We start from the raw sequence: 71,355 nt of genomic DNA, 5'->3' as shown, positions 1-71,355 counted from the left end.
GATTGTCAGGGTCATTGTCTGACTGTTTATTACTAATCACCTGCTGTACATTCACAGTAACTGGCATCTCCTTACAAATGTTTATTAGATTGACCACACTTATACAGACTGTATATAACTACCAACTCTAAAATGTTTGTTCGCAGAGAAAAGACACAGACAGACTACGCTAACGACATGTGATGTTACAACCCTAGTGGATTATTAGTGTCATTTCATTCATTTCAAAGGTTTATTTGCATGACGCACAAACAGACACAATTGAAAGGTACACATCGTTAGCTTCATAGCATAATTGCCTAAGTCATGTTTTTGTGTTAGGCACTTAGGCACTTATGCTATGAAGCTAACGACATGTATTGTGCATGAAACGAATTCAAACGTGGTGCAGATGTGTGTCACAAGTTGATCTGGCTGTAGGCTGTGGCACTTGGCCAGAGGTGGCGCTGGTTGATTCGAGTCCATGTTAGTGCACACAAAGTAAACTGCACGCTTTAGTTGTGAAGCAAAAACGCTGAAATCGGAGAAATAAAACGTGCGAGGGGAACGATAACGACGACAAGAGTCTCCTGATCGTTTACTCTTCCTGTCCTGTGAACAACATCGGCGTGGTGTTAATTGTTTGCTGTTTTCTCGATCGCGTCGCGCATGAGGATATCACCAGGTAAACTCGCGACATTTTTAAACATTTTGTTGTTCAACAGCATCAAGATTGACGGAGTGTGTTTGAGATAACCTCACAAGTGTCACAGATGACACATTTGGCGTTTTTTTGCTGGTTTGTCGGTAGCAGCTCCTGAAACGCAAGACTGCCACACATCTGTTCGACCAGCGCCAGTTGATCTAAACGCCAGTTGATTTGGAATGCGATTGCATTTGTTCCTGACCACCTAGAATCCTCACGTTAACTTTTATCGAGTGGAAAAAAAAGTTCAAACACATAGGGCTGTTCGATATAACGATATATATCGGATGACGATAGAAAAACGTCTATCGTTTCATTTTACGCTATCATTTGTTTCGTGGTGTCGCAAAATAAACTGTTTACGGCAATATTTTTTCATTATTTTGATGGTCACTGTAGCGGCTATATTAATTTCTTAAAGTTTTCTCTTTCTCTTATATTTAATATAACCACACTACAGACGGACAAGCGCTTGTTTTTATGCGTTGTGGTTAGCAACAACGACGGTAAAACCACCTCGTGTCCGCTTGTTTATTTTCCACATAAACCTTTCACAATAAAGCTCAAGATCCTGTCGAGACTTTTCAAAATAAACTGAATCACGTGAAAGATGCAGAGTATTTACGGATGAGAAGCAAAAAAGAGCCGTCAGGTGCTAAAAAAATAAACCTTAGACTCAAACGTTAGAACAGGCTTTTCCCCGCAGCACGCCGTGTAATAAATACTCACTCACAAAGAAAACGGCGGCCGTTACAACTTATGTCTAAAAATGTATCGTTTCATGCATCAGTTCAAACACTCGACTCCAGGTACACGACGCCCAGCTGGAAACACTTCACGCAAGTCGAGCTGCCCGAGAGTCACAGAATTTACAGAAAATGTTACATTTTTGTGATTTATATCGTTATCGGACGATAGATGTCTTAATAACGGGATATGAGATTTTGGTCATATCGCACAGCCCTACAAACACATACTCCTTGGGCTCTCGCACTCTGGGGCCTGGATCTCCTCCATAACTGCTTCATGCCCTGGGGGACGGGGCTATGGCTCCCCACACTTCATGCTTATCCACACGGGTGTTCACAGACACAAACTACACCTTTCTTGGCTGCTACCTCAAAGCACATTGTGCGCTGCCTATCTTGCGTGCTGCACAATAACATTTAATATTTAGTATCTACTGTTATCTACTGCTAGCTAGTTTATTGTGATGGTGCTGTATTTATTATGTTGCTGTTTTTTTGTTTGTTTGTTTTCTCTTCTGTTTTTTTTCTCCATACAGGTGATCCAGGTGTTTTGTTTGTTTTCTTTCTTTCTTCTCCCCTTTCTCACCATCTCTTCTCCCCTCTATTTTTCTTTCTCTCCCTCTCTTTCTTTCATTCTTTCTCCCTGTCCTATCCCCCAGTCATGTCTGTCCCGACTGTAACAACTGAAAATAAAATAAATACATAATTATAATAAAGGTCAATCAAATGGACCAATATGGTAAGGCCATGATGATCCACTTGGTAAAGTAAATCCGCTTGGCATCTCTCTTGGCCTTGGCTAAAGATGCAAACGGGACAGGGGAGAAAGAAAAAAAACAAACAAAAAACAAAAAAGCCCCCAAAAAACAAAGGGGGGCCCAGCAAAAATAGTTTGGGAACCACTGCAGCTAGCCCAACTTCAGTAACCCTACAAACGTCACTGCTGTTTAGTTTTCTGTCTTCATTTATGTTGGAAGTGATAGCAGAGCTGTACGTTTGAATTTTTTCAGAAATCTCTCAGTCAGAACATGGTATGTTATATTTAGATGGAAGCTAGCGAGCTAACGCCCTGCAAACTTCTAACTGCGTTAAATTTAATAAATTCTGTTTTCATGGATGCCTGGATGTTTAACTTAATTGTTACACCTAGCAAAGCAGCCATGCTGATCATTTTATGAAAGATGAAGGAATTTAGACAGTTTTTCATACTCAGTATTGCTACAGTGTTCGTTTGACTTTGGGACCTGCGGATGGGGTCATGCGGCTAATGATGGTCAGACTTAAAAACCGGCTGTTACATCTTTGCAGGAGGTCTCCTCTCTCCAGGAACTCACTCTGCTGCACAAATGTGACAGCAGAAACGGAGACTCATCAATCCAGGCAACATTTTTGCAGCTTTCTATTGTCCAGTTTTGGTGAGTGTGTGTGTGCAGTCTCGGTTTCCTGTTCTTAGCTGACAGAGTGGCACTTAGTCTGGTGTTCTGCTGCTGTAGCCCAGCTTCTTCAAGTTCTGATGTTCAGAAATGCTCTTCTGCATAATCTGCTCGTAACAATAGGCTACTTTACTTCTTGTTGCCTTCCTAGCAGAGAAAGTTGCATAAATATTTTTTTCTTCCTCATTCTGATGCTAGCTGTGAAATTCACTAGGTTGTCTTGACCATGCACATGCTTGACTGCATTGAGTTTTATGCAATGTGATTGGTTGGAATTTGCATTACTAAGTAGTTGGAGAAGTGTACCTAATAAAGTGGCCAGCAAGTGCACACTTTGTATGAGGTTCAACAAGATTTTTTTTAAAATTCAGAACTGTTCAGTAAAAACGCAAAAATTGTAATTTTGCCTCCAGGTTTGACGCTATAATGCTTTAAAAAAATAAATGTCTGTGCAGTGAGTTGAAAGTGAATGATTTATCTATAACAGGAGTGTGGAGTAAGTACCACAGGATGGCGCACTTTAACTGTGTATAAGGTCATGGATTTTAGTGATTCAGACAGCAAAAAACTACATGGCAAATGGATTGATCCTTCTATGGGACTTTTCTACTCTCAAAGCGCAACACACAAGCACCGTCTTCTATGCTGTTAAGTGCCTACTAACTATCATTTACACACTTGATGCCAATCGATGCATCTGAGAGCAACTTGGAGTTAATATCTTGCTCATATATTTGGCATGCAGACTGGTGGGAACCACCAACCATCTGATCATTAGATGACCTGCTCTACCTCCTGAGCCACAGCCACCCCAGCAGTGAAAGTTCCTCCACTTTTTACTGTTATCTCAACTGTCGGTCACGAAACTGACTCACACTATTTTGTGGTAAAACAACAAACAAACTACTAATTAAACTGAACTTATTAAAGATGGGCAGCTACTCTAAACCAACACTAGCCTCAAAGTTACATCAGTTTCAGAAAAAAACATTTTATTTTCTCTCACAAACAAAATAAAATAAATTATTGGCCTGTCTGGAGGCCTTATACCACTTAAAAATGTTTTTCTTTTCCTTGAGTATGAACTCCAAATTCAAGTATTTGTTTCAGTGAAGATGTTTTTACAGCTGATCAAATTGCTGGGATTATTGTGCCAAAGATGGTTAATTTTAGTTCTTAACCAGCAACACATCAGCCTGATTTTGTCATTTTTAAAATGAAAAAATAATACTGTTACTTTTTAAAATCTTTCTATTAAATTTGTGTCGTCCTTTTGTTTCTGCGATGTTCCACATTTGATGTTGACGTTATTTGTGTTGTTACCCAGCAGTTTGTAATAAAGGTCATTCAGTGTGACGGGAGACTGCAGATTAAATTTAACATCCATCACTTTTTCTGTTTCTCTCTGTGATGATGGCAGATTAACAACAGTTAAAATGTTTCTTTTAGGATTTCCTCACTTTGCTGTACAACACTCTGCTTTTTTGTTTTTACTTTTGCTGCCTCACATAGCAAAGCTCTCCATCACAGCTCAGTGCTCCATCTACAGGTGCATCCACAAGAAGCTGAAGATGTTGGAGAGCGAACAGATGTAATGATGGACAGTGCAATTTGAAGATAATATGGTTTCACTAATAAACATTACTTCTGTACAAAACAAATGTACAACACAGAACATTTTGCCAATAAAAATATTTTTATTGAAAACGGTGCAAAAGAGCCACATTTTATTTTTGAAAATATACAAGAAATGTTTAGAAAAAAAAAACATTTTCAAAAATAAACTTATTGGCTGCATGTCAATGATATATGAGCGACTGTTTATAATAATAATAATGGATTGCATTATGCCCTCAAAGCGCTTTACAATTCCACTATTCATTCACTCTCACATTCACACACTGGTGGAGGCAGCTACAGCTGGCAGACTGACAGAAGCGATGCTGCCATATCGCGCCATCGGCCCCTCTGGCCATAACTAGTAGGCATTAGGTAAAGTGTCTTGCCCAAGGACACAACAACTGAGAGTATCCGAACTGGGGCTCGAACCGGCAACCTTCCGGTTACAAGATGAACTGCACCAATTCATTTTTCACTAAAATGACAAAAATTGTCATTATGAATTCTTTTACATGTTACTATGATGCTGTTATGATAGTTTTCAAACACTGATCAAAAAGATAAAAAAATAGTATAAAATTTGAGAATGAAATTAAAAGTTTGTATAAACTTCATACACTTTCATTCTGAAAAGTCAGCGACTGGCTGAACAGCGACTGGCTGAACAACTATCATCATCCTGTCAAAGTAAGGAATAAAAATCATAGACTTAATATAAAGCCTTACAAATATCTTCAAACTCTAGGAGCCTGTGTTACGACCCGGCTCAAAAGCCGCAACATAAAAAAGGAGATGAATACCAGAGTTAGTCAGAAGAGTTTTTATCTTAAAATGGCATAGCAGGTTGGCTAAAATGGCTGGTACCACCAAGGCAAAGACTAGTGAGCTCTCGGGGAGCTTGCCTCAGGTATGCTTTTATCCACACCTGACTAGGTGTGGCCAATTAGCACCAGCTGAACACACTGAGCAGATTAGAGGCTGCAGAGGGACGTAACACCTCCCTTAAAAGGGTTCCTCTAGGACCCCTAAATTTATTAAAAGCCCATCTGAAGCCTTCAGGTCCTTGACCCACAAACCTGGAATAAAAGTAAAAGCTAACAGAAGCACAGTGTTCACATTAACACAAAACCAAAAGTAGAAACAAATAACCACAACCAAGTGATTTGTTGTCTCCACCACACAAATGGTCACATACAAGTGGCCTCATACAACAAGTTACTTTAATCCAATTCAGTAAAGCAAGCATACTAGTGACCAACCACAAAATGGAGACCGTTGGCCACACAATGATCACATCAAGGGTGGCTCAGCACCCCACAGTGTTATTGCCATCACCTGGCCATATTCCCCACAACACTAAAGGTCACAGCACAAAACACTCACCACACGAGGATCTCATTAGCATCCATACACAGTACACATTATGCCAACTTAAAAACGACCTACCTGCCTCAGCTACTAGAGCAGGGCGATATGTCCAAAAATAATATATCACGATATACATTTGAAAATTTGCGATAACGATATAACTGACGATATAATTGAAACTAGACAAAATACTTTACAACTCCACAACTTTATTAGTGCAAAAAAACCCATCAATGTATTTGCACGTAAACAAGCAGCTGTTTTTTATGTGCATTAAAGTTATATAAAAATTTAACAGTGCAAATTCAAATTCCTTGCTGACAGTTGAACCAAAAGGCATTTCCAGTGGAAAATGTATAATATCCACAAAACTTAAAAATAGGTTATCCACACACAATACGGTAATATTATGTTGAAGCACAGTACGTATCACTCCGCGAGGCTCCTGCCCACGATAGCCGTAATGCTCCGACAATCCATCAAGCGGTGCGGCTTCGTAGCTGAGCAAAGTCGTACTAAAACATTTGACAGATTTTTGAGCTCCGTGTACATAAAATCGTTTCCAGGTCAGTAAACACAACTAGAATTCATACATGAGGCACTCGGGATTATAAGGGGCACTGTCGATTTTCAGAAAAATCAAAAGGATTGATTTTAAGTGTGCCATATTTTCCAAAAAACACGGTAATAACGACGCCCTGCTAGCATGCTGTACCAAAAATAGTTCTTTGTTGTGTTCTATCGCGATATTTCATTTTCTTATCGTCGCCCAAAATTACACCGGTATTACCGTGAACGGTATGATATAGCCCAGCCCTATCAGCTACAGACCATAATTAACGAATTGTCTTAAACCTCTAGCCAAGTTTGGTGCCACTGGTTTACTATGAGCAACTTTACAATACCACTATTCACATTCATACACTGGTGAAGGCAAACCACAGTTGTAGCCACAGCTGCCCGATTACAAGACAAACACCCAAATCTTGAGTTACGATTTCTCACAGAAGCCTAAATCAAACCTTAGGCTACGTTCACACTGCAGGTCTTAATGCTCAATTGCGATTTTTTGATCAAATCCGATTTTTTTTGTCTGCTTGTTCACACTACAAGTAAAATGCGACAGCAATTGCTCTCTAGTGTGAACGCTCAAAGCGGCCGCATGCGCAAAAGAAGACGTCACACACAACTCGCTCTGTTTGTTTGACTGATGGCCCTTAACATAAAGACTTCGGACTTCACGTTTCCCAATTTTTGCTAAGTTATTTTGTTATTTACATAATAATGTAGAACCTAATAATGATCCTTATTGCTGTTTTAGAGGAGCGGTGCTTCAAAGGATAGTTGCAGATTTCTGTCAGAATCTGTAGAAAATACAGTACAAATAAAATGTTTCTCCAACGTTGTCTTCCCAACAGTTTCACTAAAATCTACACGGAATGGCCAGGAAGCGTTCGCGATGTCTTCTCCGGCGCTGATAATTGGCGTCTGTCTTGTGTCATATACAGGTCGCATAGGGGCAAAAAAATCCGATTTGATGCACTTTCACCTGCAGTGTGAACGTAGCCTTAGTCTTAAAGGTATCAACATTATTAGTTTCCCTTTGCAGTTCTCCAAAAGCATAGCATAACACAATCCTTCAAGGATTACAGATATTTAAAAAAAAAAATTCTGATGCCAGCAACAGGTTAGACTTCAGAGGGTGAACTGTGCTGGACATTTGATCTGAGACAGCTTCATCAGATTGTTTTTAGGGGTTTCACTTTAATCAACGTAACAAGCTAATCCACTCTTTTTTAAATTACACACACACACACACACACACAGATAACTTTTATGTGTTTCAGTAGTTTGCCCATGAACAGTGTGAAGTAGCTGGGGAACAAACCACTGAACCGTTCCTTAGAACTTGTAATTCTTCTGGGCCTGTCTCAGAATCTGGTGCTGGTGGATCTTCTGAGGATTTGTTTGCACTCCCAGGGCAGCCTGAAAACACATTTTCATTAAGTTAACTTTTAGATATCTTACAAAAATTATTTGCTATTCCAAAAACATTTTAATCTCATTCTAGTTCAACACACACAGACAGAAACTGACTCAAAGTCTGTATCTGAGGTTAGGGTGGCTCAGTGATTTATTTGCAGGAATCAAAGAAAACCTGTAGCTAAACCCATAAAATTAAAAAGTTATTGAAGCAGAATAAATACAAAAAGAGCAGAAAGCATCACTCTAAGATCAGATTAGAATACTTTAAAAACCACATACGAGGGCAATCCCAAAAGTACGATCTCGAAAACAGTGGTGACGTAGAGAAACTGTACAGCTGTTGGCCACATTGTTGTAGTTGGTGCTTCCTCCACTCCCAAATAAGCATGAGCGGCTTTGCTGGGAAGCAGACCAGGAGTGACATGTTTAGCCGCATGTTCTCCTTAAATTGCTGGCTGTCTGAGTGGTGTCCCAGAAACGATATGGGCTTCATAGATAATTGGTAAACCTTCTGGAGGAAACCTGGTCTTGTTAGGAGAGACGGCATCCATCCCACTTTGGATGGAGCAGCTCTCATTTCTAGAAATATGGACCAATTTATTAAACCCCCCAAAATATGACTATCCAGAGTTGGGACCAGGGAGCAGAGTTGCAGTCTTACACGCCTCTCTGCAACTTCTCTCCTCCTGCTACCCCCCCAAAAACCCATCTCCATTGAGACTGTGTCAGCTCCCAAACAGACAAAAAACAAACTAAAAAACAACAATAAACAATTTAAACATAAAAAATCAAAAAGAAAGAACAATACAGTATCCACATCTGAACCAAAGAGTAAAACAGTGAAATGTGGATTATTAAATATTAGGTCTCTCTCCTCCAAGTCTCTGTTAGTACATGACTTAATAATTGATCAACAAATCGATTTACTCTGCCTTACAGAAACCTGGTTGCAGCAGGATGATTATGTTAGTTTAAATGAATCAACACCCCCGAGTCATTCTAACTACCAGAAACCTCGAAGCACAGGCCGAGGGGGCGGTGTGGCAGCAATTTTTCACACCAGCCTATTAATTAACGAAAGACCAAGACAGACTTTTAATTCATTTGAAAGCCTGATGCTTAGCCTCGTCCACCCCAGCTGTAAAACTCAGAAACCAGTCTTACTTGTTATCATCTATCGTCCACCTGGGCCTTACACAGAGTTTCTCTCTGATTTCTCAGACTTTTTATCTGATTTAGTGCTCAGCTCAGATAAAATAATTATTGTGGGTGATTTTAACATCCATGTAGATGCTAAAAATGACAGCCTCAACATGGCATTTAATCTGTTATTAGACTCAATTGGCTTCTCTCAAAATGTAAAAGAACCCACCCACCACTTTAATCACACTCTAGATCTTGTTTTAACATATGGCATAGAAACTGAACATGTAACAGTATTTCCTGAAAACCCTCTGCTGTCTGATCATTTCCTGATAACATTCACATTTACAATAATTGATTACACAGCAGTGGAGAATAGACTTTATCAAAGTAGATGTCTTTCTGAAAGCGCTGTAACTAAGTTTAAGAATAGTTTTCATGTAAAAATAGTTTGCTGCTTTATAAGAAAGCCCTCTGCAAAGCCAGAACATCTTACTATTCGTCACTGATTGAAGAAAATAAGAACAACCCCAGGTTTCTCTTCAGCACTGTAGCCAGGCTGACAAAAAGTCAGAGCTCTTTTGAGCCAACCATCCCTTTAACGTTAACTAGTAATGACTTCATGAACTTCTTCACAAATAAAATTTTAATCATCAAAATTGCTCAAAATGATCCCACAGATGTAATATTATCTACAGCTACTTTTAGTACCATTGATATTCATTTAGACTCTTTTTCTCCAATTGATCTTTCTGAGTTAACTTCAATAATTACTTCCTCCAAACCATCAACGTGTCTTTTAGACCCCATTCCTACAAAACTGCTCAAAGAAGTCCTGCCATTAATTAATTCTTCGATCTTAAATATGATCAACCTATCTCTAATAATCGGCTATGTACCACAGGCCTTCAAGCTGGCTGTAGTTAAACCTTTACTTAAAAAGCCATCTCTAGACCCAGCTGTTTTAGCTCATCTCTGTGCTTGTCCTGCTAGACCTCAGTGTAGCGTTCGATACTGTCAACCATAATATCCTATTAGAGCGATTAGAACATGCTGTAGGTATTACAGGTACTGTGCTGCAGTGGTTTGTATCATATCTATCTAATAGACTCCAATTTGTACATGTAAATGGAGAGTCCTCTTTACACACTAAGGTCAGTTATGGTGTTCCTCAGGGTTCAGTGCTAGGACCAATTCTATTTACATTATACATGCTTCCCTTAGGCAGCATCATTAGAAGACATAGCATAAATTTTCACTGCTATGCAGATGACACGCAGCTCTATCTGTCCATGAAGCCAGGTAACACACACCAATTAGTTAAACTGCAGGAATGTCTTAAAGACATAAAGACCTGGATGGCCGCTAACTTTCTGCTTCTTAATTCAGATCAAACTGAGGTTATTGTATTCGGCCCTGAAAATCTTAGAAATATGGTATCTAACCAGATTCTTACTCTGGATGGCATTACCTTGGCCTCCAGTAAGGCTGTGAGGAACCTTGGAGTCATGTTTGACCAGGACATGTCCTTCAATGCACATATTAAACAAATATGTAAGACTGCTTTCTTCCATTTGCGCAACATCTCTAAAATTAGAAATATCCTGTCTCAGAGTGATGCTGAAAAACTAGTTCATGCATTTATTACTTCCAGGCTGGACTACTGTAATTCATTATTATCAGGATGTCCTAAAAACTCGCTGAGAAGCCTTCAGCTAATCCAAAATGCTGCAGCAAGGGTACTGACAGGGACTAGAAAGAGAGAGCATATTTCTCCTGTTTTGGCTTCCCTTCATTGGCTTCCTGTTAAATCCAGAATTCAAAATCCTGCTCCTCACATACAAGGTCTTAAATAATGAGGTCCCATCTTATCTTAATGACCTTGTAGTACCATATCACCCTATTAGAGCACTTCGCTCTCGTTCTGCAGGCCTACTTGTTGTTCCTAGAGTATTTAAAAGTAGAATGGGAGGCAGAGCCTTCAGTTTTCAGGCCTCTTTTCTGTGGAACCAGCTTCCAGTTTGGTGTGGTGGTGTGGAGAGCTTACAGCCGGTTGTTTGGCATGAATTTCAGTACGAAGGAGCGGGAGACCGTCAATTCCCCAAGGGTCATGAAGGTTGAGGAAAAGATCGGCGGATTACTCTGGATGCTCACTGCATTTTAGTTCTTGAGGTTTCCCAAAGCACCATCCACAGGATTTTAACAGACAAGTTGCAATATCGGAAGGTGAGATGAGAGATGATGAGATATAATCACCTCCTTCCTGAACTCTTTGCAGCATCTCCAAAAGTTGATTCTGTTCATCTGGACGTAGCGTTTTCAGTGGGAGAAATGTTTCGTCACTCATCCAAGTGACTTCTTCAGTCTCAGCTGACTGCAGGTTTCCCCAACCTCATAAACAGTACATTTGCATAATGACTGAAACCAGCCCACTGAGGAACAATGGGCTAGGAGGTCAGTTCATTCATCATAATTATGAGATAGCCTTTATTTGTCAGTTGCAGGTCTTTTGCCCACAACTGAGATGACAGACCTCGCCGACCGTACATACAATACAAACATCACATTGGGGAGACAGGTCAGGCCAGGTAGCAAGGAAAAAAACATCGAAATGTGTAACACAAAAGGATAATACAGGAATGCACAGATATCAACACAAATAACACAATAAACACAGACAAGCAACATGGGAAAGTGTTCCAGTGCGTACATCTGATCTGGGACCGCTGTAATCTTCGACTGCGCCTCCAACTGACCAGATGTCCACATCATGGGGGAGGCAAGCGTTGGAGGTGGCTTTGGGTAGGGAGGGTGATGCGCCAGTGAGTGCTTATCAGTATCAGTATATGTATGTGTATGTGTGTCCATAGTTCAGCTGAGACAGTGTCCTTCGCCCTGCCAGGCTAAGTAAACAGTCTTCCAGCCAACCCAGGTGGCCTTGTATGGAATGGGAAGGAACAGACTCAACACAGTCGTTATCAGGGAGTTTTTGTTCAGCTCCAGCCTTGAGACAGCAGCTGGCGCCGAAGGGGTAGCTGCATTGGGATGGTGATTTTTCTTTTGCAAACAACTCATGAGAATTTCAAGCTGTTTTTAGCTAGAGATGGACCGATCCGATATTGACCTAAATTACTGAATCGGATATCGGCGAGAAATAAAAAATGTAATCTGATCCATTAAATATAAAAAAAACACCTCACAAAACTTGTGACACGGCATAACTCGGCTCATAACCGTAGCACGTCGGAGCAGTGTGCTCACATGATAGAGCGGCTGCGTGTATTTGTAGCCTCGCTACCAAACCAGCATTTCATCTCCAAGGAAGTTATCCCAGAGAGAAGTAAAGCAAGTGTGTAAGTTCATCTCTGAATGTTTGTAAAGCATTCCCACGTTAAGCTTAACAACCGATATATGGAGCGACTGCCTCTCTCTCTCTCCCTCTCCTGCCGCTACTTCATGAAACTGCTTAATGATCAGCTGATCGGCTTTTCTGTCGTGAGTCCGTCTCTCTTCTTTGTTTTTGGCCCACTTTGCACCAGAAAGAGGAAACCAGCGGCTGAACAACAGCAGCACGTTTAACATTGATAAGCTGTCGTTAGAATTTATTTAATATTACTTTCTACACCAGGATCCTTTTCTACGTAGCTGACGGCTGGTAACTGTGCAGGGGCGGATCTAGCAAAGTTTAGCCAGGGGGGCCGATAGGGCATGAACAGGGAAAAGGGGGCACAAAGACATACTTTTCTTTCTTATTCTCATTTAAAATATCTAGCTTTTAATAAATAATTATCTGAATCTTACACCCAAAGTTTTAATCTGATGTAAAATGTATAGAAGTCCATTACTGTATATAGTAACTGTTAAGTCTAATATACTAGTACTTTGTCCTTTGGGAAAGTACCATCTGTGAATTCTGCAATTCTGTAGAAGAAAGATGTTGAATCTATTTAATTATTCTTGAAAAATAATTTATTTCTGTGCGTTTTTTTTCACCCCGCATCAAATTAAAGTTGATTACATCAATTAAGCATCATCTGGTGGAGGGTGGGGGGTGGTTCCCTATTTTTTTTTGCTGGGAGTTTGCAACCCTGTTAGTTAGGTTGCTTAATATTTCTGCTAAGTAATCTTTAAAATACCAGAATAGGGAGGATGGAGTAGGTGTAAGTTTATTAGATTGGTCAGTGTTGCTGAACTATGAAATATTTTGGGTGCAGTGTATTTTTTACATACAGGTATAACAGAATAGCTTTAGTGTTGTTGTTTATTTAAACTTGAGTATGAACTTATACAAAATGCAGCAAGATATTAAAAAAACAGTTTTATTGATTAAAAAACACACTATATCGGATTCATATCGGTATCGGCAGATATCCAAATTTATGATATTGGTATCAGTATCGGACATAAAAAAGTGGTATCGTGCCATCTCTATTTTTAGCACTCCGACACTGGTCTCTCAATTTCCCTTTGAATGGCTCCGAGCTTCTCCATGATGTTATTAGCCGTCGATCCCGTGATCTTGTCACTCTGTTGCTCACAGAGCAGATTCTGAGACCTCACGACCGCAGCCAACTGATCCGAGATGTAATTCAGCTTCCGCCCAGAGTTGTTGTTTTGGGTGGATTCTTTCCTGATGAAATCCAATATACGCTCAGAGGTGTTAGTTTGAGCATTCACCGCAGTCGTAAGCGCCTCCAAGCTCTTAACCATGCTGCATTCAGTGAGCCCTTTCTGAGAAGCCGCACCTCGTCCAATCGTTTCAATTCCAGCGGGCAGCCTTGTGGGGGTTTGAACAGCCGGTTCCGCTTTCTTAATTCTCCAATAAGCCAGGGCCAAGCCAGCTCCGATCAGCAAGAACCCTGTTATCATGGTTCAGAATAGGTAGATATCTTCAGCGTCCTCGATCGACAGTCCCGCCAGGCACACGATCCTCCATTTCTGCCACCCGTCCATCGTGTATCCGGCAGGGAAAGTCCCTCCAGGGCACTCTGGCTCTCCCAAGCCCAGACTTCTCGTTGAGAAAATGGTGTCAATAGCGTTCAGAGACCAGTTGATCAAATCCATAATTCTCTTTTAGGTTTTAGACACAGACTGTGAGAGATTGTTCCAGGGAAAGTAATACAAAAACACGAGACAAGACAAGGACATAAGGGAGAGGAGTAAAAGTGCGTCCGCCTCCTCCGAGAGCCAAAGAGAAATCGAGGTGTGTGCAACACGGGTACCACGGAGGCTGACAGAAGACCATGGCAATGAGTTGATTCTTCCCGTGAATTTCTTCGCCGCTGTGCAAATGAAAAGGACATTTTCTTGGACTCGATTGTCATTGGTGACAAAACCAGGGGGTTCCACTTTGCACCTGAGACCATACAACAATCATGCAAGTGGTGTGAAAATTCGAACAAACACAGTCTGCTGACAAAGTCATGGCAACTGTGTTTTGGGACCGAAAGGGGGTATTGTTGGTCGACTTTCTGCCTGCTGGGACCAGAATAGATGCTGACAGGTACTGTGAAATACTGAAAAAAACTCAGAAGGGCAATACAGAACCGGAGAGGAGGAACGTTAAGCAAGGGTGTAAGCATTTTCCACGACAACGCTTTTCCACAAGTTGCCCGTCAAACCGTCACTGTCCTGCAAAACTTTGGTTGGAACCTCATCACCCACCCTATAGCCCAGACTTGGCACCGAGTGACTACCACCTGCTCCCCAAATTCCCCAAGAACATTTGCCCGGAAGGTGATTCTGCTCTGACGAAGAGGTGAAAGCTTCATGAAGGACATGACAGCGAGCTGGTATGACATGGGCATTCTAAAACTGCCACAGCGTCTACAAAAATGCATCGACCGAAATGGTGATTATGTAGAAAAATAAATAATTCTTCAACCCTTCAAATTATGTAAATATTATGGAAAATAAATGGTTGTTTGTATTTCTAAAACAATAGGAGACTTTACTTTTGGGATTGCCCTCCTAATAATACAATTAATAATACAATATTAATGTTACAATTCATTTATATATTTAACATATTGGTCGCTTTACACAGCATATTATTAAATAATTACTTTAACTTACCTCTGTTACAGCGTATTGAGATAGTCCCTGTGGCCACAAGCGCAGCCAGATTTAAAGCAAAACTTAGCATTCCGATTAAACATCCAGCCAGCCATCCAGTGATAACTTGTCCACATGTGCCTGAAAGACATCACAAAAACCTTGTGTGATGCAGAGAATGTATTTAAATCATGTAATTAATTGAATAAACCTCAAAAGAAACGCTCCTAAAAGCTTTGAAACTTTAAATCCAATGAACACAACCAAACACTGAGGAGATTCTCACCTGACAAATTGATCTTTTGATCAATCTGTGTCATACACACTAATATTTTGTGAACCTGCCTTTAGCTTTGACTTAGCACTGAAACACAGCATATTTTCATTGAGCTTATGCAATGTCACGGCATGTACATCATGTGAGGTAAATCCCCTGTTGAGTTTGTAAGTTTGCTCAATAAACAGTGTCTAAACTTTATGGTTGTTTCATTTTATTGACCCCCTGCAACACATGAGTTACTACATGGTGGAGAAACCTTTGCTAGCAAGCACAATATTAAGACATTTCTCATAGTTTGTCGTCATGTTTGCACACATCTCAGGAGGTATTTTGGCCCGCTCCTTTTTACAAAAACTCTAAATCCTTCAGGTTTCTTCACTTTCACGTAGCATCTCCATGCTTGAGCTCCCTCCTCAGATTATCTAAAGAATTGATGTCTGAAGACTGGACAGGTCACTCCACAATCTTAATTTTCCTTTTCTTTAGCTACTCTTTTGTTGTCTTGGTGATACGTTTTGGGACATTGTCATCCATCTACTACTCATCTTCGATGTTCTTGCTGAAGAAGAGAGTACTGTGCTTCAACATAATGTTACCGTATTGTGTGTGTATAACCTCTTTTTCAGTTTTGTGGATATTATACATGGTTATGCTGGAAATGCCTTTTGGTTCAACTGTCAGCAAGGAATTTGCATTTGCACTGTTAAATTTTTATATAGCTTTAATGCACATAAAAAACAGCTGCTTGTTTAAGTGAAAATACATTGATGGGGTATTTTTTGCACTAAAAAAAGTTGTGGAGTTGTAAAGTATTTTGTCTCACATCAATTATATCGTCAATTATATTGTTATCGCAAATTTTCAAATATATGTCATGATAAATATTTTTGGAATAAAATGACCATTGTTTGCCTTTGGCCTGGAGCTCCATGCAAGACCTTGCCCTGTTCTACCCCATGAGGTAAGATCTTGCATGGAGCTCCAGGCCAAAAGGCAAACAATGGTCATTTTATTCCATTTCCAAAAAACTGCACCAACAGTTGTCAGGTTCTCACCGAGCTTCTTCCTGATGGTCTTGTAGCCCACTGCCACCTAGTGCCTGTCTACAATGGTATCTTTTGATAGCTCTTTAGTCATGTTTATGGTGGTGGAGAGATCAGAATGGAAGAAACCGATTCTCTGGACAGGTGTGCTTTATACACATAATGAGTCAAGATCAGGAGTATCTGTGATTGACTGATGTAATCTGTGTCTCAAATGGCCATAGAGCTGGTCTGGAGGAACAAGAATTCTGGTTGGTATTCCAATGATATTCAAAATCAATTCATGACTTTCATGTAATGATGTACGAACCAAAAATAAAATTCACATAGATTCCACTGAATGTCGTAGCAAATATGGAGGAAAAGCACAGCTTTAAAATTAGCTTGAAGTTTAGCTGAATTAGTTTTTAACAATTCACTTACAACTATGACACCGTAGTTGTAAGTTTCTTGTTCGCATGGCCGCCATCTTGGCACAGTGTTTACTGTGATTGCTTTGCAAGGGCCAGCAGCAGCAGAGTTGGAATGGTTTATGCCCCAGTGTCTAAATAAATGGCGCAGCGGTCCGAGCCACAAATTGAATGCCTGTGTCCGACTGGTCTCTCTACTGTGCACCCCAATCCAACACAAGATCATACAACGCAGTCCGGGGTGTAGGGAGGCCCCTGCACTGGTTAAGGTTTGACAAACAAGTCTAAGTCTGCAGCTTCACCTCCTCAGCTCAGGCCTGAAAACCTGTTTGGCTATTCTGCTCTTGATTTCACTCTTTATTAGCTCAGATTAGTTCTCCACACTCTGGACTCTGTTCAGCTCAGCTGCATTTTCCTCAATGCTCTGCAAAGCCACCAAGCCACCCGTTCTTCGCACATTCAGTCACACCTGCTCTGGCTCTGCTCAAATTTCATCCTCAGCTTGACAGTAATTATTCATCTTTTATTTAACTACAGTCCCATATGTCTGTGAAGGTTCTCAGTCATCCAGGTCATCGTAGTCAAAGGAGTTTGCAAAGAAAAGCGTTTGGACTTCTTTAAGTTGCTTGAAGACGTTTCACCTCTCATCCGAGAAGCTTCTTCAGTTCTAAGGTCAAATGGCCGAGAGTCCCAGATTTAAACCCAGTGGGAGTATCCCCCCCCAAAGAGGGACAAAGGACCCCCTGATGATCCTCTACCTAATCACATGAGCCAAGGTGTGAAAGCGGGTGTGGGTCCCAATCAGCCAAGGTTTAAATCTGGGACTCTCCACCATTTGACCTTAGAACTGAAAAAGCTTCTCGGATGAGAGGTGAAACGTCTTCAAGCAACTTAAAGAAGTCCAGACGCTTTTCTTTGCAAACTCCTTTGACTACAGTCCCATATATGTTCATTTATCAAACTCTGGCTCACGTTATAGCAGCCTTCAATGTCTGTAAACAATAATGTTGCTAGGCAACTGAGCATGCCGCATTAATAGTTTTACATTAATTTCTATGGGGTAAAAATGTCGTCCTCGGCAGTTCTAGGTAAATGCGGTCGTGTGTGTTTTTTCTTTTTAATCCCACACAGCGAATAATTCAATATTTGAGGAATAAGCACATTAAGGTTTTAATTTAACAGAGTCACACAATGTCGTGATGCATTCTCAATCATCCAGGAAAGTAAATCTCCAAAAGTTTTATCTGTTCATCTGGACGTAGCGTTTTGTGGGAGAAACGTTTCGTCACTCATCCAAGTGACTTCTTCAGTCTCAGCTGACTGCAGATTTCCCCAATCTTATAAACAGTACATTTGCATAATGACTGAAACCAGCCCACTGAAGGAACAATGGGCTGGGAGGTCAGTTCCTTAATCATAATTATGCAAATTCTCATGACCATTGGAGAAACTGGGGAGCCAATGGCACACCCATGTTTCTGCCTGTAGAACTGACCCTTGGCTCTGAGTAAATGTGGTTATCCCAGCTGGACTTTTGTCAAAGCGGGAAAGACACCTAAAGAAAGCTCCAGCCGATCCAGGAGAGAAGGACAACCGCTGCCTAAGAGAAAACCTGTAGTGATCCCATATGTGTCAGGAGTATCAGAGCAATTGAGACGCATTTACAGCCAGTTGTTTGGCATCTAAACACCGGGTCTCTGTGGCTTTTAAACCCCAAAACACGCTGCGCCAAAAACTGGTCCACCCCAAGGATCGGGTCCCCCAACACAAACAGAGTAACATAGTGCACGCTGTTAAGTGCCAGGAGGATTGCCAGCCCATTGTTCCTTCAGTGGGCTGGTTTCAGTCATTATGCAAATGTACTGTTTATAAGATTTGGGGAAACCTGCAGTCAGCTGAGACTGAAGAAGTCACTTGGATGAGTGACGAAACGTTTCTCCCACAAAACGCTACGTCCAGATGAACAGAATCAACTTTTGGAGAGTTAGACAATATTTAAAATTCCAAAAGGGTCAAATCAAAGCCCTTATCAATTCTGATGTTAAAAAAGGAACATCAAATAAATATTTGCTGCGGTTCAGTAAAAGTTCTCCAAGTAGACAAACCTACAAGTTACTTAGAAAGTAGCTTCTTCCAAGCATTCTGTCAGAAACAACAATTACAGGTATTTGTTCTACAAAATGCCAAAAAACAAATCTTACCACAGAAAGCGACGTAGAGCTCATGCTTAGTCACATGACTGATCTCCTCCTGTGTGGCTACACAGAGGAAGATGTTGCTGTTTGTCCTGGTCACCGTGGTGAAGAGGGTGATGTCATAGCGCTCTCCTGTCTGTGACACCTGCTCCTCAGCAGGAAGGATGTTTCCATTGCTGTCCCTCCACTCTACTTTAGGCTTTGGAAAAGCACCTCTGACCTCACACTTCAGCCGCGCCTGGTCCTTGGTGGTTTTCAGGATCTGAACAAGTGGCTTCGGAGCTGCACCTGTGAACACAGTGTGGCTGTGTCAATCACTTGATCAGTCTTTTCACCTCTTTTAATGTCTCAGAAAGAATAAAGAATCAGTACTGCAACGCTGAATACTGCAAAGAAATGTTTGTATTTGTTAAGCTAAATTACAATGTGAATAACAAATTAATGTGTCACTGCTTTCAATTAATTTTAATATATAAAAAAATGTGTGATCTCTTCTGAAGAAAAACTACAATTATGGTAATTGGTCTTTAAACTGACTGATTCATTAAACATATGTTAGGAAACAAGTCGATCCCAGCACCTTACAAAGTCCTTATAAAAAGAAAAACTAACAGCGATGTGGGTTCACAGAGGGCTTAGACATAAACGACATTAGCACATAAGCTATGGTTAGCTTAACATAGCAGCTACAGGATCTTCTTTCTTTTGCTCTCAGTGAAGGTGGTCGCACTTTTTCTCCTCTCCTCTCCCTTATCTTCCCTGCTTAGCTTCTTATGTCCTTGTCTAGTCTCGTGCCTTTTTTACTTTTCCCTGGAACACTCTCTCACAGTCTGTGTCTAAAACCTAAAAGACAAATAATGGATTTGATCAACTGGTCTCTGAATGTAATTGACACGCTCTTCTCAACGAGAAGCCCCGGCTCGGGACAGCCAGAGTGCCCTGGAGGTACTTTCCCTGCCGGATACACGATGGACGGGTGGCAGAAATGGAGGATCGTGTGCCTGGCGGGACTGTCGATCGAGGACGCTGAAGATATCTACCTATTCGGAACCATGATAACAGGGTTCTTGCTGATCGGAGCTGGCTTGGCCCTGGCTTATTGGAGAATTAAGAGAGCGGAACCGGCTGTTCAAACCCCCACAAGGCTGCCCGCTGGAATTGAAACGATGGGACGAGGCGCGACTTCTCAGAAAGGGCTCACTGAGTGCAGCATGGTTAAGATCTTGGAAAAGCTCACCACGGCTGCCGTGAATACTCAGAATAAGACCTCTGAGCGTACATCGGATTACATCAAGAAGTTCACTCAGAATAACACCTCTGAGCGAAAGTTGGATCATATCTTGGAGCAGCTCACTGCGGTCGTGAGGTCTCAGAATCTGCTCTTTAAGCACAAGAATGACAACATCACGGAGCGCAAGTTTGACAACATCATGGAGAAGCTCGCGGCTCTCCAACGGGAGATTGAGAGACCAGTGTCGGTGTGTTAACGTACAACTTTGAAATTCTCATGAGTTGTTCGCATTAAAAGAAAAACCACCATCATAACTCGGCTATCCCTTAGGCGCCAGCTGCGGTCTCAAGGCTGGAGCCGAACAAAGACTCCCTGATAACGACTGTGTTTAGACTGTTCTTCCCATTCTATGCAAGGCCACCTGGGTTGGCTGGAAGACTGTTTACTTAGCCTGGCAGGGCGAAGGACACTGTCTCAGCTGAACTCTGGACACACACACACACACACACACACACACACACACACACAAACACACTGATACACACTCATTCCCCCTCCCTTTCCAAACGCCTTCGATGCTTGTTCCCTCCCGGAGAAGATGGCGGTCGACTGGACCAGCGCAGACATGCTGCAGGACCAGATACGCTGTCTACACCAGCTCTCTCTTACCCTTTACCCGTCCCTGTTGCCTGTCTTGTGTTTCTATAGTGTACTGATAGTCATGTGCTTTTGTGCTGAGGTGTTTTTTTCTGTTATCAAACTATTCTCCCAGTAGGAGCTCAGTCTGAATGGAGCTTTTCTTTCTCCTCCTCTCACCTCATGTTATGTATTTTCATTGTTTTTTTCCTATCAGCCTACCTCTCTGACATGTCTCCCCAATGTGTTGTTTGTGTAAGTTTGGTCAGAAGGTTCCTTTGTAAGTGTGCATGCGCCATTAGCATGCTGCCTGCTGTAACCCTAATTTCCTTTGGGATTAATAAAGTATTCTGATTCTGAAACAAACACTTCTCACACTCAAACTCTGACTTTCTGCAACACAGGAGCTCTTGAGCCTGTTCAAAATGCTTAAATGTACAGTTTGTCTGTGTGTGTGTGTGTGTGTGTGTGTGTGTGTGTGTGTGTGTGTGTTCTTTAGAAAATCTTCAGCTTGTTTTGATAGAAAGGGTTGAGACAATAGATGTAGTTTCATTTTTAGGTTTTTGGGGGGTTGATCGCAGTAAAATATCCAGTAATACATGTAATGGCACAAGCCGCTGCAGTGTTCTCCTGAATGATAGGTGTGAACACTCAGACAATATCGTCACATAAGCGCTGATATCGGAGGAGAAATCGTCAAAATCAGAAGCCAAGACTTTGTCGAGGGTGTTGTGCAAAGTTTTTTCCACAAACTCAAGTTTTCAAACTGTTCCAACGACTCCATTTATGTTTCCTTATATCTCTGAGCTTCTGTGCTGGAACATCATTAAAAAAGCAGGAAAAACAAAACCGTACAGACGTGTGATGGTTCACTGCAGCGGCTGTGGCAACAACTTATTAAGTTGGAAAATCATGAGGTGCATGACCAGCGGACGCACCACAAAGATTGTGTTGTGTGACACATGATGTGATGTGAAAATCAGTGCACAACACAACTGACACGTCGAGCATAACCAGCATAACTTAGCTATACAGCATGTACCTGACACCAGTACCTGCACTGCCATCTTTAAATCCACATCACAGTTATACTAATTGTCAGGCTTATAATATATTTGCTGCTCTCAGGTGTTTATAGTAGTGCTGGGCGATATGGAAAAAATATTTATCACGATATGAAATATTTTATATCACAATAACGATATATCTCGATATACAACCTGACCTGTGGTCATCTAGAAAGTGCGCAGTCTGTAAACAGCAAGTGCCGAGGGTGCAGTCTTTGTTTTGAGTTACCGTAAAGTATGTCGCAAATCCGGGTGCACGTACAGCAGCACCAGCTCGCAAACCACGAGACGGAGTTTCTTTGCGAAAAATATCATTTTTTTTATACTTTATTTTTACTTGCATAAAGTTAAGAGCATGTATAGTGAGAAGACAACACTAATATATTTTCCACAGGCTATTTAACCCTTTAAGACATACCATAGAACCAAGTCCGCCAGAGCTTATCTTTATGCTTTTACATGCTGTAGTGCCAACTGTGGGAGCATGTCAAGTTTCCATACATCAATACAACCGTTATAGCCCAAATTTTAATAATATGTATGCATTAAGTCCATAGTAACTACATAAATTGCAAAAACTTGTAGTGCAATAAACTACAAAAAAAACTGAAAATCGTTTTTGTTTTGTTTTTTACATATATTTCTAGTTAAAAAAAATGTAAGAGGTGTATCCCTCAAAACTGTAAATACAAAAATTTCCAACCATGAGAAATTTATTTTGAGTGTCTTCACATTTTTATTTTTGAGATACACTAATTTTTATATACTACAGGAAAAATGAAAATAAATATTATAATGCATCAAAATAAACTAATTCCAACAGTGTAATTTGAGTTCTAAGCATCCCAGAAATGATACAGAAAAGCATAAAGTAAAACATGACTTTTAAAAACACCAACATAGGCTTATAAGGCCCTTTCGGGAAAATGACGTCACTTCCGGTTTCGGGCAGGTAATGGCGGACATGTGATAGTTCGCGCTGACGTATATGCCAACGTAGGAAGTGTTATGAACATCGGCAAAGCGTGTTTGTGGAATATTATGTTTTTGTAGCTGCAGTGCTTTTTATGCAATTTTTGCAAAGCTATATGTGGAAGGAAACTGTGACCTAGGACAAGCTAATGGCATACGATGTAAGTACAACTCCTCCGGTTTCACATGCAAAAAAAAAAATATTGCACTACCTTACGTGGTTCCAGTTCTACAGGGATTTAAAAATAGTTAGGCAAAACACAGTGTGCCTGCTCCAACCGGTTGTAAAGGGTTAATTATATATTTTATGTAATAATTTATAAAATTTGGGTTAGTACGATATAAACGATAGAAGACAAATGGCACGGTAGACACTTTTCTATCGTCCACACGATATATATCGTCATGTTGCCCAGCACTAGTTTATAGTGCAGGAGAGTCACATGTGCGTCAGCTTAAAGATGATGTGCAAATGCAGCAACAGAATGATGATATACCATTTATGTGCGTCACAACACTTTCAGCAACAGCCTATTCACATTTTTAAAAAAGGTCGGGTGCTGTGTCGGTCTTCAAGGCGACAACAATAAACAGTGATACTGAAGTCAGGTTCAGGACAGATTTCTCCTTATCTGTCATTACTGACAGAACCACAGATTTCAGTGATATCTTAATAAATTGTTTATGGCAAGTTTAAACATGTTTGATAGATGCTGAGGCTAACAGATGTGTAGCTACACAACTTACAGCTGTAGATATCAGCATCATTACTCACCAGGAATTTTTCCAGATCTGTCTCTCATTACAGGCTCTGCAAGACAAATAACAGGCACTTGACTATGGGCTCAAATTGTGGTCATAAATATTTTGTACTTTGTACTGAGTTTTGTAACCTTGTGAGCTAAACTATGTGAACATTTTATGTTTGTGCATCTACAGATGAGAATTTGTGTGTGTAAAAAAGATTTGTTTGTAAAAAATATTTACACGAGTTACACATTTTTTGTTAAGGTCTGGTTACAGATACAAAGCAAAATACTACGAGTAAAACTCTGTGCTACATTTGTGATTAACATGACATTGACCAATCAAGAAAAATCGGGTCAAAATTTGTACTTGTAAGTTGAAATCCACACAGCCAGGGAACCTGAGTGCAGAGTTTTACACAGGGCTCTAGACTAACCTTTTGTCACAGTTGCACTCTTGCACCAGCACAAAAATTAGGCGCACCCAAATTTTTCAACCGCATTGCTTAAAACCGCAGTTTTACATGCTCACTTTTTTGGGGGGAAATTGCTGTCCATAAGGACAGTATTACTTTGTAAATGATTAACTAACAATCTTGTCAACACAAAGTTCTTTATTTGGAGCACAGTTCTGCAAGAAAGATAAGTTACTGAAAAAGTGTTTGTGCTTAAAGTGTTTTGGCACTCTTTGTCAATATTGTAGAAAATGTTCAACTTAATCATCATCTCGGCTCCTCTGACGACCTGTTTGCTGCTGCTGCCTGCAGTGGGGAGAGGGGACACTTGGGCAGTGCATTTATCGCAGCATATAATGTGTTTTCTGGATACACAGCTGCTTTTTCAGCATTCAAAGATTGATGGCACCGTGTCAGAGCTGGCTATGAATTTCAGACGGATCAGGCCTTAACTTAACAAAAAAGTTATCAATAGTTCTTTTCATCTTTTCTTATTACCCACAGCTACATCCACTTCTGTCAGGCCTAGGCCGCTCACTAGGGCTGACTATCATCACTGATTTCTATAATTGATTCGATTCAATTTTGCCTCAGACAGTCAGAAATATTATAATTCTGATGATTTATTAGTACTGATACTTGTGAGACTTTATCAAAGTTGTGAGCATCACAGCAGATGCCTTTGTGTCAAAGTAACTGAGGATAAAACACAGAAGAACATGAAGGTGATTTTCTGGCCTGGCTTTTTATAGCAGATAACCTTGAAAAGATTCTGCAATTTTGCATAATTTTAAAAAGTATAAATTTCATCAGTATTGAACAGCAGAAATTAGGCTTTGTTGTCCAAGGACATTTACGTGAAAAAAAAAGAAAGAAAAAAAGACAGCGGCCGACAGCGCTGTAAACAACGGTAGACTGGTGGGTAATAAGCAAATGAATAATGCAGAAAACAGAGATTTGAGCTGTGCATGAAGTGGGATGTTATTGTGGTGGAAACAAAACAGCAAAATAAGACATTTATCAAATGTGAATCATAGTTTGGATCTTCTTTTGCTGCTGGTTCAGTGAATTTTGGTTGGAGAGAGACAAACTCTGCAGCTCAGAATCAAGTGCAAGAAAGACGTAACCATTGCGCGGACCCGACGCATCAGAATCAGTGAGCTGTCGGCTTTCAGCCCCGACGGCGTGTCCGTGTACGTGCTGTCGGGTGAGAAAGCTGAAAAAGAGAAAGCTGATTCTGATGCGTCGGGTCCGCTCTGTGTTTACTTCTTTGTGCAGAATCCGTGTACCTGCTCTCATTTGTGGTTTGATGGTTTTAGACATACTTTTATGAGCTTTAACCTGAGATTCTGGCGTTTCTGGCAAAATACATTTATATTTAAAAGTCGATTCAGGATTTAATGAATCGATATCGCTTTATTCAAGCTACTCACCTCTCTCGCTGTGGCTGATTTTTAGCTCAAGAGCCTCATGATTAAAAGTAGATTCTTAATCCAAACTTAACCATTGACTGTTTGATCGACTTGAATTTATGATCCTAAAGCAGAGACCCTTTTTGCACTGTTAGCCTTTATTTCCAATTCACATGTAATCTAAGTCTACATGCAAATTTGAATTTGTAATGAAATTGTTGCTGCGTTTGCACACACTGTTTAATAAAAGTACAGTTAAGCAAATGTTAGTGTATAAGAAGTGAATTTGTATTTTGTTTTTCCACATACTGTACAACTGAGTGTGGACAAAACAACATCAACATTTAAAAAAAAAATTAAAATATGAGTTTTTAGAGGGGTTTTTTTCCAGATGCATTAAAACTTAAATACTCACCAACAACAAGTTCAATGCTGAATGTTTGTTTTTGCTGCAGACGTGGAAAATCACAGGTGTAGACTCCACTGTCATTCACCACGGTGTTTTTGATCATGATGGAGGCGTTACCAAACTGCAGCTCTAGTGGAAAATGTGAGACCCGTCCACTGAAGTGCTCGTCTTGACCTGGAAGGCCATTATAGTAATGAAGGCCTCCATCGTACCTGAACACCTCCTGTTTATTTGGATCAACTTTCCTCCAGTTAAACAGCTTTTGTACAATGTTCTCCTTGGTGCTGAGTGAGCAAGGCAGGATGGCGTCACTTCGTTCTAGTACAACCACTTTGATTCGTGAACCTGAAGGACAAAACATTTTTTAATCATAATGCGGACCAAATGGGAATAGTGAGCAATGGGGTTCCATTGCGCTGTAAAAACAGGTTACATGTATGTTAAACAATAGCCTGGCTGCTGGCTATTATTTTTTAGAATAATTATAATAAAGTACATTTAAGCAAATGTTAGCCAAGAAAGTTCTCCACAAGACAACAATGAGACCATATTTAAAGCTTACTTTCAGAGTAGTTTAACATTTGTTAAATTTTTATTCCATTTACAGAAACATTTGACCGTCCTTTTCTAGAGGTTTAGATAAAAATAGAATTACTGACTTGCCGTTGCACTCCTGAAAAGTGTTTCATAAGAACTTTACAGTGAAGATGATTTCAGAACTTTTAGGTATAAAAATGCCGTAATACTACTGTATTACTGTTTTGGATCACTCTCTCTTATCTCATCTCACTACAGTCAAAGTGGCTTTCAGCTGTAAATGCAACCTGTTGCATGTGTGAAGGTGATTAGTTATGTTGTTATAATCTAAGTAAGGAGGCTTAGAAAGGACTCCTCTCTTCAAAATATTTCTTAGCCAGCTTAGAAGCTACACCACACAGAATACACCTGAATGAGATGAAGACAGGTGTGAACAGTGCAGGTGCAAGGAGGAGAGGTAGTGAAAGTAGAGTTTAAAGACTTTGGGTCAACCATCCAAATGCAATTGACAGTGCAGGCGGCTTTTTATCTTAGTTAACTTTATTAATTAACTAAAACTGGATGATGATGACGTTTAGCGAGGCTTTAAATCTTTTGTAAGCAAAATGTGTCCTTTAAGGTTGAGTTTTTAGTGACACAATAAGTATAAGAAAGCCACTTATATAAAAATGTAAAGTTTAAATTTTATACAAATATATTTGCACAAGTAGTTCAGTAAGACATGAAGCATGTTGTCAGACCCAGCATTCATACTACTTAGCTAAGGTGGCTAAGGTGGTATGAATGCTGGGTCTGACTACGAACTTATATCCGTAAACTAAAAATTAGCATTAGCATCCTTACCTTCAGCTGATGCAGATAGTATCAGAACGTCGAGACACAACAACAAACACTCTGATGCTGACAACATCTTTAAAAGATTCATTGTCCGACAGGTCTCTTAACGTTAGCGCTTATGGCTACAGAAGCTATCCTCCGCCTTAGCTATCAGGCTGAAGTCAAAATGACTGTGGATGATTTTGGAACTCCCGACAAACAATCCCAATATAGAAAAAGTTAGTAGACTACAAGTTAAACGGATTTATACAGCTGTAGGGCGTAAATTGTGCCAAAACAAAAACTTCGTGTTTGTTTACGATTTCCGGTTGTATTGCTTCTTCTTCTTCTTCTTCTTCATCTTCTTCTTCTGTATAGGTCTATTAGTGGTTGGCAAACAGCAAAATGGTGCATTACCGCCACCAACTGGTGTGGAGTGTGGACCGAAATGACAAAAAATAAAATAAAATAAAATAAAATATTCACATTCTCCCGAACAAATGGGTCTGCCTTAAAAACCAAAATACAGCCTGATAGCTTTCACTTATAGAGCTCATGCGAAATAAATCAAACAAGTCCAACTCCACTTTCATATCGTCCAGCTTTTTGATCAGTTGTCTCCTTTCCATATCATACTTCTGACAATGCAATAAAACATGTTCTATTGTTTCCTGTTCTCTACTGCAGTCACACTCCCCTGTACAGTGTTTACCTATTAAAAATAATGTGCTATTTAAGCCAGTGTGTCCAAATCTCAGTCGAGATATAATCGTCTCCTCTCTCCTGTTTCGTCCAGTACTTCTCATGTCCCCCACTTTCCTTTGGATGTTGTACAACCATCGCCCTTTCCTCTTCTCCTCCCATTGCTTTTGCCACCTTTCCTTCATTTTGTGTCGTATTCTGCCCTTGAGCTCCGTCCTACTCACACTAATAACCTTATCTACCATCGGTCTTCTTGTTGCGACTTTTGCTGTCCTAGCTGCCATTTCATTTCCTTTAACTCCATGATGCGCTGGTACCCATAAGAATGTGACCACAAGCCCCATCATAACAATTCTGAACAATGTTTGCTGGATCTCTATCAGAATGTCAGGTCTGCAGTCTGAGTAACTGTCCTGCAGGCTGGCCAGTGATGAGCTCGAGTCTGAACATACCACAGATCTCAGTGGTTTCGTTTCCTCAATCCACTGGACTGCTAACAATATGGAAACCATTTCACCCGTGTACACTGACAAATCGTCACTGATCCTTTTCCCCACCTTGATATTAAATTCAGGAACTATAAAGGCTATCCCACTTTGGTTGGCTGTATTCTTTGATACATCTGTGTAGATTTTGACATAACTATAATACTGATTAATATATTACTGCACTGTAAGCGAATTTAAGACCATGTTCTTGTAAACTTGACCAGTAATTCAATGTCAGTTGCTCTCTTCTTATTTGTAACGGCATTTCCCCCGATTCAACCTGTAGTGCTGCTGCAGATGTTGTTTTGAATGCACCTGAGCAAAGTCTTAACGCTTGATATTGGATACTATCTAACCTACGAAGACTTGTACTGGCAGCAGAATTATATACTATACACCAATAATCCAATACTGACCTAATCAACCCAGTATATAGAGCTTTTAAAGATTTCCTATCTTTAACTGGTATGGAGTATATACTGGAACACCCCCCCCCCCCCCCCCCCAAATCCTTTCTAACAATTTTGACTCTTTCAAAGACTGAAATAAGGCCTGATAACTTCCAGATTCATTTTGCAATAAATCAATAAGATCCAGTTTCATTTTTATATTACTGAGGTTTTGGATCAATTGTCTCCTCCACCTGATACTTCTGACAGTGCAATATAACATGTTCTATCATTTCTTCTTCTCCACAGTAATCACATTTCCCTGTATTATGTTTCCCTATCATGAATAGTGTAGTGTTCAAACCAGTATGTCCAAACCTCATTCTTTTTCCTTTTTTCCCACCTGTCCCGTTTGGATCTTTTGCCATCAGAATTATTGTCTAAAGGCGAAGAAAGATGCCCAACGGATTTACTTTACCAAAATGGACCATCCCGGCCTTGCCGTATTGGTCTATTTGATCCACCTTTGCTTTTATTGTTTATTTTATTTTCACTTGCTAAACACAGGACAGACATGACTGGGGGAAAGAAAAGGGAGAAAGAAAGAGAGGTAGGGAAAGAAACACAGCGGAGAAGAGGGACGGCAAAAACCAACAAAACAAACAGACAAAAAATACATATCAATCACCTGATCACCTGTTCAGAAAGAAAAAAGAGAAAACAAGCAAAATAAGAGAGCAATAACAACATCATTGGGATGAACTATGTGAATAGTAAATACTAAATATTGAATATTATTGTGCAGCACGTAAGATCAACAGCGCACAGTGTGCTTAGAGGTAGGAGCCAAAAAGAGTGTAGTTTGTGTGTGTGAGCACCCGTGTGTACACCTGTGAGCATGAGCGCGATTGATTTTTTAAAAGGTTCCTTCATGTAATGATCTGCTAGAGGGTGTGGGGGGGGCACAGCCCCGTCCTCCAGGGCATGAAGCAGGTATGGAGGAGATCCAGGCTCCAGACAGCCAGAGGTCCTTAGAGCACAAGAGACCAAGGAAAGAGCTGAAGAGAGCCCCAGATGAGGGGTCACTCAGCAGCTGCGGAGCAGAAGCCAGGGGGGTTGCAGTGACTTGCCTGTGAGCTCCGCCGGCAGCCAGCTGTCCCAGAGTGACCGAACCCCAGGCCGAGAGGCTTAGGGTACCCCACCCCTGAAGGAGCCCAAGCGAGCCCCAGGCTTTAGGCCCTGACAAGCAAGAGTGAGCCGGTGTGTACCTGGACGTCCATCCCCGGAAACCAAGAACCACCAGTGCACTGATGTCTGGGGCGTCCGCCACTGGCAGGGGAGTGGTGGGGGAGATAGGCCCTCTAAGGTATGGAGGCCTGAAATGTCCCCAGAGAGGTGGCGTATGATACCCGAACTGACATATAGACACAGACATACAGGCACACACAGATACAAACATCCATTCCCACCCTCATGCTCTCATAGGCAATTACTCCACACTCACCCAACGTGGAGACAGACATAAAGAGACGCTGTACACACAATCACACTCCCCAAGCGTAAGCCCCAGGTCTAGGTACCCTTGCCCCTAGAGGGGGAAACTGAGTTGGACGGCAGGGTGGGCTGCTTTTAACCATGTAAAGCACTTTGTGCTACATTGCTGTATGAAAAGTGCTTTATAAATAAAGATTGATTGATTGATTGAAACTTTACCCAGACCCAGGTAGTGTTACCGTCTTCCCTGGGGTGGAGAGAAGCAGACTGCCCCGACTCCAATTTGGATTGCTTCACCCAATCACACAGGCCTTTCTCCGGAACACACCACACCTTTTCCAAGCTACTACTGCTTCGCTGCCCGACTCACCGGAGGTCGTTATGTCCTGCTCGTCAGTCCAGCCTCCAGAAAAACAGCGGTGCTCACACCGCAGATGCTCCTCGCCACAGTCAATCCCCAGGATTCCTGAGCAGCCGACTGTGGTGAGTGAAACGGACAATTTTCCTATTTCGGACTGTGAGACTGTTTTTTCCTGGGCTGTGTTTTGTGCGGCAGATACCAATAAGAACTGCTTATCAGCCGTCCAGCAGCCTTCGGCTCAGCTCCCAGTGTCGGCCGCAACGCCACCACCTGTCACACCTCCACCACAATCTGGCCCGCTACCTGTAGCCCAGTCTTCAGCCCCCTCTGCCACTCAGCCGCTACCACAACCAGAATCACTACAACCTTTGTTGCAGTCCATAACTCAGTCAGTAGCTCAGTTGGTAGCGCAGTCATTAGCTTTGTCATCAGTTCAGGCTCCAGTGTCACCCTCTCACCTTCTCAGTTGCCACTAGGTCAGTCTCCAGTGTCCCCGCTACCTGTGGCTCAGTCTCCAGTGTCTCTTGTGGCTCTGTCTCCTGTAGCGCGGTCACCTGTTCAACAGCTCCTAGCGCTGTCTCCTGTGTTGCAGCTAGCTGGGTCTACTATTCAGTCTTCAATTCTATCGGCCACTTTGCCATTTGTTATCTCTATGCAGGGAGAAAATCTAATTTCAACCCAGGGTGCTTCTCACGATTTAGCTGCTTTTGGCACAGTTATTAACTCCAGGGCTTCCCCAGAGGCTAGGTCTCAGCCCCCGCAGATTCTTGACCCCTGAAGGTTAGGCAGCCCCCTGAGAACTGCACCGTGTTAGCCTAGGCAGAGCCAATGCCCTGAGCAGATTCAATCTCCTTTGTGTGACGACTCCATGCCTGCTGGCTTTGTGTTAGCCTCCGCTGGAGGGTTTGAGGGGCCCGTCCGGCCTTCGTCTTCAGTCTCCGCTGGAGGGTCCAAGGGGCCTGTCCGGCCTTCGTGTGTCTCCGCTGGAGGGTCCCAGGGACTGCTTCAGCCGTCTGTCTCCACTGGAAGGTGGAGGGTCCGAGGAATCTATCCAGCCTGCAGCACCACCACCTGCAGCTCCCACACCGTTGCCTGCAGCGCGTCGTTGCCTGCAGCGCGTCGTTGCCTGCAGCACCTCCTCGGCTGCAGACCAACTCTGTCACTGCCGCCGCTGCCTTCCGCGTGGTTGGCCCCCGGATTTATTCCACTGGTGCTGCTACCGCTGCTTTTTGCACGGTCGGTCTGAAGAAATGAACTGATTTGAACTTCTGTGCTGCTGGCCTCCCAGTCGGCCCCCTGAACTGCCCTGTTTTGGACTCCTGTGTTGCCATCCTCCGGGTCGGCCTCTTGACCTGTTTGTGATCTGCTTCCAATGCTTCAGTTTTTTGTTTGTGGTTGTTTTGTTTTCAGCCTCCTGTCTCCTATGCCCTGATTACTGCTTTGTGTGTTTAAGACCTGTGTGTTCTCCTGCCTGTTGCTAGTTCGTCTGTGTTATTTGGTGTTTTCTGGTCTGTGTATCTCCCTCCGTCGTCTCAGGTTGTCTCTGCCTGCATCTCTGTTTTTGGTTTGTTTCTGTAAGTTTTCCCAGTTTTAGGTTTTTGCTTAGTTTCCATGCTCACCCTCGCAATTTCTGTTTGTATCATCATCAATAAACTCACTTGCATCAGAGCTGCCTGCATAAAGGGTCCTTGAATAATTCCACACAGCTTGCCCCACAAACCGTGACAATATGTATGTGTTATGAGAGTGTAAGTAATGTGAATGTCTAAGTTGTGGGATAAAATTGAGGCACAGGCAGCCAGAAGGGGACAGAGGGGGGGATGCCTGCGCTGCACCCTGGTGACACACCTTCACCCCGAGGCCCTACTTGTGTTGTTGAGTGTGGTGGAACGGGAAGAGGGAGGCTGTTGGAGATGGAGAGTGAAGGAAGGGAGGGGCAAGTGACCCCTCCCTGGGGCCAGCTCCCCCACTGACCCCGGGAGGCAACCCCATACTCTGCAACCCACCAGGGCAAGGGTGCCCAGGACCATCCGGACTGGGGCCCAGTTCAGCAGCGCCGCACGGCCACACAGAGCCCGGGACAGCCCACCCGCACCCGACCCCACCATAGAGAAAATGCACCCACCCCGTCATCCTCTCATCTTCCAGACTACACAACACATTAGACACCCAGGCTAAGTTCTTCCTCCACCTCTCCTGTATCTCTCCCCCACCTACAGAGTCAGTTCCTGGAGAGAGGAATGGTAAAATGGTAAATGGCCTGTATTTATATAGCGCTTTTCTAGTCCCTAAAGACCCCAAAGCGCTTTACATATCCAGTCATTCACCCATTCATTCACACACTGGTGATGGCAAGCTACGTAGCCACAGCCACCCTGGGGCGCACCCAAGGACACAACGACTGAGACTGTCCAAGCCGGGGCTCGAACCGGCAACCTTCCGATTACAAGGCGAACTCCCAACTCTTGAGCCACAATCGCCCCGATTGTGGTGCAGACCTCCTGCAAGATATAACAGCCTCCCCCACTAGTTGAAGAGCCGCTCAGGTGGCTCGATGCACTGGCGGCACCCCACACCAGGGTTGAGCCCTCCAAGGAAGACGCTCCTGGGGAATCCCCCGATGCCCCAAGCCTGTCTCTACCCCCACACCAATCACAACAGCGAAGGTGGGCCCAAACTATGACTGGTGTCTGGTGTAAGAGTGTTATAACCTACTGTGGTGGATTTTTGTATGACATGTATACCTATATATCTAATGCGGTGGATTTTGTAATAAATGTTTTTCATGCAGCACATTCATGAGACATATCTGTTAAAAATAGTAACATGGTAACAGAGATACTGGAAACAACATAATGAAATCGCTGTCATACACACACACTATAAACCTACACTGGAGTGTCTATTTTTATGTAATGCATTTAACCCATATATTTGATGTAGTTAGGTCAAGTATTATTCACATGAATATCATAAGATTACAAAAAGCTATGCTATTTGCTGTGACCTTTGACCATGTTGTGACCGATTGTCAGAAGGCAAAGCAAAGGGTTAACCTAAGGGTTAACTTGACCCTGCACCTGCTGTTTTTGGGCGCGTGGGAAAGTTACTCAGCAGCAGCACAAGGTGGGACTACTGGTACCTTTAAAAGGGGACCTGGGAAAGCCCTCGGGGCTTTTTCCTGCTGCCTGTCCATTGGGGTTGGTCCCAACCTGCATGCGCTTACGGCAAACACCCTAGGGGAGCTTTGCTTTTCCTTCTGTTTTGCTGAGCTGCACTGTTCAATAAAACAGCTGGCATAGAACTTTGCTCCTCTCCTGTGATTTTTGTGTTTTTGACTTTAATTGAAATTGGGAAGCTGAGGTCCACCTACTGCTAATCTGAAGAATTGCTCTCAATTGTGACAACCACAATTTGGCGACCGAACGAAGGGACAACCACAATTTGGCGACCGAACGAAGGGACAAGGAGTTGGAGGCGTCAGCCGTGGACCTTGGGTGTTGTTGCCACTCGGCGCACCCAGAGAGCACCAAGCGGCCGCATAAGATAAGGTAAGCAGAGCTTTTTTCTGCATAAAATAATTGGTGCTGTCAGAGGGGATTCCGCCCAGGTTCAAGGTACATTTTCGCCTCGCCTTGAAAAAGAACTTTTAATGTGTCCTTTGTAATTGGATAGTTAAAAATGTTGCATTGTTAAAATTATTAATATGGGAGAAAGTGAAGGAGCAGAGTTTAATGCTGGGATCTATGTGTAACTTTGCTGTGAAACCATGGTGCGGAGGTGTGAGTGTGGCTGTGAGTGGGAGCTGCTGCATGTGTAAAGACGTTATCTGTCTTGACCTGTGTTTGGGTTGATGACTGCTGAGCGGTGAGACAGTGTGCGCTAAGTGGGATCTGTTGCTTTCTGCTTTTTTTTGGGTTATAGCTCTTGGAGGAGTTTGTTCTGTTATTCTTTAGTGTTGAAGCTGAAGGATAGACTTGTTAGTGTGTGTAAGTTGTGCAGAAGTAAAAAGTTGAAATGATGAAAATTGATGAAAAGTGAAATATATGTTGGCACCGTCAAGGTGGTTACCACAGGAAACCTAGTTATGCATTTAGGTTGAAAAGTTAAGGGATGTCAGAAAATAACGGGCAAGTTTCAAACCGCTCACACAGGTTACAGATGCACACATCAGTGACATCATCACTCACCTGGGATTTCTCCTGATCGATCTTTCAAGGTCAGTTCTGAAAGGCAAAAATTAAACATGTTTTTTCACACAGCATCATGAAGTCACGATGGAGCTGATGTTTCTGCATCACCTCTGTGAACATCTCTTGGTTCAGGTAACAAACTGATGAGGTGACAGCTTCCAGCAGCGTTCTTACAGGGTTTATTTTCAGGATGCTTTCTACTCACCAACAACAAGTTTAATGCAGAACCTTTGTTCTGGCTGCAGATGTGGAAAATCACAGGTGTAGACTCCACTGTCAGCCACTGTGGTGTTTCTGATGATGATGGAGGCGTTACCAAACTGCAGCTCTTGTGGAAAATGTGAGACCCGTCCTCTGAAGTGCTCGTCTTGACCTCGACGTCCATTATTGTAATGAAGACCTTCATCATACATGAACACCTCCTGTTTAGTTGGTGCTTTTTTCCTCCAAGTGGTCCTGCTTCTTAAACTCCGATACATAATCTCCCCAAAAAATTGTGTTTCTGTTCTGTTTGTATATGTGGACTTTTTTTTTTTCTGCTGATACAACCAAATTTCCTCTTGTGGGACAATTAAAGGATTATTCTATTCTAAATCTGTGGACATCTACTTTAGTTTACATGTGATTGTGTTTTTTCCCCTCTTCCTTAAACTTTCATTGTTTATACCGTTTAATAAAAAGATTGGGTGCCATTTTTACATGATCAAACTTTTTCTTCATTAAGTCAATAATTTACAAAAATAGAAAATGAGTGTTTTTCTGATCATAGTCATCACTTTAAGACTCCACATGTTTGACTTCCTCACATGATCACAGAGTTGAAGAGACTAAAACTAAACCTGAATCTAAAACTGAAATCTTCCCTTATCCATGTAACGAGCAGCAGCTGCTGTCGTTCTGCTCTTTCAGAAGATGGTTTTGCTCAAAGCTGCACATTTTAAATATTTACTGTCATTAGTTTTCTTCTTTCCATGTGCTGTGACTGCAGATACAGTCAGGAGAAAGATGCACAAATATAAACTCCTCACAGAATTCACTTCAACAAACTGAAAGAAGCAACGGCAGACCGACCGACTGCGGTCTACAGCGGGGAGCTGGTCGGGGAGGTCGCTGGTCGTGGAAGGGGCGGGCCGTCGTCGGTCGGAAGAAGTGAAAGGGGCGGGCCGTCGTCGGTTGGGAGAAGGGGCGGTCCGACGCCGGTCGGGAGAAGTGAAAGGGGCGGGCCGTCGTCGGTTGGGAGAAGGGGCAGTCCGACGCCGGTCGGGAGAAGTGAAAGGGGCGGGCCGTCGTCGGTTGGGAGAAGTGAAAGGGGCGGGCCGTCGTCGGTTGGGAGAAGGGGCAGTCCGACGCCGGTCGGGAGAAGTGAAAGGGGCGGGCCGTCGTCGGTCGGGAGAAGTGAAAGGGGCGGGCCGTCGTCGGTTGGGAGAAGGGGCAGTCCGACGCCGGTCGGGAGAAGTGAAAGGGGCGGGCCGTCGTCGGTTGGGAGAAGGGGCGGTCCGACGCCGGTCGGGAGAAGTGAAAGGGGCGGGCCGTCGTCGGTTGGGAGAAGGGGCGGTCCGACGCCGGTCGGGAGAAGTGAAAGGGGCGGGCCGTCGTCGGTTGGGAGAAGGGCGGTCCGTCGTCGGTCGGGAGAAGTGAAAGGGGCGGGCCGTCGTCGGACGGGGAAGGGGCGGTCCGACGCCGGTCGGGAGCTTTTCGCTGTCGGTTGGGAGCTTTTTCGCCGGTTATAAAGCCCGGTCAGCTCGCGCTCTGTTACTCTTCTCTCGTCTTCGCTCGGAGCAGCTCCCCGCTCTTGGCCCATCGGTCTGCCGTTGCTTTTTTCAGTTTGCCGAAATGAAGTCTGTGAGGATTTTGTGCATCTGTCTCCTGACTGTATCTGCAGTTATAGGAAATGAAAAGTGTAAGAAAACTAATGACAGTAAATATTTAAAGCTCTGAGCGAAAATATTCTAAATTTCTGCAGAAATGAACTGAAGGAGGAATTGGATCCTTTTATCGCTCACTTTAAGTACATCTGTGTGGTCTTACAGTACTTGGAGTAAAAGTACTTAAAGAAAACTTCTGTCTGCAGTTTTTGGAGCTCATTTGAAATATTCAGCTGCTTTCTGGAACAGTCAGCAGCGTTTAGTTTGGACTGATAAACACGGATCAGTAGAATACAATAGAATGAGGATGGAGTTCAGTTCAGTGATAGTTGTTGGACAGAAGCTGCTCCTGCAGCAGGTGAACCTTCTTCAGTATCCTGAGGAATTTTTTTTTTTTTTACAATAGCAGCAGCTTCTCTGATCATTGAAGGTCCTCATTGATTGAAACGCCCCAAAATTTAAAGCAAAGCACTCTCTCCCTCCTCACCCCCTACACCCCTCTATGTCGCCTCAAATCAGTTATGATTAATTTTTTTATTGATTGTAAGTAATACTAAAATAGTGCTGTGACTGACAAAGTGGGGTTTCTGTTTCTAACAGTGTGTTAAAGCAGTGCAGAGAAGCTCCAGGAATGTGTTTTAACAGACATCAGTATTATTGATAAGATTAAAAAGATTAATAATGGTACACACAAATGTTAATGTGAGGAAAAATGTTATTTCACAGTAAGTTGTTTTATACATTTGCATGAACCATAGTATGATCGATGGGCAGAACTTTGGAATTTGAATTTAACTTATTTAAATTCAGTTTCTGATGGCACAAAGTTCTGCCCATAGCACAGCTTCTATTTAGAAATATTAAAGCAATGAGGACATGCCTTAAACCTGTATTCTATCAGGAGCAACCAGATGGCAAAAGTTTATCCCAAAAGGTGGATTTTGATCACCTGTTCACGCGCTTTCAGTTCAGTTCTCCCACTGAAAACGCTACGTCCTAAAGAACAGAATCCACCTTTTGCGATCTACTTACCCGAATGACTGAGCATGCATGAAGACGATAGAGCTTATCCTGTCACAGTAGGATAAGCTCTATCTGCACTGGTAGTATCACAGGGACCTCAGCTACAGAGAAGTGAAGTAAAACATCTGAACACACTGAGTCTGAGTTACAGTCAAACGTCAAACTATGAACTGCATATTTCAACATCCTGAATAAAACATGCTTCATTCTTCAGGTCCAGGAGTCGTCACAGTGAATGTCTCAGAAGAAAGTGATGTCATCTTACCCTGCTCCCTCAGCACCAATCAGAACCTTGAACAGAAGCTGTTTGATTGGAGGAAAAATGCACCAACTAAACAGGAGGTGTTCATGTATGATGGAGGCCTTCATTACAATAATGGACGTCGAGGTCAAGACGAGCACTTCAGAGGACGGGTCTCACATTTTCCACAAGAGCTGCAGTTTGGTAACGCCTCCATCATCATCAGAAACACCACAGTGGCTGACAGTGGAGTCTACACCTGTGATTTTCCACATCTGCAGCCAGAACAAACATTCTGCATTAAACTTGTTGTTGGTGAGTAGAAAGCATCCTGAAAATAAACCCTGTAAGAACACTGCTGGAAGCTGTCACCTCATCAGTTTGTTACCTGAACCAAGAGATGTTCACAGAGGTGATGCAGAAACATCAGCTCCATCATGAGTTCATGATGCTGTGTGAAAAAACATGTTTAATTTTTGCCTTTCAGAACTGACCTTGAAAGATCGATCAGGAGAAATCCCAGGTGAGTGATGATGTCACTGATGTGTGCATCTGTAACCTGTGTGAGCGGTTTGAAACCTGCTGAAATGTGACTTTAGTCAGATGTACATCAGATCTGTGGTTGTGTCAGTAATGACCGATGAAGAGGAGTCGGTGCTGAGCCTGACTCTGATGTCACTGAGCTCTACATGTGCAGTTTGTAGAGGCTGCTGTGTGGACTGGGATCAAACCTGTGCTGGTGTCCAAATGTGTGAGTAACGGTACGTTCCCTCTGGGGCACAGAGTCGTAGCACACAGAGAGCAGATGTAGCAATCAGTGATGTTATCAGTCAAGCCATCAGATTTCTCTGATCAGTCTTTAAGGTCACACTCTGGGTCACAGTCTAACAAATCAATCTGTCTGAAAGCTCAATAATGATGACATCATTTTTACTTCTGTGAAGCTGGACTCAGGACGTTTCCTGTTTGTGTTGATAAATGAAAGTCCTCCCAAACTCTGCTGTAACCTGTAGTAAAGGTTTTTATTTCTCTGCTCTCAAACACGATGTGTTGACATCTCCATCAGGAAAGAGAAGCACATGAGAGCATGACAGCACATTTGTGCTGTAACTGCAGCTTCATGCTGTGTTCACAGGTGCAGCTCCGAAGCCGTTTGTTGGGATCCTGAACATCAGCGAGGACGAGGCGCTGCTGAAGTGTGAGGTCAGAGGTGCTTCTCCAAAGCCTAAAGTAGAGTGGAGGGACAGCGATGGAAACATCCTTCCTGCTGAGGAGCCACAGGTGTCACACACAGGAGAGCGCTATGACATCACCCTCCTCACCACGGTGACCAGGACAAACAGCAGCCTCTTCCACTGTGTAGCCACACAGGAGGAGATGGGCCACGTGACCCGTGATCAGATCGACGTGCGTTACTGTGGTAAGATCTTATTGTGTCGTTGTTTAGACTGTGTTTAATGTTTGTGTGTATCCAGTGTGCTGTATGTGGCGTCCTGCTACAGTCCTGCATGAACTTTCATGTGTTTCAGAGAAAACGTCTGAGGTGAAGTCCTGCTGTGGAGTCGGTGTGTTCATAGCTTTGTGGTTTTCTGGAGTTCTGACTGTCGCTGCAGTTCTGGCTGCATCTGTAGCTGCAAAATGCATCAGAAAACACAAGAAAGGTGAGTTAGAATAATGGATTTATTATTTATAATTTATTTCTGTCTAAGGTTAGACATCCATATAACAGATGCTTTGATCAGTGTCGAGTTCACATTCCTGACATTTTATGTTTGAATCTTTTGCCTTAAACAGGAAAATAGTGGTTTGTTTCCTAATAACTAAAAACTCATAATTCAGAGTGTGCACACCAGGATTATTCTGATAGTTTCAGGCACATTCATGTCAACATGGAGCTGTTCATCTTCACATAATACCACCAAACTTTATCAGTTAATATTCACGGTTCTGAGCATTAAATGATCATTTTAGTCTGACTACAGGTTTTTGTATCACAGTTACCACAAACTGCTGCTTTTCTCCATCTGTGAGTAAAGCAGAGACATGATGTTATAATCTCATCCTTCATGTTCTCACTTTTTCTGCTTTTGCAGCTTCTCAGAGAAACCAGAGAGACGATCCTTCTAAGGAAGCTTGTAACGGTGACGCTTCAGTGACATCACAGCTGTAGTGTGTCTGTGTGGCGCGGGGTGGGGGCGGGGGCGGGGTCACCATTACTTTTTTAAATATTTTGTATTTTCATCCCTTTTGTTATTATTATTTTTTAAACCCGTCTCGTTGTGTCTCCATGTTTCTCACTGCTGTCTGTGATGAGTCAAGGAGATCATATTGATCATATCAGCTGTAAGTGTTTCACTCCAAAACCCACTGCAGGTGCTGGTGATCCTGCAGAAACTGGTTCTACTTTTGTAGATGTCAGATGGTTGTAAACATCAGTGCAGCAGAGATTCTTCATTCAGGGAAACTGACTGTACGTCAGCGTGAAAGCTTTTAGACGTTTGAGACAAAATCCAATAAAAAGCTGCTTTGACTTCTTCAAATATCACTCAGCTTCACGTTGTTGTCAGAACAAACCAAAGTTTCCTGCAAACCTTTGACTGTATTTAAACTTGATGAGATTGACTTTTTCTTTTGTCTTCCTGTCGAGTCGACCTGTTGGAGGAACGTCTGTCTGTATTGGAGGTGTTCACATCTGATTGTTAATTCCTCAGGATGAAATCTGTTTCTATTCAGAGTCATCAGCAGCTGTGCCTTTCACAGTGACGAAGTTTGTACGATTAAAACTGATATTGATGTATTTAAGAACCAAGCTGCTTTCAAAATAATGGATATTTGTGTATTTCATGGTTTTATAAAGCATTTTGACGCTGATTTTATAAAATTTGCATCACACTTTTTAAAGTATTATAAATAAACACTTTTAACTTTAAACTCTGTCATCTGTTTCTGGCTCAGCACCGGGAAGCTTTATTATCACCGTCCATAAATATAGAAATCATTTTACATTCGTAAATTAATTTCAAATTAAAAAATAAAGATTTTAAACGTCTTTTTTATCTTGTTTAATAAAGAAGTGGAAAGTAGTTGTCTCATATAAAAAAACATGTAATAAACTACAGCATACAGTTAGTTACAGTTATATACTGTGTCAGGCATCACATCGGCTAAGATGAACAGGCACATGGGTTAATACATGAGCGGGGCACAGAAAGGGATGGGCAAGAATACCAGAGGCGCAAAACACCAGCTACTGGCAGACAGAACAGTCAGCTGAGACTGCAGGACCAGACTGACCAGCCTGTGCTCTGCCTGGATTGATTACAAGAAGGCCTATGACTCAATGCCCCACAGCTGGATACTGGAATGCCTAGAATTGTACAAGATCAACAGGACCCTAAGAGCCTTCATCAGGAACTCAATGGGGATGTGGCGTACAACACTAGAGGCCAACTCCAAGCCCATAGCAGAAGTCACCATCAAGTGCGGGATCTACCAAGGAGATGCTCTGTCCCCACTGCTGTTCTGCATAGGCCTGAACCCCCTCAGTGAGATCATTAACAAGACTGGCAACGGATACCGACTACGGAACGGAGCGGTTGTCAGCCACCTCCTGTACATGGATGACATCAAGCTGTATGCCAAGAGTAAATGAGACATCGATTCACTGATCCACACCACCAGGATATACAGCAATGTTTCAGTGTTTGTTTCAGTTCGTCAGTTTGCACAAGACAGCTTACCAACGTGTACATGATAAGCTAATACTGCTGTGTGCTGTAGACTACAGTGTGCGCTGTACACCTACTTACTGGTTTTGTCGCATCAGTCTGTGTCTCCGAGGTAATTTGTGTTTCTCCTACAGCTCCGGACCGCAAAAAATGCGCGTGCTCTTTGTGAGCTCGTTCCAGGCTCGTAACCAGCGCGATCTGCCATCAAGGGCGATCATTGGTTAATAGTGATCATGTGACTGATGCAAGCCAGATCCTTTTATTTAGCAAAACCGTGATTAATAGTTAAATATTATTGTTGAGGGGCACAGACAGGACTCCGCACGCACACATTTAAAAAAAATAATTAAATTTTTTTTTTTTTTTAAATTGCCTCAACAAAAGGGCACTTTGTGCTCAAGCCCCTTAGCCGCCCCCCCCCTCTGCACGTGTCTGTGTAGAACTCAATAAATAAAGCGGTGAATAATAATGTGAAACAAAGTTTGTGTCAGAGTTTTTAAATGAAACAGTTCTTGTTCTTGTGTGTCTGTTGTGTTTATGTGTAGCTCATTCACAAACTTCAGACTCATTTTGAAATGAAACCTTTGAGCACAACTGTGATGATCAGCAGCCTCAGATTTCCTTCTTCGACTTTTCTCTGATTCATTTTGATCCTTTGATGGTTTGTTTGTTGAAATTCATTCTTTACTCACAGCTTTACTTCCAGCGCCTCACAGCTCGATGTTCTCACTGCTAAAGACGACACATGAGATGAGTTCAGGATACAAACAGGTGAGAAAGTTTTCAGTCCTTTAGCTTCTTCTTCTAAATTTAAACACTGAATGATAATTTTAAGGTAAATTACAGAATTAATATGGATTCTTTTTGTTACGTGTGAATTCACCTCTTGCACAGGCCTGTTGTGCGTCATCAAGTCAGACTTGTTTTATTTTTAGATTAGTGTTTAAATCTCTTCTTCTACTTCTAAGTGACACCAAACTCAAATCGTCCCTCAGTCTGAATGTGGGCCATAAACTCACTTCCTGCTGGATTCATAGTAAAGTATAACTTATGATATTTCTGCTGCAGGGAATGATCTCCGTCTCAGCTCTCCTGTGATGCTGAGCTGCGTTCATGAAAACTCGGACACCAGAACATCACTCTTGCAAATTTGGGACAATTGTGAGAGCATGGCGTCTCCTCGGGAAATTTTGGTTTTTAACATAAAAAACAAACAAAGTCTGATGTCATCCACTTGGAGCAACGATTGGGAAAAACTTCAGTTTAGGAAATTCAAGTAATTCTAGAACCAGTTTCACTGGTGATGCTCTAAAGGCCCCATTTCCACTGTAACTTTAAAGCATTAATATTTAAATTGGAAATTACACATTGCTTCTGCTAGATTCAGGTAATCATCTGAAATTATCTGATTTTAAATCTGAGGGTCTGTGCTCTAACAGTCTGACAGTAAATATTAAATACAAAAACAGAATTTAAACGTATGTTTAGTTTACCACCAAATTTAATATAAACATCACAGTGTGAATAAGTGTCCAGTTTGAGGATTACATATTCATACTTGGAGAATAAAAGTTCCAAGATTGTTTGAATCCAACAGGAAAAAAAAATGGGAAATGTTCCTTCTAAAAATCTATATTTGTTATCAAACTCAAACTTTTAGGTGTTTAGTGTCTTCATATACGGGAATGCTGGGTTTACAAGTCTGTCAGAAAGATTCAAAGATTTAAAGCGTTTATTGTCGTGTGTACCAAGAAAAAGCATTTCTCTGTACAATGAAACTCCTTCTCTGCTGTCCACACAGATGCTGGTTAATATGCACAATAGATACAATACAAATAGCATGAATAAATAAACAGAGACAAAAAAGAAAAACTGAAGTATTAAATAGATTTATGTGCAAAAGAGCTATGAGCTTAATACGCTGGTTGATATGTGAGATCACCTGATGTGCAAAAATTATTGTTACTGTTAAAATAGGTCAGCTGTTCAGGAGTCTGATAGCAGTGAGGAAGAAGGAGTTGTTGAGTCTGGATGTTCTGGATTTCACACTGAACCTTCGTCTGAGAGCAGAAGTGTGAACAGTCCTTGTTGGGTGTGTGTGGGGTCTTTGAGGATGGAGGCAGCTCTCCTCTGGACTGTGATGGTAGATGCTTTGCAGAGATGGGGTCCTGCTGATCTCCTCCGCAGTTGTTATCACTCTCTGCAGGCGTTTGTGGTCCATAGCAGTAGTGCTGCCGTACCATGCAGTGATGCAGGTGGTCAATGTGCTTTCCATAAGGCAGCTGCACAATGCTCACCCTCTCCACTTCAAGCTCCCCGATAAACAGCGGCTGGTGAGGCCTCCTCTTTTTCCTCGTTCCACTATCATCTCTTTTGTCTTATCAGTGTTGAGGGTGGGGTTGTTGTCCTCACACTATGACACCAGACCGGCCACCTCGTCCCCACCAGTGATGCGAATATTGATGAGATATCGTCCACGAACTTTTGTATGGTGTTATCCCTATTGGAGGTGACACAGTCGTGGGCGTACAGGATGTAGAGGATGGGACTGAGGACAACCCTGTGGAACGCCAGTGTTAGTACCAATGCTGGCTGAAGTCCAGTTGCTGATCCTGACGGACTGGGGCCTGCTAGTCAACAAATCCCGTAGCCAGTCACATAGGGTGGTGTGTAGGCTGAGTGTTGCCAGCTTTTGAGTGAGTTTGTGGGGATGACAAATGTAACACTGATGAAGCGCTAATGAATTAATACAGGCTAGGTATTAATTGAAATATTATGGTTATTATTAATCAGTGAATTTAGGAATGCTACTGGAGCTGATGGGCAGTAATTAATAAATACACACAACACAAAATGCTTTTGCAGGTACCATGTATTTAACCAAAACCCAAAGAAAAATAAGAAAAGAAAAGGAAAACTTTAACCACTCCTGCTGCAGCTATTCAATAAATCAAAAACCCAGTGGGGGTGCACAAAGACAAATAAGCAAAGTCTTCTGGCTTATACCAAGCAATATAGATTCTCAAAAAAAACAGTTCCCCATAAATAACACATGTTAACATCAAAACCACTGATCCACACTGAAGTCCATAAGTTTTATCTGGATGTCCATGAGAGATGTCCACGCGCTATTGTCCATAAACGGGGGGGGGATGGTGTGTATGATTGTGGAAATAAGTGTGTTTGGAAAATGGGGACAGAGCGTCGTCTTTGACAGCTTCCTACCCAACCAGTGGAAGCTTCAATGCAGAATGAGTCCTGCTCCTAGCCGTTCATTGGCTCGCCATCCTTTTTCATACGCAAAGAGGTTCACCTGGCCTGCATTAAATAAACAAGGCCAATAAGAAATCACAAGAATAATACAAAAATTTCAGCCAACTGAGCTAAATACATTAAGTTATTCTTGTTCCTGTGTACACAATTTATAAATAAATAAACAAACAGTACATTTGACCAATAAGGATTTAACTGAAACTAGTGATGGGTCCAGCAACACTGACGCACCGACGCATGTATCAAACTCACAGAGCGAAGCCTGTATCGGTGCGTGCGTCGCTTTAAGAAAAAGTCACGTGTCAAACTGTGTTTAAAAGGTACCGCATCCGCATCTGCCAACGGAAAAACAAAAAAAAAAACAAAAAAAAAAAACAAAACACAAAATTACTCTCGCAAAGGTAAAAAAGAAACACACATCTCTCTGTTGCAGCTTTAAGGCAGGGATGACTCCGGGAGTTGCTTTCTCACTGCATGTGCTTTATTTCACAATCAGGTAAATGACAAAACATACAGCAGCTCCTCTTCAACTCCTAGCCCTTTGCTGCGGTGGAAAAAGAACGACTCCACAACCCCTTCAAGGAACATACGTACACAAGAGTTTTCCTGACACACCCATGAGGCGTTCAATGCCATCTTGTAAATATGAGTACTCTGGCAGAATAACAGTTCAAATGAAAAATACACCAGAACAAACAAGCAAAAAAAAGTGTGGGGTACCTTTGAACCAATGAACAAAGCATAACAATTTATACTTTTTAATATAACCCGACCCCATCAATATCTGTATCTCTCACATCTCCATAACAAAATGGAGCCCGAAAGAAAAAGAAAAGTTTCTGCTGTGTGGGATCATTTTGATCTTTTAACTGCAATAAGGTAACTGTTTGTCTTTGTTTCAGTGTAATCTATCAGAACAGGAAAAACAGCAATGTGACTTGCAGTGTAAATTATTTATTTCATTTTATGCAGGTTAAATGTCGCATCTGTTCTGCGGAGCTTCTTACACAAACAAAAGCACCTCCTCAGTGTTTAAGCATTACAGAGTCAAACATGAAAATGAGGAGACAAACACACCGAGAATGAACACAGGTAGGCCTATATTGACACTGAACAGCTTTATCATCATTTTTTTTCTATTAATAAGTGTTTTGTTATTTTGAAATCAAGCATCTAGGAAGACTGTTCAGGGCCAGGCAGCCCTGAATTTTATTATAAAGGAATGCCAACCCCTTAGTATTGTGGAGAGTGTCGGAGAGAAATATTCCAAGATCAGAGGATCCTTTAACGTACAGGGGGAATAGAAAGACATCTTATCCGAACCTTTCCCACCTGGCTTAACAGTTTTTGTGTACCCCAGCTTCATCTGTGCCCTGTGAGCGTGTGTTTTCCAAAGCTGGGGAAATGGTGTCAAATAAACGCAATAGACTGAATGCAAAAACATTGGATAAAGCTATTTTTCTGAATAGAAATTTATAATAAACTCTGAGTCAATTACATTTAAATGGATAAGATTACATTCACAATACTTTCATTTTAATTTTCACTTAATGTCATTCACAATATATTTTAAATATGTCTATAATGTTTGAAATGAAAAAGATATAAAATGATTCCATGGAAAGTACAATACCTTACAGTGTATACACGTCTGACTAGGTCATTGAATCAGTGTCTGTTGTGAGTCTCAAGTAAGTTGCCTGCAATGATATCTAAGGTCCAGCAGGTGTCAGTATGGAGCAAAACAGCAACACTGTGTCGACACAGTATCGATACAGTTTGGAGAATGTGCTGAAACGCTTGACGAGGCCTCATCTACCCATCACTAACTGAAACATTTCAACTACTATATACATACTATATAGCTTCACAACATTTTTACTCAACAAATATCGGTCAAATCAAAATCAAATTGTTTGGACCTGCAGCAGCCAATTAGCGTCAGCTGGTACAAACAGTCAATTAAAAGTTCAAACTCACCAATTCCGTTCTGTTCAGTGCACAACAACACTATGGCGCTGGCTCACAGTTTGTGAAAAAAATGCATTAAAACGGGAAAAGCAAGTGTTTGCCAATACAAACCTGCAACAGCTCTGTCACCTGGCTTGCCTCCACGCATTTGATGGGAGGAAGCCGGGACAGGCTTACTATGACCCACATGCCATCCGATTGGCTGAGCAAAGTCATGTGGTTGGAGTCATGTACTTGTGATGTGTTCAATAGCAGGAAATAAGTGCAGGAAATCACTAAAATCTAGTAAAACAGATTTTACTCTGGGTTACACCCTCCCTCCGTGAATACATGCATGTCCCGTCGCATGATAACACTACACAATATGTACGACTGAAGAATTGGTGGTTGTGGTGGTTAAAGCATCTGACAGACTATGTAACAGAGACTGAACAACTGATATCAATGGATTGCCTAAGTGGGCATACTGTATGAGTGCAGCACAATATGGTGCTGCACTCCCACAATGCACTGCGGTGTTACGTCAACTCCAAAGCCCTATAACGACTGGGCGATCGTGGCTCAAGAGTTTGGAGTCCGCCTTGTAATCGGAAGGTTGCCGGTTCGAGCCCCGGCTCAGACAGTCTCGGTCGTTGTGTCCTTGGGCAAGACACTTCACCTACCGCCTACTGGTGTTGGCCAGAAGGGCCAATGGCACGATATGGCAGCCTCGCTTCTGTCAGTCTGCCCCAGGGCAGCTGTGGCTACAATTGTAGCTTGCCTCCACCAGTGTGTGAATGGGTGGATGACTGGGTATGTAAAGCGCTTTGGGGTCCTTAGGCGGGGCTAGTAAAAGCGCTATACAAATAGAGGCCATTTACCATTTAAATCCCAGTAACGATTAACGCGTTCCTGATTTTGGCATAATAACTAGTTACCACAATATTAACGTAGTTACTGTAACACTTTGCTTCATAACCCGTTAGTCCCAACACTGTAAATGAATCAGTGAAAACAAAACGAGGGAAATCATCTGAGTCTGAAGTTTGTGCTGAGTGTAGGAGACTGCGTCTGAGCTGCAGACACACAAGAGAACAATTTATTTAAACCTCTGATTTTATTTTATTTTTTACATTTTTGATCATCACTATTTTTTCTTTGCTCAGTCAGTGAAAAACACAGAAATGTCGTTGTCTGAACTGTTTGTAGTTACTTTTTTTGACTTTTGGGAGTTAAAAAAAGAAGTGTTATAATGCGTTCTGCCTCAGAGATAAACGTACCTATACACACACACAGTTACAATTTAGGCTTGAAAGATTCACGGGTCAGTCATACGTGGCTTAAGTAAATATTCCAAAAATGTTTTAAGGACAGAAAATGTTCTCTTTTAAAGACTTTAGAAAGAAGAATAAATTTTCAAGAGGATGAAAAAACCTAACATACAAGTCAAGACTTGCTCAGCAACTTCCTCATTAGGAAGGATGTTTCCATCACTGTCCTGCTGCTCTACTTCAGGTTTATGAACAGCAGCAAATAATCTTTAAATCAGAAGGAAACATTTTATACAAAATTTCAAATCTGCACATGAGAAATAAGAGAATGAATAAAAGATGAAGGCCATATTTGTCTTAATTAAATGAAACAGCTCGAGAGTCTGCTGTGTAAATGAATGTTAACATTATCTGACTGCAGATATGAAACGTAGCATTAATAAGGTAATGACAGTGTGAGAGCACAAACATTAAAGTGCACAGCAAAGCTGGACTTTACTGTAGCTTAGTGTTCATTTCCCAGTAACAACAGCCAGTATCAAGTTTCATGTATCATGAGCATCATGGAAGTCACTGCTTCATGTGACAATAAAAAAACATTCATTTCATCATGAGCCATAATTTTAAAATAAATATAAAACAGCAGCATTTCCTTCACGCTGACTCAATATGAGACAAGAGTAAAAGTAAAGATTTCATTTCTCTGACGTATGAATCTGTTGTCCTGAACAGAGAATCTAAGTTTCTTCTGAGTGTCTGATGTGGCGGCTCCGTGTCACCGTTACAAAGATCCTTAGAAGGATCATCACTCTGGTTTCTCTAAGAATCTGCAAACAAGAGATCAAAGTAAATATTACACAAAGGCAACTTTTACATTAACACATACATGTGATAAATGGAGCTCCCAAAAAGCTGAGAATTATCTGCATCTCATTTAAAGCCACTGGACTGTGAGTGAAACTCTTTAACTCGAAAGACTTTAATGTTAACAATGAACCCAGTGAGCAGAAGCAGCTGTGAGGATTATTAATCTGCATCTATAACATGTTCATGTTCAATAAAGAAACACAACAAGTCACACATCACCTGTTAGCAGGAGAAACAACTATCCCTCCTCCTCTGCTCATCCTCCTCAGGGACGCAGGGGGTGGAGTCTATCCCAGCATCCACAGGGCGAGAGGCGGGGTTAACCCAGGACAGATCAGCAGTCACAGGGCCAACACAGAGACAGACAAGCACTCACACTCACACCAGTTAACCTCCTGTTTTAAACACATCACGGCACAATGCAAACTTCCCGAATCTGATACTTTTCATTTTGGTCATTAAAACAACAACAACAGAAAGTGTGAAATAAACAATTAAATGAAATGAAATATCACTTTTGTTTGTTTCTGTAGCAACTCCTATTTTTCCCCGGGTTCACGGATAAAAACCTACAAAACATCAACGGACCAAACTGCAGACAATCAACCCTGAACCTGAACACATCAAATAGTTCCTGCTTTACATTTCAGCACAATCAAACACACAACAGGACAAACTGTTGTGTGTTTGTTCAGTGACAAAGAAATTACATTTAAGGCAACATCACCACTATGGTCAATTTGGAGAAACAAAAAAAATGATAAAAAATTATTGTAAATGCTGTATAGAAAGTCCTTTTCTGAGAAATGAATTGAAGTATATATACCCCCCCCCCCCCCCCCCCCACACACACACACACAGAATAAAAGACCCAACAAAGAGGGAGCTGTGAATAAGAAAATAAAACAAAAATTAATATCTGCGGTACAGTCATGTCGACAGATTACAGAGATGTTGATATAATCCATCTTTCAAACGCACCTTCATGTACGATTACACTGTAAAGTAGAGGAAACACACAGACACAGCTATCAGCACGACCGCAGAGAGAATCCCACAAACAAATGAAACTATGAGCACGATGTCTCCACCGCACGACTCAAACAGCTGGTCTGAAACACACGACACCACCAACATGCACAAAGTGCTGCTTTCAACCCAGAAATAATAATTTAGTCTGTGATCAATGAAAGCACATCCATAAAAACACGGGAATCAAACCTGGAACAAAGATCTCGTCAGCAGCTCGGTGGCCCAGCTCCTCCTGTGTGGCTACACAGTGGAAGAGGCTGCTGTTTGTCCTGGTCACCGTGGTGAGGAGGGTGATGTCATAGCGCTCTCCTGTGTGTGACACCTGCGGCTCCTCAGCAGGAAGGATGTTTCCATCGCTGTCCCTCCACTCTACTCTCAGCGTTGGAGAAGCACCTCTGACCTCACACTTCAGCTGCACCCCGACCTCGCTGATGTTCAGGATCCCAACAAACGGCTTCGGAGCTGCACCTGTGGACACAGCAGCAGGGCGGGTGATTCTCACTCAGTGAAACACGAGTCAGAACAAGAAGCTAAGTAGCTTTAAACTGTCTTCAGTGAAACAGGGAAAAGTTCTGCGTCGTTGGTCTTCCTGCTTCATGACACACACGTCTGCAGTGGGTTACAGGACACAGGACTGTTGAATCTGAGGAATGTAGAACAAGATTTGTTTCTGCTGATTTGTTTTCCTACCAGCCAGCCTGTCTGAACACACCCTGTTCTCATCCCGAGAACAAGCAGAGGCATCAGGAGATAAATATCTGCGATCACTTTCCCCACAAAGTTTGAACCAACACTAACATTACTAAGAGTGGAGCATGATCGACACACTTGATTTCTTTTGTTATTAACAGCAGAAAACACCAAATATTACTGATATCAAATCAGTATAATGTTTTTATATCAGTATTGTGGTAAAAAAGGAATATTTCACCTCTTGTCTGTTATAAAAGTTCACATGTGTTTCGCTTTTTAAACTTGGTCTTTAGTTTGTTTTCAGAAATGAAAGACTCACCAACAACGAGGGTGACGTTAAACGTTTCTGGCTGATGAAATGGAAAATCACAGGTGTAGTCTCCACTGTCGGCCACCTTGGTGTTTCTGATGATGATGGAGGCGTTACCAAACTTCAGCTGGTCTGAAAAGTGTGACACGCGTCCTCTGAAGTGCTCGTCTTGACCTCGCAGGCCGTTATTGTAATGAAGTCCAGCATCGTACACAAACACCTCCCTGTGGTCGTTTTTCCTCCAATCAAAACGCGTTTGTACGAGGCTCTCCTGGGAGCTGAGCGAGCACGGCAAGATGATGTAACTTCCTTCAGATGCCACCACCATCACGGTTCCTAAAGAATGAATCACAGTTTAAACCTCATGTGAACACAACATGAATAATATAGAGCTAAATATAAAATAAGTAGCTCGTAAACACATCATCTCAACTGAAACAAGTTTATAACCGAGTTAGGAAACAGTTTTATTCAGCATTTGAACTCATGACAGATGTGAGTCACATGACCAAATCATTTTAAGGAAGTTAGCATGAGTGTAAAAACCATCAAGCACACAGACTCCTCCTGTGCTCACTCTACCTTCATGTTCGTCAAACCCCAGGTGAAGTGAACAGGTGAGTGTGGGGAGCACACACCCCACAACCAAGAACATAGAAACCAAACATTATCAATCCAGAAAGCATGCATGCCTCCTGCAGCAGCTTTATTAGGGAAACGTTGCTCTTATTAACTTGGACCGTCTTTACCTTCAGAGCTGTTAATGGCGCAGAGTCAACAAGCTAATTTCTCAGAGGTTCTGGTCCATGTTGATGTGTTAGCATCACACAGCTGCTGCAGACTTGTCAGCTTTTCTTATATGATGTGAATCTCCTATTATACCACACCCCAAAGGTGCCTTGCTCAACTGAGATCTGGTGACTGTGGAGGTCATTCGAGTACATTGATCTTATCATCATGTTCAAGAAACCAGTTGGAGATGGTTTAAGCTTCTTTAAGCCTCAAGTGTTGTCCTGTTGGAAGCAGCCATCTGGAGACGGTGCACTGTAGTCATTAATCTATAAACACGGTCAGCAACAAAACTCAAGTAGGCAGCGTGGAGTTGTAATGACGCTGGTACAGAGACCCACACCACCAGCAACCGGAACAATACCAGGAAGGATGGAGCCATGCTTTCTTTTTTTAACCCATATTCTGACCCTCCATCTAAACATGGCAGCAGAAATAAAGTCTCATCACACCAGGCAACGTTTTTCTATTCTGCTGTTTGCTCAGTTTAGCCTCAGCTTCCTGTTCTTTGCTAACAGCGGGCCCCAGTGTGCTCTTCTGCTGCTGCAGCCCATCTTCAAGGTCCAATGTGTGTTCAGAGATGCTCGCCTGCCCACTTTGGTTGTAACGAGAGGTTACAGTTGCCTTCCTCGCCATTCTTCTCTGACATCATGAAGGCATTTCACCCAGAGAACTGCAGTTTTAATGCATGCTCAATTATTCAGGTAAGTAAATCCGAAAAAGTTGATTCTGTTCATCTGACCTCCCAGCCCATTGTTCCTTCAGTGGGCTGGTTTCACTCCTTATGCAAATCTACCATTGATAAGATTGGGGAAACCTGCAGTCAGCTGAGACTGAAGAAGTCACCTGGATGATGACGAAACGTTTCTCCCACTGAAAATGTCCAGATGAACAGAAACAACCTTTTGGAAGCTCATGGGACAGTTTCTCTTTTTCGAATGATTCTCGGTAAACCCCACAGATGTTTGTTTGTTCCTTTAATCCCACCAAATTTATTTTCTTTTTTTCATAACAAATAAAGCCTTTTGATTTTAAAAAGGGAATATAAAACAGACAAACTAAGACTCATCCTTCTCTCTGAAGTGAGCATTTATCATATGTGACTATTAATATATATTTTATTAATATTTATATTGTAATAGCAAATGGGGCAGGCAGGTTCTGTCTTTGACTGCAGGTGAGTTTAAACAGTTGCTGTGAAGCTCTGAGTTTGTTCACTTTATAAAGGAGATCAGAACACACTCTCAGCGAGACGCTATGATCACAGTTACTGATGATTTCTTACTGTTTTCATGTCCTGCTGTTACCGCAGACACCGTCAGAGCGAAGAGGCTCAGAGATAAAAGCTCCGATAAAAAACATGTTGCTGAATAAAGTCTGTTCCTCCCTGCGATCCAAACAGCAGCTGCTGAAATCTCTAAAAGTGAGTGAGCACTTCCTGCAAATCCCAAAAAAATGTAATCCAAAAAAATCCCAGGAGTTCACGAGTCTTTGAGTCCAGTGTGACACCGGCTGGAGCAGGAATAGGAGCAGCTCTTCCCTGGTATGTGTGTGTGTGTGTGTGTGTGTGTCTGAAACTCTGCCTCAACAGACTGGAGAGAAAAATATGCAGTGCAGACCATCGTCACACATTGAGTCAACCTTTCGTTACTTCAGATTTTTCATGCGTGCATCAAGTCATAGCTGTTAGTAATAATATTCCATCCTGTCCTTTGTCAGTCGAGCTGGTTGGATGACAGAGGAACATGTAAAACCGCCTGTTTCCAGAGAAGTGCAGTTCACTGAAACAAAACAGCATCACATTTCCAAGAAGTTCACTGTGGGCATGTCATATTTAAACATGCGCGGGCCCGTTGCAAAAATTAATGCTGGTCGCCGCCCAATAAACACAGAAAGCATGAGTCCAGAGAAGATCTTTACCTGCACAGGTTCTGGTCAGAGTCCACCTCCGGTCCTCATCCTTCCAAAACCACAAACAAAAACCTCAAATATCTCAAATATCTGACCAGCATGTGGACAGCTCTGTGAAAGCTGCTTAAACATGATTGTGTTACTGTTACATTCACACAGCAGCCTGACGCTGTTATGATCAAAGTCATTATTTAAACTCAGCTGAATAAAATCAAGGATGATTTTGAGGTAATGAAGAACTCAAGCTCCACGTGTCTCCCACACCGAGACTTTAGGCTTTTCTTTTTTAGGCATTTCAACGTACTCTTACTTTGAAAGTTCAGTGGATTATTCTACAACCTGTTTACAGGTTGTTGTTGTTGTTTAAAAAAAAATTTCATTTAGAAAAAAAACGCATTATTTATTGTTTAATTGTCATGAATTTAAGAAAAGCAAATGAAAAACCACAAAAAAGCTTGTAATTGTCTGTCGAAGCAAAATCTTTAATGAGATCTTTTCGTTTCTGTGTGCTATGCTCGGTGCAGCCCTGTCATCAAAACTTAATAAGTTTTGCATTTGATTTATTTTAAACTCCTGACCATTAACGTAAAGAGTGTCAGCTTCAAAGTAAACACTCCTGCAGTTTAAGAAAAACTTACTATTCATTTAAGCAATTTTTGAATTATACATTTTTCTCGGTATTTATTTATAGCCGAGTAGCTCAGGCCCTTCCTTGGTCTTGGTTTGCTCTCACATCAGGGTCTGGACTGCAGTTAGAGCTGATCTGCAGCTCTGCTGAGCGCTGAAGGTAGAGAACTGATTCATGTTCAAAAACATGAGGGAAAAACTGTAGTAAGAGTTATTTGCCTCCAGGGCTTTACAGCAGAGATGATTTCTGAGAGAACTCTTTAAAATAACTTTTTTTGTTAATTCCTGTGATTAAAAATAGTTTTAAAGCTTCAAAAATGAAGTAAAGATATAAACAGAAAGTGAAGAGACAACTGAGCGAAACCAGGGCCTCCCTGCACGTTTATGTAATACCAACATTTACCACAATGAGCAATGCCATTACTTTGAGCAATGACTCAAAGTAACCTTTATGCAACCAGGAATGTAATTAAGACGCTTGATTTGGCTGTTGTCATTATTTTTACATTTTGTTTTTGATTTGTTTGCTTGTTTGTTTGTTTTTAAATATTGGAAGCGTGAGCAAAGATGAAGGAAATAAGGTAGGATAAAATAAAATGTGAAAACAACAAGTCAACACACTGAGAGGAAATAGCAATAGTAAAGACCACAAAGCCAAGAACACCAGATGTCTCTGTTTTTTCTGAGAAACAATGAAAGTCTGCACCAGTGTCTAAAGTCACCACGGAGATCAAGTATAAGCCAACAAGCACATCCCCGCCCCACAGACGTAGTAAGGGCACCCAGAGAGAAGGGCCTCGAACACCGCAGAAGCCGCGGGACAGCGAACAGACCTGAAGGCCAGGCAGGGCACCAGCCAGCACAACCCAGGCACCATGGCCCACCCCCAAAGGCGCAGGATACCCGAGCCCCAGACTCCCGGACCCCCACCAATCCTGGAGGGAAGAGGCACCCACCACAAACCAGAGAGCCAGGTGAAGGGACAGGACAGCCCGCAAGGCGGACCGCAGGACACAGGCCAGCACAACTCACAGAGAGAAGGAGACTTCAAGTCTTTCTAATGGAACTGTAAAGGCTGCATTTAATTCATTAGCTCATTGCTGTTTGCTGCATGCTGGAGTTTTGGACACTAGAGGGCGCCAATACACTGAGAATGAAACCAAAAAAAGCACTGCATTTAATATTCATAAATTCATTGAGTGATGTGCAGAAGTCTGGGCAAAATCAAACTCTAAATAAAGCAAACAAAGCAACATTTAGTCAGCCTGTGATGTAGAGTTTAGATGTTTTACAGCTGAATGCAGGATGAAAGATGGAATAATATTTAGCATTTAAGAACAGACGCTAAAAAAAGCTGACACAGCTCTTTGTTATAACAGAAACATCATCAACAAGAATGAAAACTAACTTTAAAAAAGAAAAAACAAAGTTTAGAAAAGGTTTTATTTTTAAGTTGAGACAATTTTTCATGTTTTTTCATGATCATGAAGGGACGAGTTGTCCCACAAGAAAGGTTATTCATTCATTTCACCAACAAAAAAGAGAAAACTAATGTTTAAAAGTCATGAGCATCAAGCCTCCACAGAGTGGAAGCTAAAGTATCAGCACAGACTAAATAACAGTAAAAAAACAGGGGCGTTGCTCATCCTTGGACCACATCAAGCTTGCATGTGGAGCTCTGAGTGTCTGTTTCACTGTAAAGAGATAAAACTGGAGCTGACGTGATCCTGGATCAGGACGACACCCATGGAAGCACAAAGATCTCTGGCACAACTTCACTTATTACTCAAGGTGCAGGAAGAAGAGCGATAGCCTAAAGAAGGTGAAGCTCGAGCAGCATTGTGGGAACAAGAACGACTGAATTACTCAGTCAACATGTTTTTGCTCGTGGCCTTCATCAGGAAAACACTGGGCAGAGGATGGGAGGTGGGAGGGGGAATGATGATGATGAGGAGGTCGCTAACACGTGTTTTGAAAAGAAGGTTGTACATCACACAGCAGAGGTACATTTTGCACTTTACACAGCCACAGTTAGTTACTGTATATGTGCACATATGTAAACATGGCTCTGTGAATATGGACCTTTAGGAGGGGAGCTCCTGTCGTTGTATCAGACATTAAATTTAAAGGATCTTGAGCAGTTTATATGGTGACAGAATTTTAAAAAGGCGATTCAACATAGACCGAGACATGTCTATAAACAGCACAACGTTCATGTCTTCAAATATGGTTTGTTTGTTTGTTTCGTTGATTTGAGATGGGACGACCTGTGAAACGATCTTCTGTGTGACTAATGACTGAGACTGTCTGCAGACATGAAACATACAATACTAATAATAATGAGAGCAGTAGCTCTGGGAGCACAAACACTAAAAACATTCACAGACGTCCTGTAACAGGACCGAACAGAATTAAAACCAGCTGCACTTTTGCATGCTTCACAGTTCACTTCCTGATAACAACATGTCAAATGCAGTGTCAGTTTTCACATTTCATGATCATCATAGAAAGCACTGCTTCCCAATGCAATTAAAAAAGATGGCATAAATTAAAGCAAGAGTATTTCCTTCCCTGCAATAAGCTGGATCAACATAAAGACAAAAGAAACGCAGGATTTCAGTTCACTGAATCTGTTTCCCTCAGTAACTTTCTTCTGCAGCCTGGAGGCCTGGAGTCTGCTGTAAATCAGCTTTCACAGAAACATCGTGTCTCTGGTTTCACTGAGAAGCTGCAAAGAGGAAATAAAAGTCCTTATTACATAAAGTCTGCTTTTAAAATCACACACATACACGTGAAGAATGCTGGTCCTGTAGAGATGAGAATTTTTATTACGTTAAAACAACAAAATACGATAAATTCTGTTGGTCAGAATAAAAACATGTTATCATGAATACATCTGTACTTCAAACAGGAACTCTGCACACTGTTCCCTCACCGTTCCCTCTCTGTTCCCTCACCGTTCCCTCATCTGATACTTTTTGGACATTAAAAAACAAAATAAACAAACTCAATGTGACTTTTGTTTCACAGCTTGAGGTCAGCTTTTCTTTCTTTGGTTATTTATTCATTCATGTCTCTATTATTTGTTACTGCATCATTCTTGACGAGGTCCACAGGTGTGGATATGTTCAAACTTACCTTTAAAGGCGAGTTACGCTGTGGTGTAGATGAAACACACACAGAGACACAAAACGACGAGCGCAGAAAGAATCCCAGAAACAAATGAAATGAGCACGGTGTCTCCACGGCAGGACTCAAACAGCTGGTCTGAAACACATGACACAATCCAGCTGTTACAATAAAGGTCAGGTTTGTTTCAACCCACATCAATGAAAAAATACAAACACGCCCGTGAAAAAGTTTTTTTCCCTCCCTGATGTTTTATTTTTATAAGCCAAGTAAACAGAAAATGTGAGTTTTTCTTAAACTGATGTTTTTATTTATTAAAGGAACAAAAACGTCCTACCCTGACCTTTAACCTGTGTGAAAAAAGGAATTTCCCCCAAACCTAACAGCTGCTTGTATTTCCCTCTGCAGCGCTCAGGCGTCTGTGATAACTGATGAAGAGTGTGTCACTTCAGTGTGGAGGGTTTTCTGGTCTGTTCTCCTAAACTGCAGCCTGTTGTTCTGGGATCTTTATTGACCTCCTGGATGAGCCACTGATGTGGTGTTAGAGTAACTTTGGAAGATCGGCTACTCCTGGGAACATTCACCACTTTTCCAACTTCTGTCCGTTTGTAGATAATGACTCTCTTTGTGTGAGCCACAAAGCTTTAAACATGGGTTTGTACCCAAACACCACTGATAGATGTCACTGACTTTGTTTCTCAGCTTCACTTTCATTTGTGGCGTGCTTTGTCAGATCTTTTGGTCTAATTCACTTTGTCAGAAATGTTCTTTGTCTGTTCAGGAGATTTTTTTTTAATCATTTCAGCTCTGGCAGCAATCATGCTTAAAATAGGAAAATTAAACTCAGCTTTCCAAAAAGATTTGCTTAATCACAGTGTGTGTCTGTGTTTGGATAAATAATCTAAAAACTGCATTTTGTGTATACTTTATTATACTTTGTTATTTATATTTGTTCGATGATCTGAAACATGTAAATGTGATAAATATGCAAAAACCAAAGAAATCAGGAAGGAGGATAAAAACTTTTTGTTTAAAACACACAAACATCAGCATCACAGACTGAAACATGACGAGTGGGAATCAAACCTGGAACAAAGATCTCGTCAGTAGCTCGGTGGCTGAGCTCCTCCTGCGTGGCTACGCAGTGGAAGTGGTTTATGTTTGTCCTGGTCACCGTGGTGAGGAGGGTGATGTCATAGCGCTCTCCTCTGTGTGACACCTGTGGCTCCTCAGCAGGAAGGATGTTCCCATCGCTGTCCCTCCACTCTACTCTCAGCTTTGGAGAAGCACCTCTGACCTCACACTTCAGCTGCACCCCGACCTCGCTGATGTTCAGGATCCCAACAAACGGCTTCGGAGCTGCACCTGTGAACACAGCAGGACAAAGTGGACACTCTTAACTGTTTTAGGTTTAAATAACTTCTTAGGATGATTGCAGAAATGAAAGACTCACCAACAACGAGGGTGATGTTAAATGTTTCTCTGTCAGGCTGATGAAATGGAAAATCACAGGTATAGTCTCCACTGTCGACCACCTTGGTGTTTCTGATGATGATGGAGGCGTTACCAAACTTCAGCTGGTCTGAAAAGTGTGACACGCGTCCTCTGAAGTGCTCGTCTTGACCTGAACGTCTGTTATTATGATGGAGGCCGGCGTCGTACACAAACACCTCCCTCTCGTCGTCTTTCTTCCAGTCAAAGCGTGTTCGTACGAGGCTCTCCTGGGAGCTGAGCGAGCACGGTAAGATGATGTAGTTTCCTTCAGATACAACCACCACGACAGTTCCTCGCCCTGAAGAATGAAACATATTAAATCATTATGTTTAAACACAGAACAACACATAACATGTAGATAATTCAGAGATAAGTATTAAAACAAACAGCTCATCACAGTGTTTCTGCAGTTCTCACAGCAGAAACACATTCCTCCTCCACATCACACACACTCATATTGTTCCTGCACAGGCTTTACTGCTAAAGACATCTGATAGTGTGTTGATCCACTCATCTGATTCTCACAGAGCATCAGAACAGTTTGTTCTTTTTTTCAGTCAGAACCATCTTTTGCTAACAAAATGTGTCACTTTGATGATGAGTTTATGTCTGTGTCTTAACTGTTTGCAAAATTTGGACTTTGCTGTCATGCAGCAGGCAAGTCAATCAAGAAAAACTGTAAATTCAATAAAAAATTGTCAACATGAATTCTTTCGATGCTTTGTTTATTGCTCGGATCTGTAGCGAGTGTTTAATCCGTATTTGTGCCTAAAATCAGACCTGCAAACATATTTTTGAGCAGCATGTCAGAAAAAGGTCTGACAACATCAAACCCAAACAGCCTCCACTTATAAACACTGATAAGAGCAGCAGCAGTGATGATGAGGCTGTGATAGTTTAACGTGGAATTTACACACAGTGAAGACCGAGACGAAGAGCTCAGGCTGATTTAAAGATAACGTGTTTCTAACACAGCAGCTGTTCTGTGATCAACATTAAAACCTTTAAAGTCCTTCATCAAAGCTCCTGATCAACAAACTCTGACATGCAGAAAAGCAAACTTTGTGGCTGCTCCATCCACCGCTGTTTGTTTTACACAGATCTGCAGATGAACTGTTACCTTAGTCTGAGACATGTTTAAATTATGCAGCTTGCTGACGGCAGCCGTCCTGTTTCACATGGAGGTGAACAGGGGTGAGTCTAAAGGGGGGCATTCAATTCAATTCAATTCAATTCAATTTTATTTATATAGAGCCAAATCACAACAAAAGTCGCCTCAAGGCGCTTCATAGGTACAGAGAAAAACCCAACAATCATATGACCCCCTGTGAGCAAGCACTTTGGCGACAGTGGGAAGGAAAAACTCCCTTTTAACAGGAAGAAACCTCCGGCAGAACCAGGCTCAGGGAGGGGCGGGGCCATCTGCTGTGATTGGTTGGGGTAAGAGAAGGAAAACAGGATGAAAGACATGAGGCATGAGGTGTACTAGACCATATTTGTCTTTCGTACCATTTTTCAGATTAAAAGTGAAATTACTTCAAATATTTTATTGATCAAACTGCATGAATATTTAAAAATATAAAATAAAAGTTTGTTTTTAAAAGCCAGTAAAAATGTACATGGACGACTCTGAGCCACTGACCAGGGTTGTTAAATTGGATACTGAAATATTATTATAAATTAATACTACTTGACTCCTCTTAATGTCAGGAAGCTTTCTAAGAAGAGTCAAGCTACATTTTTTGTGCCTTAGTTCAGATTGAAGATATATTATTTTATTTTGCTTTGACCTTTGACTGTACCTGAGATCATTTATATATTTTTGCATTTAAGAAAATGTTTTCTATTTTAATACACAGATGTTGTATCAAGTTAAACTATAAACATTTCTAAATTTCTAAACTGTAAACCAATGAGCAGTTTGTTCTGCTGTGTTTTTACTTTTTGAATATTTATTATTGCTCATTAATAAGACAAAAATATTCCTTGTCTGATTACTCGATAGATCTCTCGATTACTAGAATCATCGATGGTGGCAGCCCTACACACAAGCATATACCATATATACACACATATGCTTTCATCGACCCCTTTATTAGGTACACCTTACATGTACTGGGTAGGACCCCCTTTACCTTCAGAGGTTGCTTTAATTCTTTTTGCTTCAACAAGATGCTTTTTAGTCCAGAGTGACATCATCACACAGCTGTTGCATCCATGATGAGAGCTTCTGTTCCAGCACACCCGAAGGTGCTCTGCTGGACTGAGGTCTGGTGACTGTGCGGGTCACTGGAGTACAGTGTTTTTCCCAGTCTTCTGTTGTCCAGTTTTGGAAAGTTTCCGGTTCTTATCTCACAGGAGGGGCACCTGGTTGGTCTTCTGCTGCTGTAGCCCATCTGCTTTAAAGTTCATAGATGCTCTTCTGCATCTCTTGTTTGTAATGAGAGGTTATTTGTGTTACTGTTGCCTTCAGCTCAAAATGATCTGCCCATTCTCCTCTGGCACCAACAAAGCATTTTCACCCAGAGAACTGCTGCTCGCTGGATATTTCCTGTATTTTGGACCATTGTCTGTCAACCCTACAGATGACTGTGTGGGAAAATCCCAGCAGATCAGAATTATAAATATATGAGAAATATACAGCTTTCACCACCATCGAAACCTTTCCAGAGTTTGGAAGGAGTTCTGCACAAGCCAGGTGTACCTAATAAAGTGGTAGGTGAATATATATATATATACATATATACATATATAAATATAGCATATGCTTGTGTGTAATTACAGTGCCATGTCAGGCACCTGTGACACAAGAGTGAGAGTCTGTGTTTCTATTTTTTGCAGCTACACCTCTTCTGAGAACGCGTCAGCAACACTTTAATAATAATAATCTCTCACTATTAAGTATCATTAAGTATCATTAAGCATCATTAAGCATCATTAAGTATCATTAAGCTATTAGTAAGGTATTAGAAAGTGCTTAATTCATCATTCATCAAGTCATCTATAAATCATTACTCCTCCTTAGTGTGTCACCTCTAATTACAGATATGATTATTCATCTGTTGGTAACGATCATAGTCAGAAAAAAATCTGTGTTCATAAATGACATGCTACAAAGGAGTATGCTGTATAAACAATGAATGACCTTAATGATGTTTAATAGTGTGACTTTATTATAAACGTGTTTATGTTGTTTTGTTCTGAGAGGCAGTTTCAGCACCAACACTGACAGCTGCGCTCTGTCATACACAGAAGTTTGAAGTGATTTGACTGAAAGCACAAATGTGATGCTGGAAAGTATCCAGGAAAGTGATGGATCAGGATCTGTTTCTAATGAGACGTTCATTCAATTCAATTCAATTTTATTTATATAAAATCACAACAACAGTCACCTCGAGGGGCTTTATATTGTAAGGTAGACACTACAACATTAACAGTAGCAAAAATCTGCAGCAGTGTGTGGAACAATGAGAAAGGCTAATGTGATTTGAGAATTGAGAGTGACTTTTCTGCTATGAACAGCTGAACAGTGTACCTAATAAAGTGACCAGTGAGTCACTTTATTAGGTACATTATATACTTCAGATTAAAGTTTGAATTATTTTCTTATGTTTTTTTAAACCCACCAATCTTGACAGAAGGACATGAAATAAATGTAAATAATCCCGTCACATCTTTGGGAACGATCACAGAATCAAGTTTTTATAGAAAACCTTCATCATATCACAACGTCTAATGTTATAAACAAACCAAATTTCAAAAACAATAAAGAGAGCTCATAGATGCAAAACTATGTCTGGTGTCTTCAACTGTAGGTGAGTTCTTTCACTTGGTCAGTTCACATCTGGAGCAGCTGGATCCACAAACTGCTGTGAGAGCAGGCATGCTGCCCGTTCACAGCACGCCATCACATTTTAATTACATGAATGGGAGACAATAGTCTGGATTCAAGGTATTGAAGACATGTACAGCTGGTATAAATTATAAAGGAGATCAGAGCACAGTATCAGGGAGACTCTGTGAGAAATGATCAGAGTTATTGATGATTTCTTACCGTTTTCATGTCCTGCTGTTACTGCAGACATCATCAGAGGAAAGACGCGCAAAGATAAAAGCTCCGATAAAATCATGATGGTGAATAAAGTCTGTTCCTCGCTGTGATCCGAACGGCAGCAGCTGGTCAGGAGGTGAAATCTCTGCAGTTAAAGCACCAAATAAAGTCAGAGCAGTTCCTGCAAACCGGAAATCAAAACCTGAGATCTCAGAAGGCTCGCACACCGAGATGGTCGGACACAGACTGCAGCAGGAACAAACTAGTCTTCCCTGCCGGTGTGTGTGTGTGTGTGTGTGCATATGCGTGTGTGTGTGTATGTGGGTGGGTGTGTGCATGTGTGTGTGGGTGTGTGTGTGTGCGAGAGACACCAAACTCTGGAAGTAGAAACAGCGCAGACTCACTCAGCAAGTATTCACATGCACATTAAAACTTTCATCACTTGTAATTTTCTGTGAAATCACAGCTCTCAGTAACACGATTGTGTCCTTTTTCTCTTGAATAGGTTAAACTTTCAAAGAACTGCAGTTCACTGGTAAAACAAAGCAGCTGCGCCACATTTCCCAGAATCCTGGGTCCGGTCCTGTTTCAGGCTCACGGCCATAAGTAGATAAATCCCAATGAGTGCAAACACAGACACACACAGAGAGGCAGACTCAGACTACATCTGCTGATGTTTGATGGTTGAAACAGGAGAGACAGCAGTGATGGAGCTCTGTACGAGCTGCCAACCAGTCCTGGCTGCTGTTAAGAGTGTGTGTCATTATATTTATAACTTACAACATAACAGGGGACAAGATGCCAACAAAGTAAATGTGAAGCAACACTGTGTTTGTGAGGGGCACTGATTTCATGTCTAACTAAATATGATAAACTGTGCATGTCATGAGATTAACATTTAGCACATAGAGGAGAAATATAAATTACAGTAATGATAAAAGGAGGCTTAGTTTTTGTCTTATGGTCTCATAATCTTTAAATACTTTTATTTTAATCTTATTTCAGTCTCTTTTCTCTCTGGTAACAGTTTCTGAGTCTCGGTTTGGGTCTGTTCATAGACAAGCATGGCTCTTAGAGTATTATCTGACAGTTTTAGCTATTTTAATCCAATTATGCCTCACACTCTGTGTCACACACCAAATCCCCCACCCCGTCCAAAACTGAAAACCTACTCCAGTAAAAAAGACAAAAGCTCCCAGAATGCAATGCCATTTCATTTCCATCATATTTAATAACATCAAAATTCTGTGCAGTCCCTGATAAATAAGGACATGTGGTAATCCTGGTTCACAGTGATGGAAGCTCAACTTCTTTTCTCTTGCTCCTCATGAAGCTCTTTAATGACTAATGACTTTATTCCACCTTGATTTTTATTTTACCCACAGTTAGATTCATTAGCCTCCAGGGTGGGTCTCATACGCTCAGGAACCCCTCAATGGGGTTCCTGTGATCTCCTCTAGGGGTTAAAAACCTGGGACTCGGGATAAAATGAAACAGCTTGATGAACCCAAAGGAGTCCAGTGCCCTTCATGTCAAACTCTTGTGACTTGAACTGAGCGTACACAGACAGTCAGAGCTGTTATAACCCAGATAAACTCAGGATAAAGGATGGACGTCAGTCGCTGATTAGGAAAACCCAGACCAGAACAAAGGAGAGGGAAAAAATGAAGCTGGGATCAGATGCAGCTTTATTTTCTGGTCTTTTCTAAGTGTTTGTGTTGAACTTTGGTCCTTGTGGCTGTTTTTGGCCAGTGAACACACTTTTGCACTTGGGGTCACTGTTACAGCCCACTCTAATCAGAGAGGGGTCCACAGTGAATGGATATGCTGTAAGCATGGTTAATGTTGAAGCATTACAGGGTGTGGTTTGTGTTTGAGTAACTCTTGACCTGTGTTAGTTCTGGGCATGATCAGATCTAAATGTTGTGTTGCACTGTTACACGTGTTTAGATGAGCAGAGTTCTTGGCACTGACAGGATGAATTTCCACAAACAACTTCTTCCTTTCCTGCTCGACCAGCACACTGTCCACAGATGATGACATGGATTCACACGTCCGTGAATCAGTGCTGTCACTGCTGTTAGTGCAACACGTGAGGACTTAATCTGACTGATTACACACCAAGCTGTAGATCTGAATAATTAAATCTGTAAATCTGTGAACAACTGTTCACCTGACTGAGCGATCGCTGAGCTTATATCATGGGGAGACACTCATCATCTGTCTGTCCACAGCTCACAAGCATCACTCCTCTTATGATCAGTGTGTTTAATCAAACATGCACTGATCACCTGAGGGGTCCAAACAGTGCTCGAGGTCACGGTCAGATTTAGTGACCTCTGTTATCTCACACAGGCAGCAGGTCTTCAGTACACCAGTGCCTGATGTTACAGACCTGTTTGTATCTGGGGTTTGTCCTCGATGATCTCCCAGAGACTCACGATTAAATTCAGGTCCAGACTCTGGGTTAGCTATTTTATTATTATTACCATCATCACCATTATTTCAGTGTCATCATTGTGAAGTTAGGGTTGTAGTCGTTATGTGGTGTTAAAAATCTCTTTTTATAAAATGTGTGAAAATCTTTAGTCAAGCGACGATGAGACCCTTAAAAAAACAGATTCCCGTCCTGCTCTCTTTCATCTTATGAGGATTTTCAGTGAGTTCATTAGTGTCAGTATTGACTTTCACTGCTGGAAAATCAAACCTCGCAGTTAGTGAGAGGATCATCTCTTCAACCATAACAGCCATCGAGGCAGCAAAAAGGTTCAAGGGTTGTTGTCCCTTTAAATTCATCTGAAAATGAAAGAGTTCACACTAAGTGTCAGATTGTCAAATCCAGTACGTGGTTAACATGTCAAGTGTCTGTGTTGCATCACAGTGTGACAGCACTCAGTGCATTAAACCTTTTATAACTTTGATTTTTCCTGTTATGAAAACCACAGCTGGCAGGCAGCTGGAAGCAGAAACATTAACAATGACTCTTTTTATGCTTTTGTCTGTGGAGCCGGTCAGACGAGAAGTCAAAACGTGCAAACAAATGCTTTCATAGAACAGCATCACATTTCCTTGGAGTGCACAGTGGCAGTGGTGGCTGTAAGCATGTGCAGTTTATGGTAAATGGCCTATATTTGTATAGTGCTCTACTAGTCCCTATGGACCCCAAAGCGCTTTACACATTCAGTCATCCACACATTCACACACTGGTGATTAAGGATGGGTATTGATAAGATTTTCACGATTCTGATTCCATTTTCGATTCTGTTTAACGATTCGATTCTCTTATCGATTCTTTGTAAAAAAGGAGAACACTAAGGTCGATTAGCTTAGAACTTTGTTTTATATCTTCTCTTTGAACAAGATAGAAATTTAGGAGTAACATGGCCTTACAAACCCAACAGTGAGATCTTAAGAGATCCACAGCCTACGGCTCTTCAAAGTGGTGTCACAGGGTCCCTGGGAAAAAAAATTGTAAATGTAAAACAATAAAATAAATATTCTTATGTAGTAATAACAAAGTATAAGATAAATTATTCTGTAGCAATTGCACAAGAATATCCAGTAATGTCCCTCCCTACAATTAAACACATTCACTTACCGAAAATCGGGGGCATCTGCTGTGGCAAATGGGTGCAAGCCTTTTACCACAAACCTAGTCACTGCTCGGTGACATTCGTCTATCCTGGCCTGAAAGGAGATGCTAACGGTAGACTGCAGCGAGAACTGCCAGCATCTGAGCCAGCCAGACTCTGTCTCTCTCATCATGGTCACCAAAATGCACAGTAATGTCAGGTTTTGTAATAAGGCAGATCGCGCTAACATAATATGCACTGTTAGTTGATTATTTACCTGCCGCATTAACGGGAGAGGACGTGCAAACATTACCGCTGCTCCTGGGTTGAGATTCACGAGTCCGGAGCGGAATTAAAAACACAACATTCATTTAAGGTCATCGCGTGTTCTGTGAGCAAATGCTTTTGCATATTCGTAGTGTTTCCTTCCTTAAATGAAATATCTACTTTGCAAGTATTGCAAGTTGCCCTGTTGTCATCCGTTCTCGTAAAGTATAACCAAACTTTTTAGCGTTTGAGCCGCCATGTTTCCTGCCAGGTAAATGACGCTCCGCAACGTGGTGACGTCATTCGGGGCGACTGGAATCAATAAGAGAATCGTTTGTAAAACTGGCAAACAATTCCAAGGAATTGAAACAGTGGGAACCGGTTCTCGATACCCATCCCTAATGGTGATGGCAAGCTACATTGTAGCCCCAGCCGCCCTGACAGAGGCGAGGCTGCCGGACACTGGCGCCACCGGGCCCTCTGACCACCACCAGTAGGCAACGGGTAAAGTGTCTTGCCCAAAGACACAACGACTGAGACTGTTGGAGCCGGGGCTCGAACCGGCAACCTTCTGATTACAAGACGAACTGCCAACTCTTGAGCCACGATTGCCTGCATCTATGGAGAGTATCCTCCCCCATAAGCATAGAAAACACACAGAAATTCAAAATGTGGTTGGGCTCAGAGATGGAGACAAAGAGAGGGATGGCAGGCTCAGCAGGGATCAGAAAGTGCACTCATCATGTTTAAGTAGGAAAAATCCAAAACTACACTTAGATGACTTTTAAAGATTAAAGCAGGAGGTGACAGCTGGACGTGTTTCAGCACTGTGACGAGTGCAGAGAAGATTTATGTTGGGAAACACCCAGGATAGCTCAGATTAGCAAAACACCTGCTGTGGCACGATTCTTACATACACGCGATTACTGAACAGTTATTGAAAAAAGTTAAACGGTCAAAAACTGAATCAAAATAACTTTATTATTCAATAAAGAGCATTTGGAGGAAACAAGGAACCCAGATCTCTATAGTTAGTGAGTCATTTTAGCATGCTCTTACTTTGAAAGTTCAATTGCTGTCTGGTCATTCTATACAATTTGAGGACAATTAAAGGTTAAAAATGTGTAAATAAATAGACTCTTCATGATTTAATTTTCTGTTATGCATTAAAAATGAGAGTGGTTGAGCTCAGACATCAAAGGTGAGATGACATCCATGATTGGTGCAACGGTTAACGATTGTCCCCCTCAAACTGAACACTCCTTCAGTTTCAGATAAGAGTAAACTTTTATTTAAGTTAAGGCCCGTCCTTGCTCCTGTTTTACCTTCAGCTGGTTTGCACAAATCTCTTCTCAACACTCAGCTGCTTCCAAGGAAGGATCTCATCCTGCTGCTGGACTCTAACATCAACCTTTACCTGCTCTGCGGATGTTGAGACCTGAACGGTCACTTTAACCAGAACCAGGAACACTGAGTCAGACAAGCTGCAGCCCAAAGTGGAGTTCATCAGCAGGACTAGACTCTCACAGCAGGGTCATGTGGTCGTGTTTTAGTGTTCAGAAAGCTCATTTTCTTTTTGTTGCAGTGCACACCCACATAAAACATGTAAACCTGTGCGAAACACTGAAAGCTGTGTTTAATTAGGACCTCAGCAGGTGAGAAAAGATCCACAGGTGCTTTGTGTCCTGAATCATCCACAGCTGTGGAGCTGTGTGGCCTGCTGCTGTTTCTCACTTTGCTGCTGTTTGTCTGACAAAAGTGTTCAAACGAGCAGCAACTCGTGGCCCAAAGACTCATCCCTGCAAGTTTTTGTAATGTTGACAGTTATAAGAGGCTGACACAGCAGCTGAGCCGTCTCATTATTTAAGAGACGCCGGCTGAGCAGTTTAAGTCTGAACTGTTGTAGAATTACAGACAGTTTTAAACACAGTTCTCATATTTCAGAGGAAGAATTTAAATATATTCTAATAGGCTGGCCTTTCACTTCTAGGTTTGATTATTAAAGATGACAAACATACACAACAGTGATCATAGATTTAGCATAGTTAGCATGTTAAAAACACAATCAGGATTCACACAGCTCCTGTGGGTAAATACTGTGTTTTTATTTATTATATATCATCACGCTTCATTACAAACATCCTCCATCACTGCTGGATGTCATCACAAAATATCCCACAGACTCTTCTGGAAGGACACAGAGACGTTCCCACGCCAGCTAAGAGACATAATCAACACTGTGTACTGCGTCTGCCCCGGGGCCTCCAACCTCAGCCAGAAAACATGCAGGGGTGTGTGTGTGTGTGTGTGTGGCGGGGGAGTGGGGGAGGGGGGTTCGTCAGATGTCATCTCAACTGACTTCTTTCAATCTGTAGGACTGATTACTCCAGAATGACTGAACCCCTCACCGTGATACCCTTTGTAAAAGGCTTATTTCTCAGAATTTTTTCTATAACTATCATCTAGATATTCACTATTAGCAGGCAAAATATGTAATATTTAATCTTCAGTGATGTATCATATTTTATGAAATCACGTTTGTGGTGGCTGTCCTGTGGGGACCACGTATATCTGATTAAACAGCTGTTAATGAGCTCAGAGTCACATATTAAACATTTGACTCATTTAAATATCACAGCTGAATTTAAAGGCCTGAGCAGTGATGCAGGTAACTGTCAGCATCTACAGAGGGATTACAACCGAATGTAAAATGAAGGCAGTGTTTTAGCACTTTACTTGAACTTGGCTGTTTAATGAAACTGGACCTGGCAGGAGTTCACTCTTCATCATCACAGCTTCCATTACTGACAAGCTGAACAAGTTATTAAAAGTTTCATATATCACATGTACTGGACGCTGTGTTTAGCAAGAAGAAACTGTTCTGATTACAAAATCTGATCATCAACCGTGACTGAAGGCGTGGACCACCTTATGCTCAAACACGGCGTTCTTTATGGAAAAGCTGCGGTTAGCACAGCAACAAATACACCCAGCTCTCACTGCCAATACCCACGAGAAGTCCCCCAGTAGTAAAAATTAGACTCTCCAGCTGCACCACCTTCAAGCATCCACCAGGAACTCCAAGCAGGCCAAGCACTCGGAGCTGTGACATATGTGACACTCAGGACCTCCAGAATAACCTGTAGGAAAACCCCAGCTCACATGCACCTAACCAGGGTGATACTGTAGCTGTCGCATTGAAATGTAATTATTATGTGATTGCAATGTTCAAAATTTGGTGTTTAATCTGGATTTGTGTTGTGTTATCGCTACCTACTGGTGGACCTGAGTGTGGCGCTTTGTGGTGCGCATGCTTTGGGGTGATGCTCAATTAAGCGCACATGTCACCAGAGACTGAAGGCTTGAGCCAGAAAGAGAATGCTGGCTTGTGTAAAAGGTGGAAATATGGAAGATATGGACTACAATTGCTCATGAATGTTCGGTAGAAAGGCGCACACGGTATGTTGGTGCATTTACTTTGTGTGGATGTTTTATTTGGTTGGTTGGTAATTTTTATTTCAACATGCGAACAATATACAGGTACATTTAGAAAAGAAAATAAGAGAGAGAGAAAAAAAATATATATATATACACTATACAAAATACATACAAAAACACCCCCAAAGAACATTCTGATTAATTTACATGTTGAAAGGGAGTGGGAAGAAGTAAACACTTATTTAATCCCACCCCGTTGCCATAAATTATCAGTTAATATTTAGTCAGCTTCCTTACTGATATAATTTGTAATAGAAATAGTGAACAGATTTCTGATCTACTTTATGCTATAATGTTACATCATGAATTTTTTTTTTTTTTTAATTGTTATTTATTTTTATTTATTTATTTATTTATTTATTTTTTAAATAGAGACATTCACTTAATTTCAATATTTTCCTTTTCTTTATAGTTCGAGAAGATCATATTTTTATAACTCTTTTTGAACTGTTTTATGTTTGGACATTGCTTTAATTCCATATTCAGACTGTTCCATAGTTTCACCCCATGAACAGAAACACAAAAGCTTTTTCTTGTAGTACGTACCTTCCCTGTTTTGAAGTTACAAAATGTTTTATGGATGGATGTTTTATTTGAGTTGTAATTTTTGTTCTGCTGATGCAATATCTGTGTTTTTCATTGATCTTTTCACCATAGTTTTTCACGGTGTTTGCTGGTGAAAAGAAGATTAAAATACTGGCTAAACATCAGTTGGAGCATGGCCTTTTATTCTACTTCGAACATGAAAAACCTTCAGGAGCAGTTACAGATACAAGCACGCCCTCCCCCACCCTTTCACTCCAGAGAGCTCCTGAACCCAAGCCTTGAGGCGAGCCTGTATCTGTTAGGCTCCCTCCCAATCAGAGAGGTGATATTCATATACCAAAAAC

At 41.7% G+C, this 71,355-nt stretch overlaps 3 protein-coding genes and 1 long non-coding RNA gene across 11 annotated transcripts; 1 reads left to right on the top strand and 3 right to left on the bottom strand.

The window, feature by feature from the left end:
- Positions 1–7,258: 7,258 nt before the first annotated feature.
- Positions 7,259–28,651, bottom strand: LOC102079499 (butyrophilin-like protein 1). 3 transcript variants are annotated; one of them, XM_005456447.4, is made up of 7 exons: positions 27,273–28,643; positions 26,298–26,303; positions 25,901–26,240; positions 23,648–23,683; positions 18,973–19,254; positions 15,060–15,179; positions 7,259–7,841 (listed from the first exon to the last, which is right to left on the bottom strand). In XM_005456447.4, the coding sequence occupies exons 1-7, from the start codon at positions 27,354–27,356 to the stop codon at positions 7,699–7,701; spliced, it is 1,011 nt and encodes a 336-aa protein (XP_005456504.1). In that variant the 5' UTR covers positions 27,357–28,643; the 3' UTR covers positions 7,259–7,698. The 3 variants fall into 3 exon arrangements, with proteins under 3 accessions (XP_005456504.1, XP_025760459.1, XP_005456505.1); XM_025904674.1 differs by lacking the exon at positions 23,648–23,683 and having other exon boundaries at positions 27,273–28,651; XM_005456448.4 differs by lacking the exon at positions 26,298–26,303 and having other exon boundaries at positions 7,697–7,841; positions 25,901–26,239; positions 27,275–28,633.
- A 7,907-nt stretch (positions 28,652–36,558) lies between these two features.
- On the top strand, positions 36,559–40,186 carry LOC102081928 (butyrophilin-like protein 1). 2 transcript variants are annotated; one of them, XM_005456464.4, is made up of 6 exons: positions 36,559–36,774; positions 37,977–38,318; positions 38,491–38,526; positions 39,139–39,423; positions 39,533–39,664; positions 40,097–40,186. In XM_005456464.4, exons 1-6 carry the CDS (start codon positions 36,708–36,710, stop codon positions 40,171–40,173), a joined length of 939 nt encoding a protein of 312 aa, XP_005456521.1. In that variant the 5' UTR covers positions 36,559–36,707; the 3' UTR covers positions 40,174–40,186. The 2 variants fall into 2 exon arrangements, with proteins under 2 accessions (XP_005456521.1, XP_013130964.1); XM_013275510.3 differs by lacking the exon at positions 38,491–38,526 and having other exon boundaries at positions 36,565–36,774.
- LOC112845118 (uncharacterized) lies at positions 39,156–42,054 on the bottom strand. The gene is made up of 2 exons (XR_003217921.1): positions 41,813–42,054; positions 39,156–39,634 (listed from the first exon to the last, which is right to left on the bottom strand). It is a non-coding gene; the product is annotated as an uncharacterized LOC112845118 (long non-coding RNA).
- A 7,872-nt stretch (positions 42,055–49,926) lies between these two features.
- Positions 49,927–63,407, bottom strand: LOC102079405 (butyrophilin subfamily 2 member A2). Of its 5 annotated transcripts, none has more exons than XM_019355970.2 (5): positions 63,132–63,401; positions 51,137–51,463; positions 50,314–50,592; positions 50,074–50,204; positions 49,927–49,978 (listed from the first exon to the last, which is right to left on the bottom strand). In XM_019355970.2, exons 1-4 carry the CDS (start codon positions 63,205–63,207, stop codon positions 50,086–50,088), a joined length of 801 nt encoding a protein of 266 aa, XP_019211515.1. In that variant the 5' UTR covers positions 63,208–63,401; the 3' UTR covers positions 49,927–49,978; positions 50,074–50,085. The 5 variants fall into 5 exon arrangements, with proteins under 5 accessions (XP_019211515.1, XP_025760458.1, XP_019211516.1 ...); XM_025904673.1 differs by lacking the exon at positions 63,132–63,401 and adding an exon at positions 53,837–53,924; XM_019355971.1 differs by lacking the exon at positions 63,132–63,401 and adding an exon at positions 53,202–53,481.
- Positions 63,408–71,355: the final 7,948 nt, after the last annotated feature.

Source organism: Oreochromis niloticus, unplaced genomic scaffold (genome assembly GCF_001858045.2).
Source record: "Oreochromis niloticus isolate F11D_XX unplaced genomic scaffold, O_niloticus_UMD_NMBU tig00003224_pilon, whole genome shotgun sequence".
Classification (NCBI taxonomy): Eukaryota; Metazoa; Chordata; class Actinopteri; order Cichliformes; family Cichlidae; genus Oreochromis; species Oreochromis niloticus.
This window is presented reverse-complemented; position numbering and strand designations above follow the sequence as displayed.

What these genes read in the sequence shown, in the direction of transcription:
- LOC102079499 (XM_005456447.4), bottom strand. Translation starts at nt 27,356, where the DNA reads ATGAATCTTTTAAAGATGTTGTCAGCATCAGAGTGTTTGTTGTTGTGT. An exon ending in GCTCTACGTCGCTTTCTGTG is followed by an intron (nt 15,180 to 18,972) that starts GTAAGATTTGTT and finishes GATGTCTTTCAG; the next exon opens with GCACATGTGGACAAGTTATC. An exon ending in CTCAATACGCTGTAACAGAG is followed by an intron (nt 7,842 to 15,059) that starts GTAAGTTAAAGT and finishes ATGTGTTTTCAG; the next exon opens with GCTGCCCTGGGAGTGCAAAC.
- LOC102081928 (XM_005456464.4), top strand. Translation starts at nt 36,708, where the DNA reads ATGAAGTCTGTGAGGATTTTGTGCATCTGTCTCCTGACTGTATCTGCA. An exon ending in AGTTATAGGAAATGAAAAGT is followed by an intron (nt 36,775 to 37,976) that starts GTAAGAAAACTA and finishes TTCATTCTTCAG; the next exon opens with GTCCAGGAGTCGTCACAGTG. An exon ending in CTGCATTAAACTTGTTGTTG is followed by an intron (nt 38,319 to 38,490) that starts GTGAGTAGAAAG and finishes TTTGCCTTTCAG; the next exon opens with AACTGACCTTGAAAGATCGA.
- LOC102079405 (XM_019355969.2), bottom strand. Translation starts at nt 63,207, where the DNA reads ATGATTTTATCGGAGCTTTTATCTTTGCGCGTCTTTCCTCTGATGATG. An exon ending in TAACATCACCCTCGTTGTTG is followed by an intron (nt 58,958 to 59,036) that starts GTGAGTCTTTCA and finishes TTTGTCCTGCTG; the next exon opens with TGTTCACAGGTGCAGCTCCG. An exon ending in TGACGAGATCTTTGTTCCAG is followed by an intron (nt 57,722 to 58,669) that starts GTTTGATTCCCA and finishes CATGTGTTTCAG; the next exon opens with ACCAGCTGTTTGAGTCCTGC.